Below are 72,089 nucleotides of genomic sequence, written 5' to 3'. Positions count from 1 at the left end.
ACCACAACCCTTCGGTCTGATGCTTTCCAAGATGTTTTGTTTTGTTTTTGTGATACTGGGGTTTGATCTGAGGGACCTCGGGCTTGCTTGACTTGTTCACTCAACTGGCACTCCACTGTTTGCACCATGTTTCCAGCTTGGCTTTTTGTTTCTGGTTATTTCGAAGTATCACATATTATCTGCTTTGGTTGGCCTCAAACTTCCATCCTCCTGATGCTATGGGTAGCTAGGATTATAGGTGAGCCATGGGTACCCAGTTTCCAGTGCTTTTAATCATCATATCTCAAAATACTTTTCGGCAGCCAAGCCATGTTGATACGGAATTTTCTGCTGTTGGTTTTTGGTGGGCAGAACCCACAGGGCCCTTGTGGCTCAGAAGCTGGCAGAGCCCACTAGTGTTACAGCCTTGCAGCAGGCAACAACTGCTTAGTGTTGCAGCTTCATTGCCAGCCACTGTGGCTGCACCCTTCTTGGTTCAGGAATTTAATGAATGAAGTTGAGGACAGTGGAAGGTAAGTACCGAGAAATGTATTCAGAAGTGGCAGCAGCTGCTGCTGCTCTGTCAATCCTTCTTCTCCATAGTAGCTGTGTCTAGGTGGTACTGAGTCTAGGAATTCTGTGATTGGCTGCCTCTATGCAAATGTGGTATAGAGCAACCAATCAATTAGAGAAGACACACTGAGTCACTGTGGGGGACAGCAGACCTCTGAAACTTGAATTCCTGTGGCCAGCATACCCTTTCCTCCCTCTAGCCCCACCCCCAACTGGAATGATGAGGAACTACAAAGGGTGGAGGTGGGAAGATTTTGGAAACAATCTAGTATTTTTGTCAGTCTAGTCTCATCTCACCAAGCCAGCAATGCCTTCCATTGAAAAATATTCCCCCCGGGACTCTGGGCCCTAACTATTTTACCCAACTTTCCAACTTAAAAAAAAATTATATATATATAAAGGTGACAGTTACATACACAAGGTAGTGAGTACATTGCTTGTCAAACTTGTTATCCCCTCATTTTTCTTCTACCTTTCCTCTCCCCAGCCCCCCCAAAGTTGTACAGTTAATTTCCACATTGTCTTCTGAGTATTCTGCTGTAGTGTTATTCACAAGAATGAGAGGGTGGCCCTTGGGTGCCACTGTAGACTCTGAGCACCAAAGGCAGCTCTACACATCTCTCAGAGAACCTTGAGGAAATATCCCCAGTTAGATTACAGAGCCACCCTTCACCCATGAGAAGCAAATGAAGATGCATGCGTAAGTTGCCTCAGAGGATTTCCTGCCCTCTCCTCCCCATTTCTATCTCAAGGAACTGAAACTTTCAGCTGTCACTGTGAACTGGAACTTGAGCTACCTCAGTCTTCCACATTTGCACCTGTACCAGCAGCATCCTAATCAGCACTATGCACTAAAGACATTTCAGGGCTGTTGAAAAATGCAGGGGAAAGAATGCCTAAACTTGTTGCCTGGTGTCCTGCCAATTTGGAGATGTCTGTTGAGCCAACACCCTGTATTCATAAAAGTGTTTTTACTGGCAAGGCATGACCAGCCCTTCAGATAGTTTATGGGATTTAATCTTGTATTTCCTGGCCTTGGCTGACTGGACAAATGGTGGAAACATGAGCTTAAGGAAATCAATCCAGAGGCTAGCTGAATCAGTCATGATCCTGGCAAGAAAGAAGTGTCATTTTCAAGCTGGGATCCTGGGAAGGAACTAATGATGTTCGTACAGGCATTAAGAAAGGTAACAAGGTTGCTGCAAAACCCCCAGGCTAGCAAGGGCTGAAAACTGTTGGCAGCCTTACCTTGAAATGTAAGAGGAAAAAGGAGTTACTAAGTAAGAACTCAAAGAGAATAATTGTTTTGAATGAGCTACCTGCCAGGAAGCATTACTGTCGATGGAGGGATGTGGCCAATTCAGAGTAAACCAGCAGAGACTGGGCTGAGGTAATATACGATCCAAATGAATCCTCCTCTCATCCTCTTTTCCTTTCTTGTATCTCTCCTTAGCTAAGCTCAACCAAAAGAGAGCCCCTGGCAAGTCCTTAGTTTGCTGGTGATAGATAGGATGAAGAAGGGTTAGGCAGGGGCAGTGGTTCTGGAGAAGTGAGCTATACAGGTCTTCTGCCATTCAGACTTAACTCCAGGCCTCTTCATTACATGAATATAGGATTCACAGTAAAGAAATTATAATGGTCATTAAATTGATGCCAAGGTGAATTAATTAAGAAGATGCAACAATCCTAAACATGTTTATACATAACAATCAAATGTCAGGATACACAGAGCAAAAACCAATAGAACCTCAAGAAGAAACAGGAAAAAGCCAGGATTATATTCAGAGTTTCTGAGTACTGTCTCGCTGAATGATGTTACAAGTTGACAGGAAGTCAATGAGGAGAGAAAGGATGCACTACACTGTAATGAACGTGTTATAGAGCACCCCCATTTAATAACAGAAGGCTATACATTCCTTTTAAACACACATGAAATATTTACCAAGGCAATCCATGCTCCAGGTCATAACATAATTCATAATAAATGTTACAATGAGATCTCACTAAATATCCATCTGAATGGCTGAAGTAAAAAAAGACTATGAATGCTCAACATTAGCAGAGATGAACTATTGTATATCAATAATAGATAAGTGGAAGTATCTTTTTGCACAGTTTGAAAAAGTGATGATGTATAACTTAAATATAAGATAAATGAGAGTACCCTACAAAAAGTCTTGTAACAAGAATGTTCATAGCCAGGTTTTGGTGCTTACACCTGTAACTAGCTACTCAAGAGACTGAGATCTGAGGATTACATTTTGAAGCCAGCCTCGGCAGAAAGATCTAAGAGACTCCATTTAAGCAGCTTTTTAGCAGAAGTGAAAGTATAGCTCAGTGGTAGAGCAACAACTTTAAGCAAAAAAGCTAAGCAAGAGTTCAGGCCCTAAGTTCAAGGCCCAGTACTGAAGAAAGAGAAAAAAGGAGAGGAGAAAGACAGAGACAGAGAGAGAGAGAGAGAGAGTGAGAGAGAGAGAGAGAGCCATGTGCCAGTGGTTCATACCTGTAATCCTAGCTACTTAGGAGGTTGAGATTTGAGGATCATGGTTCAAAGCCAGACCAGACAGAAAAGTCTGTGAGACTCTTATCTCCAATGAATTACTCAGAAAAGCTACAAGTGGCACTGGATCAAATGGTAGACTGCTAGCCTTGAGTGCACAGAGGCTCCGGAACAGCACCCAGGCCCTCAATTCAAGCCCCAGAACCAGATAGCAAGGTGGGGAAGGAAGAAAGGAAGGGATGAAAATAGAAAGGGAGGGAGGGGCAGAAAGAAGGAAGCTCATACTCTTTATATCCATATAGAATCAAACTGGAAAGAACGCAAAAGTATCTATGAATAGGAGAAAGCGAAAACAAAATACAAATTCTGTTCCTTTCATAGCAGATATAATCACTTGGCCTAAAAAAAGTAGGGTAAGTTTATAAATCCCTGGTACATGTAACAGTATGCATCAATCTTAGAAAATATTATGTTGAGTGAATAAATGAAAAGCACTACTTTTCACTACTGTGACAAAATGTGTGAGGAAAACACCTGAAAGAGGAACACCCAGGTATCGATGGCTCACAGTTGTAATTCTAGCTACTCAGGAGGCTGAGATCCAGATGATGTTTGAAGCGAGCCTAGGGAGAAAAGTCCTTGATATTCTTTCTCCAAAATAAGCAATGAAAACCAAGCTGGAGATATGGCTCAAGTAGTAGAGTACTAATCAAACAAGAACTAATCAAACAAGAAGTACTAATCAAACAAGAAGTTCATTTCTGTGCTTACAATGTTCCATTCAGCCCTACTCTAGATGGTGTTGATGATAACAATGTATTTCTTTTATCTAACAGACAGTTGCTAGTGTGGCTCCAGCATCCTGACTATAAATAGGATTTTATTAAACACCCATGGCAGGCAATCTCTGCCTGCCATTTGGCGGGTGGACTGCTCCACTATTTCAGGCCTCTCCAGAAGCTGGAGACAGAGCAAAGAGGAGTGACTGACAACTGATGTTGGATTTCTTTTCAGGCTAATAAAATGTTCTGGAATTAGATGGGAGTGGTCAATGCACAACTTTGTGCTTATGCTAAAACATTACTCAATTGAATATTGTAAAAGAGTAAATATTAGCTAATTGAGGACAATGATCAAGTTCCTTGAGAGGCCATTGCTGAAATGCAGAAGCATCTAAATAGAGGGCCAACAGATAGAAAAGGCAGGGAGGAAGGCTTAGGCATCCAAACTAAACAATTGCCTCCTTTAATGAAACCTCACCTTGCTCAGTGACAAAATATTGAATATTTTCTATATGATGTTTCTCTGCCATACTCTGGCCAGAACTTTCCATAGATTGCCTTTCACACAGTTCATATTCTTTAGCAAACTTTGGAATCTTTAACAAGAGCAAGAGGTTATATAATAAGTTATATATAACCCGGCTTACAGTGGGCAAGGAATGATTTCAAGAGCTTTTACAGGCATAGTAGTATAATTAACATTCTTAATATAGTCTTATATAGTAAGTGATACTATTAGCCACTCCACTGACAAGGAAACTGAGGCAGGGAGAAGCAGTGGGATGAATTTTGGGTCCCTCAGGATTCATGGTCTCCCCTGTCATGGAACTTGAAGTTAGGACCATTGGGAAGTAATTAAATCATAAGAGACAGGCTCAGTGCCTTTATAAGAAGAAGGAAAGACATGCTCTCTTGCCATCTCTCTTGCTTTCTTGCTCCCTCTCTTCCTTTTTCCTTCCTCTCTTCTACCTCTATCTCTGTCTGTCTGTCTGTCCCTCTCTCTCTCTCTCTCTCTCTCTCTCTCATTTGAACAAATATTAAAAAGACAACTACCTAATGATCCAGGATGAAGACCCTCAGCAGAAACTGAACCAACTGGTACCTTGATCTTTGAACTTCCAGCACCCCAAACTGTAAGGAAATTAATGTCTGTCTGTTGTTTAAGGCACTCAATGGTGTCCTAGCAGCCCAGGTAATCAGCTTACCCAATGGAAGCAATGAATGCGAATCAAGGGAGTCCAAACAGAGTTCAAACACACTTAACCTCTAAACTATAGGCAATATTCCAGGGCAGTACTGTGAAGCTTTGCATCTGCTTGATATTGCTAAGCATAGGAAGAGCCAGACTACAACTCCCTGGGGTGGCAGTAACAAGAGACAGTGTTTAAGAATTATCCACCAATCATCACCTATCCATAACACCAAGGAGGGTATGGCCAGAGGAGATGATGGCAGGAGAGAGGTGAATGTGTTTGACAGGAACTGAAACAGAAGGATTGCCATTGGGAAAGGTTGGGATTCAAGGCACTGTGGCTGCCATTCCAAGCCCATTCCATCTTATTAAGCACTTCTGATCACAAATCATACCACTCTCTCAGGTCTTTTCTGTAGGCTGACATGTGCATGAAATGGACCACAATGAATGTGTTTTTGAACCTACTGCCATGGCGACACACACTGGCCATGTATCTTATTCATTTCAATTTCCATCATGATATTTGACCAAAGCATGTACAGGAATCTTTGACATGCTCACAAAGGCAAGATGTGAATTTTCTTCAAGACACTGCTTAGTCCGTTGGCAGGTATTCCTATTATAAACGATTTCCAGTAGAGGCCCTGGGAGATGCTGGAGACAATAATGAATAAGGACAGTCCCTGCCCAGAAAGACTTTCACATCTCAGCCACAGCCAGACAGCTCTGTGATCACTTGCAGTGCAGAAGAAAGTGGTAGAAGAAGGAAGAAGACAATGGGGTAAGAGCATACAAATATATGTGATCATGCTGAATTCATGTATTCCGAGGATCTTTGTCACTGCTAGTGATTTCTGTTTATTCTCCATAGGGTTAGTGACAGACAGATCAGTCAGTGGTAGGTGGCACAGGCTACAGGAGACTGGAATCGCTACCCCATGTACCCTGCATTATGCAATACCTTCCTCTCCAATTAAAACAAAAATTACAATGGCTCAATCTAAAACAATCTCCTAAACTGCTTTTTCCGTTTTTTTTTTGGTTTTTCCTTCTGAGTCACTTCAGAAAAATGTACCCACGAGACTTAACTTCTGGTATGACAATGTCCCTAACTCCTAGCCTCCTGTTTTCTGTCCTTGGCCAATTATCCCCTTCATCTGATTACTGCTATATTATTAGACTCTTATTTTCATATTACCTTGTTTGCATATAGATGGAATTTTCAGAGAGTTTTCTTTTCTTTTCCTGAAAGCTTGAAATCATTTTTACCCCCATTAAACACCCTTTAAATGCCTTTCACTCCCTTTTTCGATGATTTTTGCTCATTACTGGTGAGATGTAGGCCCCTCTGACTCTTTTCTAAGGTCTTAGCATTAAGGAGATAAGATGTTTTGACACGCTATTAAAAAGGGTGGAAGCCCATGTATTTCAGGTGGTTTCCTGGCAGCATTGGAGGGGTCATAGTGTATATTATTTTGTTACATAGAACCTGCTGTGTGAGAGTTCATTTGACAATGACTGTCTTGTGAGTTGCCTGAAAGACATCAGAAAGTATCTTAGGAACAAAGTAGAATCTCTCTCTCTCTCTCTCTCTCTTACTCTCTCTCTCTTTCTCCCGTCTCTCTGATCACGATAACCAGAAATGGAAAAGAACACGAAACCAAAAATAGTAGCACCGTTTACTCTGACAGAATAGGAAACACACAGCTTCTGCTTGGGAGTTTTAGGATCTCGAGCAAGCAACACCTCTGTGGCTCCCTCTACTCATCTGTCAAACTGAAAGGATGACATAGATGCAAATGTATTTCCCTAAGCAGAGTCCAGAATTAGTACCACTTGGTATCCAACTTGTGCAGCTCTGCATTGCACTGAAAGAGAGGCCTGAAATAGTGGAGCAGTCCACCCGCCAAATGGCAGGCAGAGATTGCCTGCCATGGGTGTTTAATAAAATCCTATTTATAGTCAGGATGCTGGAGCCACACTAGCAACTGTCTGTTAGATAAAAGAAATACATTGTTATCATCAACACCATCTAGAGTAGGGCTGAATGGAACATTGTAAGCACAGAAATGAACAATCTTTAAGAGTTAGATTGCTATGTGGGAAGGTAGAAAATTTGCATGTTCAAGGTCCAAAAATACGGTTCCTATTCTCTGCTTGGTTTTCTGTGTGGCTGTCACACCCACCACAGAGTAAGTCATTAGTTCTCAAAACTTGCTAACAAGTTCCCCCTGGGAGAAGAAGAGCAAGAAGCCATGTGTCCAGGAATTTGAGGTTAAACCTTGGATCCACATCTTATACTCCTACCATTGCAGTTAAATATTCAGATTGCTAACAAAAATCAAGTTGAACTTGATGTTTGAATCTATTTTGTATGTAATCTTGATTTTTAAGTAAAACACGCTTTACCTATATTATTGTCATATAAAATTTATCTTCCAAGATGGGTGCCAGTGGCTAACACCTGTAATCCTAGCTACTTAGGAGCCTGAGATCTGAAGATGACAGCTCGAAGCGAACCCAAGCATGAAAGTCTGTGAGACTCTTATCTCCAAGTAAGCACCAGAAAAGCTAGAAGTGAAGCTGTGGCTCATGTGGTAGAGTACTACCACAAAAGCTCAGGAACTACATCCAGGCCCTGCGTTTAAGCCTTGGACCATTATGGGGGGGGGCGGAGGATTTACCTTCCAAAATATCTTATCTGAGAGGGGTGGGGCTTAAAAGAAGGAAGGAGATAGGTGGAGAAAGGAGCGGCGAGTGAGTACAATCATAATACTCAATGTGCATGTGAAAATAAAACCAGGAAATTGAGTGGAGGGCAAGGTTGTGCTAGATGGGAAGGGAAAATGATGGAAGGGGTGACATTCATTGATCAAGATGCATTATACCATAAATGGACATGAATTGAAACCCCTTGGTATACTATCTATAGATTTTTTTACAAAGAATTTTAGGTATATATTACAATGAAATCATACTCAGAAATAGAAAACACATGCACTGACATAGGTGAGGGCCTCTGACACTATATGGAGTGAAATACTACTGCTAAAATAAGAATGTGTGCTTTTATAATTCTTATATGAAATTCAAAATAGGCAAAACGAATCTACTTAACAAAAATTCAAAACAGAAGGCAAACAAATTCCAGGACTTGTGTGAAGTTTGTCTGGTAGCTTTGAATTGTCATTAGTGTATTTGTAGGTAGCTCAGTGATGAGGCTGGAAATTAATATCTGCAGATGGAATCCAAATTGTGAGTTTTACTTAGAGATTTTACAGCTTTCCAGGGGCACAAAGGGAATACATACTTAGGAAAGAGTGCATCTCAAGTTAGAATTTGAGTCTCTCCCTAGACTAGTGAGATGTTCTGTGATGTGCTGAGCTTCCCTGAGCTATGCAGTCACAAGGTGGAGAGCAAGTGGGAGCAGCGTGCTCTCTGCTGCTGAGTTTGGAGGCTCCATGGGTAGGCGTCTTAAATGAATTCTCCAGTTAGCTTGGGATGATGGGTTTCTTTGGGACATGATCCCAAAGAGGGTGGAAGAGCCTCTTTGTGCCCTGAATTTTGAAAGATCTGGCTTCAGTGATTACACAGCTGAGAACAATGGATGACCCCCCCACCAAATGGCAGAATTCTGCAATGGCTCATTCATAATCTCCACCCCAAGCCCTGACCACCCCCGCCCCCAGCCAAGAATGTTTATTCCCTCATCTAACCCTCCCCCTACCCACCCCGCTACACACACACACACACACACACACACACACACACACACACACACCCCTCTGACTTCTGGTTAATCTATGCTGAAAACTGAGCAGGATTGAGGGATACTTCGAAAATAGTTAAGGCTTACTTCTTGATTTGTCAGTAAGGGTCTTTTTCCAGAGTGTCCTGGCATGTGGTCAGCAGACTCTGAGAAGAAGACCTGGCCTGAGTGTGGGCAGCTTTTCCATTGGCCAAGTGAGCACTTGGATGACAAAAAAAAAAAAAAAAAAAAAAAAACAGAGTGGGGAAAATTTCCCTTTCTTGTATACAAGTTTAAGTAGTGATCATTTTTCCCGTTACCTACTGTCTCCTACCAACATGAAGCCCATACCAACCATGTTCAAGGAGCTTACAGACTTTCAGCCTTGCCCTGGAGTTGCTGGGGTCTCTCTTGTTCTGAGATTTCCAGATTACTTGGACTGAGCAGCTAGTGTCCCAGCACTCCAGCCTGCAGACGGCCATTGTGGGACACCCAGCCCCTGACTGTGTGAGCCAACCTACCATTCCCCATTTATAATTACACATGCATTCCATTGGTTCTGCATCAGGGTTCCTCCACAGAACCTTGATTTATCTGTCTTTTCTCTTGGCCAATGTGTTATAGTCCCTAATCCCTTGTTCTTTCACAGATCACACTCTGAATCCTTGACTTACTCCTGTTAGGTAGATTCTTCCCACTGGTATCAAACACACTTTCCAAAATCTTCCATTAAAAGACAAATAGTTGAAGACAATCTTCTCTTGATCCCATATTTCTTAGGCTGTGTAACATGTAGAAGAAGATCCTCCCATCTGCATTCAATTTAGTTTTTTAACCACTTTTTAAAAAGTAAAATGGTCTTTTATTATCTTTAAGTAGTTGTACAAAAGAGTTGCCATTCCGAAACCAAAAACTTCTTGTCAAATGGTATATCCCACAGGATTGGGGCAGCGACCCTACATTATGTAACTAAAACCAAACAACTACTCAACATATAAAGGTCAAAAGTAGACCTCTCAGTGGGTCACAATAGCTCAAAAGCTATGTATGCACGCTCATATAAGACTATTGTTGACATATTGTCTACTGTTGACATTACATTTAAAGCCCTAGGTGAATTTTCTTGGGCGTAGGCCACGTGGCTACTGTATATGTTCTTGGTACACTGTGTATTGTATATATGTCTACCTGACCTAGGGAAGGGAAAGAAAAACAGGGTGTAAGATATCAGAAGAAATGTACACACTGCCCTACTATGTAACTGTACCCCTTGTGCACAACACCTAGTCAAAAATTTTTGTTTAATTAATAAATAATTAAAAAAAGAGTTGCCATTTGGCAAAGCAGTTTATGAACACAACACATCTTGATCATTGCCCCCCCTTGCATAACAGTACTTAATGTCTAATTATCACTAAAGTAGTCCAGTTTGCCTGTCTTACCCCTTCTGATTTCCCCATTTCTGTGTATTTAAAAATAGTTTCTTACTCTAAAATCACATAAATAGTTTTCTTTTTTTTCCCATCTAAGAGTCTTATTAAAGTTTCATCTTTCACATGGGGCTTTCATCCATTGATGAATAACTTTTGAGTATTTTGCACCCATTCCCTCTTCAACCTCTTCTACCTCCACCACTTAACTGAAAATGGTCTCAGGAACGTAGCCAATGGATTCTGTATTGCTTCCCTCTAATTCTCTTTTTCAAGTCCTGTCTGACTTCATCGTTTGGCAACCCTGAAACAGCTGACTTCTCTGTGGTTCTTGGAAGACCTTGCTTCCTTCCTTGGCCTCTGTGGGACCACATTCTCCACTTATCTGAAAGCCCCTTCGCAGTCATGATTGCCTTCATCCATTTCCTGGCCTGAAGGCTGAGTATTGCTGTGCTCCTGGAACCAGTTCTTACCTCTCTAGTCTTCTCCTCCACACCATTTTCCCAGGTAGTCTCAGCTTCATGCTGATAATCCCTAATACTGAATCTCTTCCTTATACTTTCCCTCCTGAGCACCAACCTTATATCCCCACTTGGATGGCTCCTGGCACCCAAAATTATCCTGAACCTTGGATCACCTTCCCACCTTCCCCACTTCAGTAAATGTCACCATCTCCTACCCTTGTCTCCTGCCTAATATCTGCAGAGTCATCCTGGACACTTCTCCCTTAACCCCCAACATCCAGTACAAGTTTTACCTAGTCTCCCGCCCCTCCCCCCTCCGCAAAAAATAACCCACCTGTCATCTATTCACTCTGTCCACCCTCACTACCAAGCCTTTATTGTTTATTTCCTGTTAACTGTAATAACCTCTTCTTCATTCTCTTTTTATTTGGAGGGGGGGGAGGATTATGGGGATTTAAATCCAGGCCCATGCACACATGAAGCAAGTGCTATACCACTGAGCAATAGCTCGGCCCCCTTTTTCCCTATATTAACTCCAATTTCTTCCCAATAGTTTTCCCCAAATAGATGGATATCAGGCTAAGCTTTCAAAAATATAATTGGATTCACATCCATTTTCTGTATAAAACCCTTCAAAACTTAGAACTGCACGTAGGGTGAAAATCTCAAATCCTGTAGATGACTAGCGAGTCCATCAAGTCAAACAATACCACATCTCTCTAGGTACTCCAGAAATTTGGAGGGTATGGCTGAAATACTCTTTCCTCATGACTTTGGGCCTCATTTTCCACATCTGGAAGTCTCCTCTTTCCCTAGTCCTGTGTGTACTCACCCTGTCTCTGTTGTTACTCACCCCTACCTCATTATCCCATCATAGTCCCTCTCCGACTACAATTCCCCTCTGTACAGGAAGATGGGAGAGGAGAGTAAGATTTTCCCCCACAGAAGCCTGCTGAGCTACACAACCTGCATACAACGATTCTCATTCTTACTTCAAAACATAAATGTAATTAGTGTACTAGTTACATGATCGAATAATAATTAGTACTAGAAAACCCATTCACCTAAGATTATCCTAGTAGGTGATTTGCCAGAATAACAGCAATCAGCCTGCTAGTCCAGCATCACTGTGGTGCTATCGCCCCCTAGTGGCTAAATTAATTACTTAGTCCGGAAGTGTTAGAAACGATGCTGTTTAATCAGCACCATTCCTGGACATCCCTGGGCAATTGTGGTATTTCATTCTCTCTGAATGAAACTAGAAACGAAAAGACATACGAGCTTTTTCTGAGTCATCGCTTTTTCCTTGCAGAAGACCTGTTCCAACCTTTTAACTCCTTTTCCCTTAGAAGCATTTGTGTCCCTTTTCAGGGACTTTCCAGCCAGGCAACTGCCCCAGCTCAGAAAACTTGTGGTCTCTAAGTAAGATGATTGGGTACCTGTGTTTCAGAGAACATTCATGCAAAATCAGTCTGACAGGAGCTGGCATTTCCATGTGCTAGACACTCAGGCAAAAAAAAAGAAATATTTATGTCTCTGTTTAATATGCCCGTTTTCTGTACGAGATCCTTGTGCACATAAAATACACTACTTTTCTTTCTTCTTAATTGTGGGTCATCTTTCCCTGCTTCTTTGCATGACTAAGTTTCTTATTAGATGTCAAACATTATCAATTTTACCTTAATGGTTACGGGGGGGGGGTTGTGTTGCATGCAGTCCATTGTTTTGACACAGTCTTGGATCTTGTGTGTGTGTGTGTGTGTGTGTGTGTGTGTGTGTGTGTGTGTGTGTGTGTGTTCATTACTGAGGGTTGAAGCCAGGGCCTTATGTATGCTATGTAGGCAAGTACTATACCACAGCACCGGGACATAGTTTTATAACACGGCACATGGAGCCATAGTAATTCTGAGAGCAGGACTAATTTTTCTCCACTTGTAAATCTACTAGGTTTTTCAGTATGACTGGGTAGACACTGTGGGAACTCTGGGCCCCATTCCATATACTCCTTGTGAGTAAGTGTGCACCAGCCTTGGGTACCTTTGTCATGTGCAGGGGCTGATCAGCCTCTTCCTGATCACAGCACCTACCCAGCTCCTTCCTACCACCAGGGGGTGCTGTCCTTCACTGGCTGATGTCTAGTATGTTGACCACCACTATTTCAGATACTGTGCTTGTTGACAGCTTCTGGTGAGACAGTCAGTCTGGTGCATGTTACTCCACCTGGAAAGGAAGCAGCAGTCTATCTGGACCATGTTGCACTGGGAGAAAAGAGTCCATTGGAGGGCTGGGAATATGGCCTAGTGGCAAGAGTGCTTGCCTCGTATACATGAGGCCCTGGGTTCGATTCCTCAGCACCACATATACAGAAAATGGCCAGAAGTGGCGCTGTGCCTCAAGTGGCAGAGTGCTAGCCTTGAGCAAAAAGAAGCCAGGGATGGTGCTCAGGCCCTGAGTTCACGGCCTAGGACTGGCCAAAAAAAAAAAAAAAAAGAGTCCATTGGAAAGCATTCTCCCGCTGAGCTTCTCCACACTGCATCCGTGACCATCACACATGGAGAGCCTTTTCCTGTTGTTTTCTATGTCGTAGGTTATAGAGAGGTGAGAGGTGAGGCATGAGGTGAGAAGTGAGGCACATCTCCTTTTCTCTTGTGACAACTACAATCCTTATTTTTCCTGCCTTTTGCCTGATAGAACTGGATTTTTATTTTTAAAAAACTGGAAAAGATTTACTGGATTTTATTCAACCCAAGCTAAAAAAAAATAAAATATATAAGAAAATGAAACACTATATACATCCTTCTTGCCTTTGTAGGTGACATTTATCACATCTGTCTGCAATAATTGAAAGTTCAATCTTATTACATCATGTGATATCCTTTGAAATTAAGATTCTCCCTGCTGGGCAACTAGTTCTATGAATATCACTGCAATGATCTGTCACTCTTGGCCTTTCAGCATTTACCTAGTAAATATTTCATCTAATTATTAGTCCTTTGGGATTGGCCCTAGAAGGGAACAAGAACAAACTCAGCAGGAAAATTTCAGGCCTGCCTACTACGGCTATTTTTTCCATTACTCCCTTTCAGTCTTTGGAGTTACTCTGTAGAAGGAAGAGCACCATCAGTGATTCTAGCTCTCAACACTGCCTAAGGAGAGAAGTGGTACTCATTGCAGGACCTGAGCACCTCTGTGTCTGAGCAACAACTCCATCACACCAAGACCCCCTGTTTGTAAAGTAAAAGGTATCTGGGAACAAAGGAAGGAATTGGTCATAGAACTCCCCATTTGTATCCTCTATCAGTAATCATACAGCAGTCACCAGGTACCTAACCACATGTAACCACTAACCTTGGGCCTGTACTCCTAGCTACTCAAGGAGACTTAGATCTGAGGGTTGTGATTCAAAGTCAGCCTGGGCAAGGAAGTTCTTGAAACTCTTAACCAACAATTAAAGATATATGGAAGTGGAGCTGTGGTTCAAGTGGTAGAGCACCAACCTTGAGCAACAGAAGCAACTGACAGAGGCCAAGCCTCGACTTCAAGTCCTAGTACTGGTTGCATAGGCACACACACACACACATACACACACACACACACATATGCACACAAATACCCCTAACTAATCACTGGCAGCCATGTGCAAAAAGTAAGGTGGAGCTTTGCACTGGCACAATCCTCTTCCAAGCTGGCACTAATTTTAAAATAAGTAAATAAAAGATAAGTAACATGTCCTCATTCCTGGTCCCTCAGCATCTATCTGCCTGGTTCCCCTGCTCCATGAGAGGTTGTCACAAGAATGCTACCTGCTGCTAACCTGTAGTTGAAAAGTGGACCTAACATTAACATAAGCCAAAAATGGAGCCCAGCGGAGCATTTAGTAATGCTCAATAAATGTTGGAGGGAAATTATCTCACAGGAAAGCTGCTATGTGTTTCTGTCTCTCAGACCTGGGAAGCTCAGGGGGAAGGCTGAAGCTGTTTCTGCAAGTACTAAAGCTAGTGCCACCTGGTGTGTGGATACAGCCCCCTCAGCCACAGGAAGTGGGAAAACTGGATCCTGCATTCCCAGGAGAAGCTGATCCACAGTACTGTGTTTGGGAAAGCTGTCTCAGTGCTTTCCCCTGATTAACAATCTCTGTCTATCTATCTATCTATCTATCTATCTATCTATCTATCTATCTATCTATCATCTGTCTGTCTACCTACAAACCTACCTACCTACCTCTATCTATCTATCTAGGTAGATATTACCTCCCTCATTTTCTCTCCTCTTTCCAACTCTTCTTCAGTTTTGCCTCTCTCTCTTTCCTCTCTTTCTTTCTTTTTTTTGGGGGGGGGGTGGAATTACTAGGATTTGAATTCAGTGCCTCATCATTACTAGGCAAGTTGCTCTACCTCTGGAGCCATACCTCCAATTCTCCTCTCTCTAAATCCATGTGCCTTTCTCAGTCTCTGTCTCCTCTCTCCTTCCCTCCTCCCCACCCTTGCTCTCTTCTCTCCATTCAAAACCACACTTTACCTGAGCTTCTCAATTTTCATCAAAAGAAAAGTCAGTAGCAGCCTCCTTGTAAGATTAGGCAGATTTTTTTTCTAGGAGAACTGCAATTTCCTTCACTGTCAGATCCTTTCTGCAGCTGGCTCTGAAAAAGAACAGAGAACCAGCAGCAAATCGGAATGCTATAATTACAGAGCCAGGTGAGGGAGAAGACAGAGGAAGGAGGGCGTGGGCAGTAGAAGAAGGGCATCGTGGGACTCTGTGGAGCATCATGAATTGGGGTGAACCCATCTCTGAGGCTCCTCCAGATAAATGGACCCAGCTTGAGGTCCCATGGTGGGATCTGACATGCAGCATTGTCTCTCTGCTTTGATTTTCCTAACTATTTTAACCTTATATATCAGGCTGGAGGATGCTTGACCTATAATGGCTTAAATATTGAGATATAATCAATTTCCTGGGTTAAAAGAACAACCAAAGCAGCTCATTTGACTTGCAAGGTGGCCAATTTGACACACCTGTAGACAGGTTTTTGACGTTGTTGGGGTTTTTTGTTTTTCTTTTTATGGAATTTACAGCAAAATGTATTTAAACCATAAACTTCATAAATTTCATATGTAAGACATATGTTACATATGTTTGCATATAATATAAAAATTTAAACATAAATAAATTAGATCCTATAGGAAGACAAAATGGCTTCCTAAGGTCAAAGATCAGTCTTTCGCTGAAGTCTGAGTTCTCCACTCTCTGCAATAGGTCCGGCAAAACTTTTCACTTGGATAACCTGGGAGACATTATAAAATACACAGGGAGGGTATCAGTGGCTGACACCCAAAATCCTAACAATTCAAGAGACTGAGACTTGGAAAGTCACAGTTCAAAGCCAGCCTGGCCAAAAAACCACTGTGACAATCCATCTCCGATTAACCAGTAAAATGTCAGATTGGAGTTATGGCTTAAGTGATACCTACCATCTGTGAGCATTCAAGCTGAACAAGAGCTCAAGGCCCTGAGTTCAAGCCTCAGTACAGCCAAGAATACATACATACATATATACATACATTTGTACAAATATACAATCACATATACATATGTGAGGAGCCAGGAGCATAGCCCAGTGTAAGAGCACTGACCTAGAATTTGTGCAGTCCTAGATTCTATCACCAACACTAAAAAGAAAAATAGATAAATAAAACAGATTCAAAATAGCTGTTCCTGTGGCTAAAAATCTGCATTTAGTGACAAGGAGCAGGGATTATTCCAGAACAAATATATTAGGTCACACTTTGAGAACCAGAGCTCCAGGAACTATTCAATATCCAGACTCTCCTTGTGCCCCAACATCTGACGTGTAAGAGGCCAGTCCCCAAAGATTAAATGACTTCCCTGGAGCCAGTATGTAAACTGAGAGCAGGGCTGGGGTCAGAATCATGCCAGCTGGTCCAGCATTTTTTCCATCACATTCCAGCATAGAAAAAAAAAATCCAAATCTCTTAGTCTCTTAGAGAACTTTACTCTCTCTCTCTCTCTCTCCCTCTCCCCAGTACTTCAAGCAACCAAACTCCCTCATACCTCAAACAATATGTTCAAGGCCAGCACAGAAAAATCACACCATTAATTCAAAAAGTCTCAGTGCTTTGTGCCCACGTACTGCCAAAATTAGAAGCAGTGAAAATCATTTAAATATTACTTTTCTTTTAATTGTGAGAATATCAGTGTGTGAAAATTGCCACCCGTAACCTTAAGAGTTGTTAGAGTTCTCTAAAAAGCCAGCTCGCCTTTCCAACTGCCATTCAGCTAGGATTGTTTCTTTTACACATTCCCATTAAGCTCTGGGCACACTATTAGTCCTGTATGATATCTAAATGCATTCTTAAGGGTGGATGTCAATGGAAGTGTTATTGTTCCATGGGGTTATTACAGCTAAATTCTCTGTTAAGCTGTCATTCTCAGAGTGATTGCCCTGGAGATTGGTGTTTTCTGTGTGTTTACCCATTGATGTTGACTGAACAAACACCAAGACTATTGGCCTAATGCCACAGTTCAACACACAATTGTTCCCCTGTCTGTAGGCTTCCTTATTTGTTTTCTGTAAAAATCTGTCATAGCAGGTCCTTTAGAAAGAATCACTAAAATGTGCTCACACTTTGCATTTTGGGGCAATTCCGTTAATTCAAGGCTGGGAGTAATTGCAAATGTTGGCACATGCGTTGCAAAAATCTTGATTCTGCAAAGTGTGTGTGTGTGTGTGTGTGTGTGTGTGTGTGTGTGTGTTAATGACAATAATCTGGCAGAGTTTTTCTTTAGTCACACAACTGTTCCTAGGCAGATTTGTGAGCCTTGGAAATGTGCTTAGTATAGCGAATTGCTAAGATAGAAACTCCAGATCTGAGCAATACAATATGTGCATGATTTCCAGGCTATTTTCCAGGAGAGCCACAATTGGGTTGAAACGTCTGACAAAGAGACACGAAGAATAGGAATCGCATGAGGCTTTAAAATTAGGTCTTTGAATTAAAGATGATACTCAGAATGTCACCTGTGTCTTACACTCCTTGACTTTTTCTAGAAGCTACAGTGCTCCCTGCAGTATATGTGTGTATGTATATATATACTGTAAGACAGAGACGTGTAGTGAAGTTTTGTTCCATAGTTCAAAGCCCTCCTATTAAACAGGGTGCTCCAGTGATGCGTGGAAACACAGGTCTGAACACTGGAATGAAGCCTTTTGCAGGCCTGGAAATTCTGCTCCTTAATGTTTCCCCTATGTGGCAGCTCCATAGTTGATGATTATCCTTGTGGGAATAACTCCATCGTTTAAAATCAAAGATCAGCAAACATTTTCTTTAAACAGACAGATAATAAATATTTTAAGCTTTGTGGGCTATTTGACCTGCCCCAACTACTCAATTCTGCCTATAGTAACACACACAAAAAAAAACCCATAGATCATATGAAAACAAACAGAGGGCCAGTGTTCTAATAATATTTTTCACTGACACTGAAATTTGCATTTCATATAACTCCTACAGATCTCTAAATAGTATTCTTTTGATCTTTTTTCAAGCATTTAGAAATAATACATTTCTTAGCTAGTATGTCAGAGAAGACAGGCAGAGAGCACTTGTGGCTCTAGGTAACAGTTATCTAACCCTTGTTTAAACTAATAAGGCACTAGTAAAAAAAAAATTCAAATAGCCATCAGCTTGCTTGCTTTGAACCTCATCTTAGAAGCATTCAAGATGTTAGTTACTCCTGTAAGGATTAGTCATTTTGGACTTTGGGGGTTTAAGAGTCAGCATATAATTTTTCTATTCATTGGAAAGACACTAATGAATTGAGGTTGGGATCAGAATTGATTTCTCTGCATGCTTTTCCACTTCCTGAGAAAAGCTCTGGTCCTGAACTGAAATCACAAAGCTTTCCATGTGGAATTTGAAACCAGGCCTGCCTAATATACCAATTCACCAGGGCTGCCAGCAGACATCCCTGTTCTCTGGTTTCTCCTACTTCTCAGCCAAGTGACCATCCCGTCAGAACAGAAAGAAAGGATGAGCTTGACTAATGACAAGCTTTTATCTTCTCCCCACTCCCACTGTGATTTACAAAGCCCCTTCTTTACCAGGAAAGAGGAAAAAGAAGGTGGCTTAGAACCAGGGCCCACTTATATTATGCATGAAAGACTCCAGGCTGAAAATCTGTTAACAATCTGAAGCCAGGATTTCTTTTCCTCTGTATTTCATTGCCTAAGGGACTTAGTCTTCCTTCTTCCTCTTTATTTTCCTCCTCACTAATTTCTCCGTCCCTTCTTTTCCCTTTCCATCTTGATGATTTAATATTCTCAGATGGGCTATACCCTTGTTGTTCAAAGTGGTTTTATTGCTTACTGTTGTTTTCAACATCATTTAATTGTAAAGCTGATGTCACTTTAATAATGGCAGTGTTGAGCAACGGGGTCCAAGTAGTCCTGTAATCTGCTCTCATTGAGCCAGTACTAATAGGTGCTAGCACACTCCTAGAAAAAGGACATTTTTCACAATCTTGGACTAGAGTCTTTGGGATGCTCCAAAAAATGGTCCCACACACATATTTTGGTACCCGCCAATTTTTCTTCCTGTAAACTTCTGTACACAGACAACCTTACAAGGAAAAAATTGTATCCAGCATTTCACTCTCACTATTCTACAGCTATCCATTAAACTTTCCCAAACGTTTTATAGGCGTCCTGTGTTCCCAACTATTTCAGTTGAGGATTTCCCAGTTTCCATTTGGAACAGTTTATGTGATTTATTGTACCCATGAGTCAATACTTTCAAAGATGTTTCTCAAACACCCCTTTAGTCTCATTTAAGCTCTTCCTCCATAAATCTTTCATATGTGTTGGTCCATAATTGTATGGTTTCAACCCGTTTCCTCTCCTCTTCCTCAGTTTTAGCAAAAAAAAAAAAAAGTGAATGGACAACATCACTAGAGCAGTTGAGAGTGAGAGAAAGTGTAATGGTTTTAGATGCTATGAAATAATCAGTGTCTTAGAAGTGATCTGACCATTTGTTTCCTCGGAAGAATTCAGGGCCTTTTTACATGCCAAGAATCCTTGGTTGCATTTCCTGTTTGAATACATGGGAGAACTGAATCAAGCTACCTGGTTCCTCCCTCAATAACTAGCTCCCGGGTGACTAGAAAGCTTTCTCTGCTTCTCTGGAACAAAATGTGCTTGTTCCCCATTTGAGCCCTGACATATTATGCCATTTGTGTTTAAATCTCTCTCACACACACACACACACACACACACACACACACACACACACCCCTTCCAGAAAAGGATTTACATAACCCATTTGGCAGCTGCTGAGCAGTCTTAAGTGTTTGGCTTTCTTCACGGTGTGGTGTGTGTGTGTTGGAGAGACTTTCATTTCTGAGGTCGCCCTGGGTCACCCCTTGCACCCCTTGCATTCAACCTGGGTCTGCACAGATGATCTGATCCCCAGACCAACTAAAATCAATCACAATGCATGAACCAAGCATCCACGTATGGGGGCGGGGGGGGCGGGTATGATCCACGAGACCTTACCACTTTCCAAGGAAAATCAGTCAATGAAGGACCCGTGCAGTCTGCTTAAACAAAACAAAACAAAACAAAACAAATCACAAAACAATCCGGCCAGGCGTTGGAGACGGCTGTAATTAGCATCCTAACAATGCCTCAGACGCCCATTCCCGCCCAGGTCCCAGATCACTGGGTTTATTGTGGCAACAGTTCCCAGCAACTGCCCAGCAGCGTCTCCAGTGCAGCCTTGGACTGCAGGAGGTGGGAGAGGAGGCAGCAGGGGCCGCGGGGGGCGCGGGGGCGCGGGGGCGCGGGGTAGGGGGTGGGGGCCGCCTGAGCGCTCCCCGGGGCGCACAGAGAGGAGCGGTGAACAAGGCGGGCTGCCCAGCATGGGCTGTGGACCTTCCCAGCCTGAAGGGGAAGACCAGAGACCAGTGCCTGAGCCCAAGAAAGGCTGGGCAGAGGGATCCCAGGTAAATTAATGATGATGATGATGATGATGATGATGATGATGATGATGATGATGATGATGATGATGATGATAAAATAGACATGATGACTTTAGCCCGGGAAGCCTCTCTTGGGGACAGCTGGAGCAGGTAAGAACAGGGTCCAAGTTCACCCCAGCCTCCTTAGTAGTTGGGTAATCAAACTGAAGCCTTTGGGAGCAACGGGGCCAGCGTTGGGCTGGTGTGTAAGGCAGGAATCCAGTGTCTTGCCTCTGTCGACACACATGCAGATTCCTGGCCACACCTAGGGCAGCGGAGCCTAAGTGGGGGTTCTGCACACAGCTGGGGGTGACCCTAGGGTGGGTCACCTGCTTTCAAGGGAAAGCAAGAGTTCCTGGAAGCTGCCACATATTACTTACTACTAGCTTCTGAAAATGGGTTAGTTGGTAGCTTCACTTGGGGTTGAGGTTGTTCACAGGAACCCTATGGTTGCCACCTGAGAGACCCAGAGAAGTGGGTGACTGACTGGCTTGCCCCATGCTGCAAAGCTTGTTTGGTTGGAGAGACTGAGTGGAAGTCAGTGTTCGAGAATCTCATGCTGATACTCTTTTCACTATGCCTCAAGGGTGGTAGTCTCCTGTAAGTCATTTGGAGACCATTCATGGAATCGGTTTTTTCAGAGAGGGGCATGGAAAGATGCCTGTGACTTCTTCCTCCTCATCCCACATTCAAGTCTTACATACACAGAACTAGGAGCCATCATGGGTCCAGCCCAGTGGGGTTACCCTAAAGTAAGGCAGGGATGCTATATGATTTTCCACCAAAACCAGACATTTCAGAGTGAAAAGGGTTGGGCATCAGTGGCTCACTCCTTTAATTCTAGCTACTCAGGAGGCTGAGATCTGAGGCTCTCAGTTGGAAACCAACCCAGGAAGGAATGTCTGCAAGTCCCAGAAGTGGAGTGGCTCAAGCAGTAGAGCATTAGCCGTGAGCACAAAAACCTCAGGGACAACACGCAAACCTAGAATTCAAGCCCCAAACCCTGCAACAACAACAACAACAACAACAATAAAAAAGAGTGAAGAGGAATGCCTTTTACATGCTTTCCCAGACAGTATAGCTGAAGTCCAGCATACTAGGATTTAAGGCTATCTTTCCTAAGGGATATTTGGGGAATGGCAAGCACATGCTTGAGATGAATATGATAGCTCAGGACTATAATAACTTTGGCTGGGCAGGAGGCAGCATTAGGAAAATCCAGGTCTGGAGGCCTACATGAGCAAATGTGTAAAACCCTACCTGAAAAATAAACTAAACAGGGAAAGGGCCAGGAGGTGTGCCTTAACTGCTGGCTTGACACCAGTGCTTTGAGAGAAGCCTATCCCTAACACTGTCTCCAGACTGCCACTGCCTGTGTTTAGAACCTCATTACCTCTTTGGTGTCTTTCTGCCTCTCCTGTCACTAACCAGTCTGACTCCTTTCTACCTAAGAAGCAATTCATTGTCTTGTACAAAACCCTTTACAAGTAGATCCCCTCCTTTCTTTCTAATGGTATCTTCTCTATTGTCCATCCTGGACTCTTGCCTCTGTCAGGCCTCCATGCTAACAGAGTTGATTTTTATGCCTTCTCCTGTCAGATTGCAAAGTATCATATCCTATTAATTTGCTTCCATTCAACCTTCTGTCCTAAGTGTCACCTCCTTGAGGACTGGAGCCATTAAAAAAAAATCTTTGGGGGCTGGGGATATAGCCTAGTGGCAAGAGTGCCTGCCTCGGATACACGAGGCCCTAGGTTCAATTCCCCAGCACCACATATACAGAAAACGGCCAGAAGCGGCGCTGTGGCTCAAGTGGCAGAGTGCTAGCCTTGAGCGGGAAGAAGCCAGGGACAGTGCTCAGGCCCTGAGTCCAAGGCCCAGGACTGGCCAAAAAAAAAAAAAAAAAAAAAAAATCTTTGTATATCTAGCAGTTACTGTGAATATAATTTAATAATGAATATACTTTGAGTGATTGCCCATCCCAAACCCTCTACCATCTGGGTTCCTTGGTATGTTCTTGTCTCTTAGTAGCATCATTTGACCAATAAGGAGGAAATTCAATATTTAAATCATCTGAACATATACTCAGCATTGGTTCCCACATGTACCTGCTCATTCTGTGCTCAAAGCACTGAAGTTTGGAAATCTGACTTGGGAAGGGTATAATTATTATTAATTAAACTCTATAGTCATCAGAATAGCAATCCCTTCTTTTTTTTTTTTTTTTTTTTTTTGGCCAGTCCTGGGCCTTGGACTCAGGGCCTGAGCACTGTCCCTGGCTTCTTCCTGCTCAAGGCTAGCACTCTGCCACTTGAGCCACAGCGCCGCTTCTGGCCGTTTTCTGTATATGTGGTGCTGGGGAATCGAACCTAGGGCCTCGTGTATCCGAGGCAGGCACTCTTGCCACTAGGCTATATCCCCAGCCCAGCAATCCCTTCTTAACTACACGGGGCACAGAGTTCAGTAGGGTAGTTAGATCTGTGATTAAAATGACCATGTTTGCCTGTATGAAATCTAGAGACTTCTTCACAATCCAACTTTAAAACGTTCAAAGCTAAACATCTTGAAAATAATCTACAGGCTTATTCTCCACATTTACCTTAGTTTAATGTGGCAAGAAGACACTGCAGTAAAACTCATAAGAAAAGCATCAGAAACTTCTCTTCATTAGAGAAATGTTGTTCTTCTACCTGAGTAATTTAAAGTTGATCTACTATCTAAAGGGAGAGGTTACATCACAATGGATGGTCACCAAGAGCCCTTCACATCTTTTCTCTAATAGCTAATAAGAAATGATTGCTTATTTTCTATAAAAAAAGAATTAAATTACTTGTCACTTCTCCTTTGCACTCTTTTTACCTCCTCCTCCTCCTCCTCTTCTTGTTCTTCTCCTTTCATCCTCTTCTTTCTCCTCCTCTTCCTCCTTCTCTCCTCCTTTTCGTTTTCATTGTCATTGTCTTCATCCTCCTCCTCTTCCTTCCTCTCTCTTTGTCTCTTGCTCTTTCACCCTCTCTCTTCCCCCCCACCTCCCTCCCCACACCCCAGCCCTCTCCTTTCAGTGAAAGTGATAGCCTTGTCCCTCAGCCCTAATGACTATTCCTCATATTCTTGAGGGCTTTTTGTTTGTTTGTTTGAGAGCTGGTAGTTTTTATTATTTTTACTAGAAGTAAACTACAGAAAATCAAATTTTGAAGAACAATTTCTTCCTATAGGTCTATACACAAATATATTTATAAAATGCATCTGCTAATAATTTAAGAAGCTTTGAGCTCTGGAAAGCATCAACAAATTACTTCTTCCAAGCTGTTTGGCAAATGTTGTTTTTTTTTTCCCAAATAGTAAACTACATATAGCACCCCTACACCAGGAAGAAAAAAAGAAAAAACAAACAACAAGCACCTGTCTATAGCTAAAAGCAAAGAATTTTTTAAATAGAATAGTGATGGTTTTCATCCACAAATGGTCACTTTGAAAGTCATAGTTAATTCTAAAACTGATTTTTTAAAAACTACCCCAAAGGCACTGAAGCATAAAATCAATAGAAAATGTAGAAACACAGCCTCTGCTCAACTTCATCTCAAGAACAAGATAAAACTTCCTACACACATTCCCACCTCCTCCCCAGTAACCTCTTAATTTCTAAAAATAACTTCATTGGGGCTGGGGATATAGCCTAGTGGCAAGAGTGCCTGCCTCGGATACACGAGGCCCTAGGTTCGATTCCCCAGCACCACATATACAGAAAACGGCCAGAAGCGGCGCTGTGGCTCAAGTGGCAGAGTGCTAGCCTTGAGCCGGAAGAAGCCAGGAAGAAGCCAGGGACCAGTGCTCAGGCCCTGAGTCCAAGGCCCAGGACTGGCAAAAAAAAAATAAAATAAAATAACTTCATTGACAATCCTGCCCATTTAAACACATAATTGAAAGCCACCACATCCATCACATTATAGGACAGTTTCCCACCTCAAAGCCAGGACTACCCATATGCAGCCAATCCTCATTCTTTCACCTCATCCCATCCATTTTCTGACTCTGTAAGTTTGCCTTGGCTTAGCATGCATAACCTTTGCGATTAGCTCCTCTCGCTTATGATAGTGCTTTCAAGTATTGTCTGATGGTAGCAGTGTCAGTTTTTAATCTATCTTGATTGCCAAGTAATATTCTTTTGTGTGACAATGCCACATTTCACTTATCCACTCATCAGCTGATAACTTTGTGTGGTTTCCTCTTGTTGAGCATCATACATAAAAAAAATTATAAGCATTTCTGTGCAAGTTTTTGAATAAGCACATATTTTTACTTTGCTCGGTCATTTCCTTAGGAGTAGTTTCTGCATCCTTGCAGTTACTCTATGCTTAACTTTTTAAAGAAACTACGAAACTGCTTTCAAAGCCACTGCCCCAAACTAATTCCCAAAGCAAGCCGTGAAGTTTCTAGTTTCTCTACACACTCGCCAACACTTGCTGGTGTGTGCCTTGTTCTTCACAGTTTTCCTCATGCATGTGAAGCAGCTGACTCTGCTCACTGTGGTTTCTATTTCTCTAAGGACAAAATAACATTGGACATCTTTTCATTAGCAGATCAATTGACCAATTTCAATCTATTTTACTAGAGTCTGTATGAGTAAATACATTTAGGAGGTGCTATACCAACAGGTTGATAGTCCTTCTGTTTAGAGGAGGGTACTGATTTTCTACTGTGGTTTGTGTCAGTCAGAATTCTACTAGAGGAACAGATCCACTGGAATAGATAGACTGATGTGAGGGTGGATGAATAGATAAATGTATCGTGAGGAAAGGTCTTATTCAGTTCACATCTCGCTTTTGAGACTCAAGACAAACAGCTAAGAAGCTGTGAGCACCTATAAAATCAAAGAGAAAGTTATATATTTCTAAGATACAATAGCACAAGTGGACATTTGTATTTCCAAAGGGAGGAATGGAACAAAAACAAGATTAAAACCCAATAGGGCTAACATCAAACCCTGTAGCTCTGTGTCTGGCAAGCAAAACATGCAGTAGTGGCAGGATGTGGGCATTGCTATCTGGAGTCTCAAAGGCCTTTCTTGCAGATCAGTTCTGCTCCCTGCCCAACATTTTCCTCACCAGCTGTTCCATGTCTCTGACATTTCCAAGTTCCTTGGGTCTCCATTGCATTGAGGCTTGGCCTTCCCACTTTCATACACCACTTTCTCAGGGGCTGCCTGAAGAGATTTCTCTCTGTCCCATTGCCTGACTTTGCTTTGAAATCTAGGCGGAAGCCTCTGTGGACTACAATGCTTGTATTCTTTATGTCTGCAAAAACAGCATCACCTATGAGATGCTCAGGGTTGTTGCCAACTTAAGCAATAGTCAAGCCCCCTTGTGCACCTAAATGGCTGGAAACTGGGAAGCAGCTTTCTGATGAACCCTGTATGAGCCAGGAGCCCTTGAACTTTCTTACCAAAGCAGTCTTAAAGTCTTAAGTCTCAATTCTTTTATGCCTTTCAGTCTGCCATGGGTGAGATCAAGCCTTATTTCCTATTGTCCGATGCAAAGCACTGGGCTTCTTTTCCATCATCCATGCCCAACTCCAAATCTTGGCTCCAACTTCAAATCTTCTCCTTTTCTAGGCAAACTGCAAGTTCTTCCAATTTGAGTTTGCTGTTTGCTTCTTATTCTCATTAGAAGCAAAAGCAGCCAACAATACGAGTGCCATCAACTTTCTCCCACCAGGCTAATGAGTCCATTACCTTCCAAATCAACCTCACACAAAGTTACAATTCATGGAAAACATACATTTATTTCTCAAAATGTGGCATGAATAACTTCTAGGCGAGTTCCCAACATAATCTTCCTCTCTACTTGAAACCTCATGAGCACAGTCATTTCTGTCAATATTCCTAATGACATCATGACCTTCTATGCTTCCATCAGAATTTCACACTAAACTCTGCTTCCAGCTTACCTGACCCGCAGCTCCAAAGTGTTTCTGAATAGCTCTCATAAAACAGTTTCAAAGGTTTCCAAGTTATATGGTTCAGGAATGGGCACAACAATGCTCCCACTTGTTGGTACCAATTATCTCTAACAAAATGCCTGGAGAATTAACTTAAGAAAGAAATGTATTTTGACTCATGGCTTCAGAGTTGTCCATGGTCGCATGGCCTAGTCACTATGTGGATCAGTGGTGTAACAGAGCATCATAGCGGACAAGGCCTGATGGAACAGAGCTTCTTAGCTCACGTCAGCTGGGAGGCTGAGAGAGAGAGAGAGAGAGAGTCTGGAGACAAGATACACCCTTGAAAGTCACTTTCCCAGCTACCTATATTCTGCACATAAGCCCTGCCTCCTCAAGTTCCCATTCAGCTACAAATTAGTCAATGGATTAAGCCATTCTCACTAGCCATTGATCTTCCCATACAGTCACCAGTTGGAGACCAGGCCTTCCATACCTGGGCCTTTTAAGGCCTGTTTACACTCAAATTATGACATTCCCTCTGACTGTCTTTTATGTAAAGACTTCAAATTGCACTTAGAGCTCACCTGACTGATAGAGGATAATCTTGTCTTCTTGAGAACATTAATTCAATCACATCTAAGTTATTTTACCATATAACATAACATCTACAGACTAAGGAGTCCTCATCAGACTACCATGTAAACAAGTTGGCTCAATACTCACAAAGCAGATGGAGCACCCTGACTTTCATCTTCCCTGAGAAATTTTGACCCTCACTGAGCTGTTCCCTTTTCACAGGCTGAGGTCAGGGTGACTCATTCTAGGGAAGATCACAGCCCCCAGACTGAAGATGCACAAACCAAGCACACTCTGGACAAGGCAGAAGACCTGGACCAACAAGTCCAGATGGGAAACTTACCTGGAACTATTCCAGAAAGTTCTCCATCTCCTGATAAAAGAAATGGAAGAATAAACTCAGGTAAACTCCTTCTCCACCACTATTTGTATTGATCTCCACAAGATATTACTCCTCTAAACACATAACTGATATTAGGTGGAGCTTTTATTACTGCTTCATGGGTCATGGAGTACATTAAATGGCAAGAGTTTTGTCCTGAACGTTAGGTCTTGATTATGTAAGTAATGCTAAGTAATCATTAGTGTTTTTGTCAATGCTGTAGCTAAAGCCATGTTGTTGTGTTTAAGCTAAAGTAGTGTTTATTAAGAATTAAAACACAACTTAAGAATAGGTGCTTCCAAGCTGGGCACTGGTGGCTCATGCTTATAATCCTGGCTACTCAGGTTGTTGACATCTGAGGATCATGGTTCAAAGTTAGCCCAGGCAGGAAAGTTGGTGAAACTCTTATCTCCAATTACCTACCAAAAAGCTGAAAGTAGAGGTATGGCTCAAGTGATAAGGTGCTAGCCTTGAGCAAAAAAGCTCAGAGACAGTACCAGGATCCTGAGTCAAGCCCCAGGAACTGCACACACACACACACACACACACACACACACACACACACACATACACACGCACGTGCACGCACTTCCATTGATATAAATTTAACTCCTACTATATTAACATCTTTCTGAGGGAAAGTTCTGCACTATCAAAACTATATAAAAGCCTTCTTTGAACTTTTCTCCCTGTCTTTCCCATATCCAAGTTATCAGCAAACATAGCACTCAAAGAATCAAAAGCATAAAAGGAGTAGCTACCACCTGGTGTGCTATGTAGACACTACTTGTTATTTCCCCTGTGCTGTATTTTGCCTTTTCTTGAGTTATTCCTTCCTGTTGATTCATGACATCTTATTTATAATGTGACCAATCTTTAGAATAACATGAACCTCACAGGTCTAGTGGAGTAGAAGTCTGTTTTGTTTGGGGGATGCAGGAAGATTTATTTTTGTTTCATTCCTTGTCATTATAATTTGGAAAAGTAAATGAGTTAGTACATGAATGTGTTTTCATGGGCTTTACTGAAGTACACATCTTATTGTACAGTTTGTATTTGCCACCTTCTGTGGTTCTGATGTGACCAGGGAGAAGGAAGCAGGAAGTAAGGAGAGCAGTGCTGGGCCTACCCCTTCCTGCCCTCTACCCCCTAGAAAGCACATATGCTTTGTTCTCTCCAATGATTAAGTGGATCTGCTTCCTCTCTGACAGCAACATGCATGCTAAATACCTGTGTGGTTGGCAGACTGAACAGCACCAGGCAGCTGGGGACAGGTACAGTTGTAAGTCCTGCCAGCTGTACTCTGTTTTAAAAAAAGAACACTAAGGGGAAGATGACATGACAGGTAAACAAGATAATGCTAAGAGAGAAAAGCTCAGGGAAGCATCAGCTACCATGCAGATGTTTCTAAAATGTAGTGTTCAGGCCTTTTCAGAAAGTAACTCATGGTAGAACACCCTGGGCTCAACAACATGTGTTCCCTGCCCACATTTCCCATCTCCTATTCCTTGGCTTCCTCCTTTCTTTATCCTGAGCTTTACAGCTTGCAGAATGAATTGGTTAAGGATCTCAAGTCTCATCTTAACACTTCCCAAGGACAAAGTCTTTTTTTTTTTTTTTTTTTTTTTTGGCCAGTCCTGGGCCTTGGACTCAGGGCCTGAGCACTGTCCCTGGCTTCCTTTTGCTCAAGGCTAGCACTCTGCCACTTGAGCCACAGCGCCACTTCTGGCCGTTTTCTGTATATGTGGTGCTGGGGAATAGAACCCAGGGCCTCATGTATACGAGGCAAGCTCTCTTGCCACTAGGCCATATCCCCAGCCCCGACAAAGTCTTTTTGATTCATGATGGAGATGGAAAAGGTCTTGACTGCACACAGCATACGGAGCACCCTCACTTGGGAGCACAACATACTGTAGATTGTCAGTTATTTCTCCTTGTGGGGATGGGGCCACTCCCCCTGTCCAGAAGCCAAAGGAGGATTCTATCACATGTTCCTGGCCCAACAGAAAAAGAAGATCCAAACCCAGAATTCAAACCATAGTTTCTACCAAATGCATGGTTTCATTCTTTTATCATCATAATGCCAAAAATGTGTTAAGTCAAACCCAAGTCATTGTTAAATCTAGAACCGGGTGTATTTCCTTTATTTAAAAAAAAAAACAACCTTTTTGTTTTGTTTTGTTTTTGCCAGTCCTGGGGCTTGAACTCAGGGCCTGAGCATTGTCCCTGGCTTCTTTTTGCACAAGGCTAGCACTCTACCACTCGAGTCACAGCACCACTTCTGGCTTTTTCTATATATGTGGTGCTGAGGAATCGAACCCAGGGCTGCATGTATATGAGGCAAGCACTTTACCAGTAGGTTATATTCTCAGCCCCCCAAAAAACTTTTTAAAATTGTGAATAGCAGTAAAAATTTTTAAGAGAAAAATCTGTGAACAGAGACTGCATACTTTTTTCATGCAGACCCTGCGAAGGTTAAAAGGTCACTATACTAGCATCAGAACATTCCCCATTCACAGATCCAATGCTACCTTGCCTTTAAATATACCATGTGTTTTTCCTAAAAACAAGATTTCTTTGCATGATTTCCGTACAAGGGCCAGGATCTGGAAATCACCATTGATAAAGACCATCAATGTACTATTATCTCATTTATAAACCATAAGCCAGTTGTGTGAAAATTTTGAATTCAGCATCTAATTCTTGACCTTGTGTGTAATTTGTCATGTGCCTTTCATCTCCTTTAATCTGAACAACCCTTCAACTTTTCCTTCTCTCTTAAGACAGACCTGGATATCATTGAAGAATACAGGCTTTTTATTTTGTAGACTGCTCCTGGACTTGGACTTCTCTGAAATTGGGTTTAGGTTATGCAATTTTTGGCAAGAATACCAAAAGGAAATTGTATCATACTCAATGTTAGGAGGCAAATGATAGCTACTACACTTGCTTGCATTTTGAAAATATTGTTAATGTAACAAAATCTGTGAGTTGTTTACTGAACTTAGAATTTGAGCAAACCTGGAAATCTCTTCCTATGTCAAGATTAAGATAACATCACACATGTCTTTTTGTTTAATTTCATTTTTTATCCATGCTTACAAAGCCTGGCACTGATGACTCATCCCTGTCATCCTAGCTGCTCACGAGGTTGAGATTTGAAGAACTAAAGTTCAAAGGCAACCCAAGCAGAAAAGCCCATTGGACCCTACCTTCAAAATAGCCAGCAAAAAGCTTGGGTAGTGGTATGGTTCAAGTGGTAGAGTGCCAGTCAGGCAAGTACCCGATCCTGAGTTCATACCCTACTACTGGCAAAAGAAAAAAAAAAGAATGTCTAATTATATGAGAAAATACTAATGTTAATGTAAATACTAACTAAATAGGAAACAAAAAATTTTGATATGTCATCAAATTTATAAAAATATCCCACTTGGATAATGGCAACCTCTGAATAGTGAGAGTATTCTCATTTGTATCTTATCTTTTTTATGTGTATATTCTAAATGTGCACTGGTAATCATGAATTACCTTTTCAATAAAATAGAATGAATATTTTGGGGGTAGGTGTTGAACTCAGTGCTTTGTTTTTGCTGGGCAGGAGCTCGGCTACTTGAGCCATGCTCCCATCACTTTGATATACATTAGGTATGCTTCCGATAGAATCTCACATTTATGACCAGGCCAGCCTGAACCTCTATTCTCCTCGTTATGCCTACCACATAGTTAAGATGACAAGAGTATATGGTGCCCCACTCAGCTTTCTTTGGGGTCCTCTTGGACTTCAAATTTCAATCTTCCCAACCTTTGCCTCCTGAATACCTACCTAGTATTAGAGGAGTGAGCCCTTGTGTTCATCTTGTGGGCTTTTATTTCATAGTGCTGTTGAGTTAACATAGGCCCTCAATTTTCTAGGCAAGCACTCTACCACTTGATCTATGCCTTGTGTTCTTTCGTGTCATATTGGTTTTTGTTTTTTTTTTTCAAATTTTTATTATCAAACTGATGTACAGAAAGGTTACAGTTTCATACGTTAGGCACTGGATACATTTCTTGTACAGTTTGTTACCTTGTCCCTCATACCCCCCTCCCTCCTCCCCCTTTCCCTTCCCCACCCCCCACGGAGGTGTTCAGTTCACTTACACCAAACAGTTTTGCAAGTATTGCTTTTGTAGTTGTTTGTCTTTTTTTACCCTGTGTCTCTCAAATTTGGTATTCCCTTTCAATTTCCTACTTCCAATACCAGTATACACGGTTTCCAATATACTCAGATAAGATTACAGAGATAGTGTAGGTACAACCACAGGAAGGTGATACAAGAACATCATCAAATATAGAAACTACAGATACACATAGGACGTTGAAAGTAGTTACAACTGTTTCCATAACATGAAGTTCATTTCACTTAGCATCATCTTATGTGTTCATAAGGGTATAGCTATTGGGCCTTGTGATGCTCTGCTATGACTTGCCTAAACCTGTACTAATTATTACCAATAAGGGAGACCATAGAGTCCATGTTTCTTTGGGTCTGGCTCACTTCACTTAGTATAATTTTTTCCAAGTCCTTCCATTTCCTTACAAATGGGACAATGTCATTCTTTCTGATAGAGGCATAAAATTCCATTGTGTATATGTACCACATTTTCCTGATCCATTCGTCTACTGAGGGGCATCTGCGCTGGTTCCAGATTCTCGCTATGACAAATTGTGCTGCAATGAACATTGTTGTGCTGGTGGCATTACTGTGATTTTGTTTGTGGTCTTTTGGATAGATACCCAAAAGTGGGGCTGCTGGGTCATAGGGGAGTTCTATATTTAGCCTTCTGAGGAATCTCCATACTGCTTGCCAGAGTGGCTGAACCAGTTTACATTCCCACCAACAATGAAGTAGGGTTCCCTTTTGGCCACATCCCCTCCAACAATTGTTATTGTTAGTTTTCTTGATATATGACATTCTTACTGGGGTGAGATGGAATCTCAATGTTGTTTTGATTTGCATTTCTTTTATGGCCAGTGATGTAGAGCATTTTTTCATATGTCTCTTGGCCATTCTCATTTCCTCATCAGAGAAGTCTCTTTGTAAGTCTTTAGCCCACTTGATGAGGGGGCTATTGGTTCTTTGCGGTTTTGTTTTGGAAAAGGGCAATTTTTTTAGTTCTGCATATTTTAGAGATGAGGCCTTTGTCTGTTGAATGGCCGGTAAAGATCTTCTCCCAGTCTGTGGGCTTTCTGTTTATCTTGCGAGATATGTCCTTTGCCGTGCAGAAGCTCTGCAGTTTGATGCAGTCCCATTTGTCCAACCTTTCTTTGATTTGCAGCCTTTCTGGGTCTTTGTTAAGGAAGTTCCGTCCTGCACCAAGGAGCCCAAGTGCTTCTCCTACTCCTTCCTTTAGTGTTTTCAGGGTGTCTGTTTTGATTTCAAGGTCTTTAATCCATTTGGAATTGATTTTGGTGCAGGGTGATATATAAGGATCTAGTTTTAGTTTGTTGCATGTGTTGAGCCAGTTTTGCCAGCACCACTTGTTAAAGAGGCTATCTTTCTTCCATACTATTGTTTTAGCTCCTTTATCAAAGATTAAGTAGGCATAGTTCTGTGGGTTCATTTCTGGGTCTTCAATTCTGTTCCATTGGTCTTCAGGCCTGTTCCGGTGCCAATACCAAGCTGTTTTTATTACTATAGCTTTATAATACAGCTTGAAGTTGGGTATTGTAATTCCTCCAGCACTGTTCTTTCTGCTTAGGAGTGTTTTTGCTATTCTAGGTCTTTTATTGTTCCATATGAATTTCTGGATTGCTTCCTCTATTTCATTAAAGAATGGTGTTGGGATATTGATGGGTATTGCATTGAATTTGTAGATAGCCTTTGGCAATATTGCCATTTTGATTATATTAATCCTCCCAATCCAGGAGCATGGGAGGTTTTTCCATTTCCGTAGTTCTGACTTAATTTCGTTTTTCAAGCTTTTAAAGTTCTCATCAAAGAGGTCTTTCACTTCTTTGGTTAAGGTTATTCCCAGGTATTTTATGTTTTGGGGGGCTATTGCAAAAGGAGTTGCTTTCCTGATATCAGCCTCGGTCTTCGGGTCATTAGCATAGAGAAAGGCCATTGATTTTTGAAGGTTTATTTTATATCCTGCAACTTTGCCAAAGTTTTGGATCAGCTCTAGTAGCTTGGGGGTAGAGTCTATGGGATTCTTTAGGTATAGGATCATGTCATCTGTGAAGAGAGAAAGTTTAACTTCATCTTTTCCTATTTGAATCCCCTTTATATTTTCTTCTTGCCTTATTGCTCGGGCTAGGAATTCTAATACTATGTTGAAGAGCAGGGGAGAGAGTGGACATCCCTGCCTTGTTCCTGATTTTAAAGGGAATGGCTTTAGTTTTCCACCATTTAGAGTTATGCTAGCTGTTGGTTTGTCATAAACTGCCTTGATTATATTCAGGAATGTTCCCTGGAATCCCAGTTTTTCCAGGGCTTTTAGCATAAATGGGTGCTGGATTTTATCGAACGCTTTTTCCGCACCCAGAGATAAAACCATGTGGTTCTTTAGCTTGCTCCGGTTGATGTGGTGGATTACATTAATTGACTTGTGTATATTAAAACCAACTTTGCATCCCTGGGATGAATCCAGTTTGATCGTGGTGTATGATTTTTTTGATGACCTGTTGAAGTCAATTGGCCAGAATTTTGTTGAGAATTTTTGCGTCTATGTTCATCAGGGAGATCGGTCTGTAGTCCTCTTTCCGTGATGATCTCTGCCTGGTTTTGGGATGAGGGTTATACTGGCTTCATAGAATGAGTCTGGTAGTGAATGTTCTCTTTCAATTTCATTGAAGAGTTTGAGAAATATTGGTGTGAGTTCTGTTTTGAAGGCCTTGTAGAATTCTGCAGTGAATCCGTCTGGACCTGGGCTTTTCTTGGATGGGAGATCATTTATTGCCATTTCTATTTCAATACTGGATATGGGTCTGTTTAGAGGGTTTAAATCTTCATGGTTGAGTTTGGGGATATCAATTTTTTCTAGGAAATCATCCATTTCTTCCAAGTTCTCGAATTTGTTGGCATAAAGGTTTGCAAAATAGTCCCTTATTATTTTCTGAATTTTGGTTATTTCTGTGGTGATGTTACCTGTTTCATCTCTTATCTTGTTTATTTGAGTGTGCTGCCTTCGTTTTTTGGTCCGGTTTGCCAGGGGTCTGTCTATCTTGTTGATTTTTTCAAAGAACCAACTCTTTGTTTTGTTGATTCTTTCAATGGTATTTTTCGTCTCTAATTGATTTAATTCTGATTTGATTTTAATTATTTGCTTCCGTCTATTGACTTAGGGTTTGGCTTGCTGTTCTCTCTCCAGAAAATTAAGGTGCATCCTTAAATTACTGAGTTGCTGTTTCTCCAGTTTGTTGATGTATGTACTCAGAGATATAAATTTTCCTCTGAGTACTGCCTTTGCTGTGTCCCAAAGGAGCTGGTACTTTGTGTCCTCAACTTGGTTGAAGTCCATAAACATTTGAATTTCCGTTTTAATTTCTTCAGTGACCCACTGATGGTTCAGCAGTGTGTTGTTTAGTCTCCATGAAGTGTAGGATTTTCTGTGGTGGCTGTTTGAGTTGAGCTCTAATTTTATTCCATTGTGGTCTGAGAGAATGCAGGGAATGGTTTTGATACTTCTGAATTTGTACAGATTTTCTTTGTGCCCTAAGATGTGATCTATTTTGGAGAATGTTCCATGTGCTGCAGAGAAGAATGTGTATTCTGTTGTTGCTGGTGGAATATTCTGTAGATGTCAGTTAAGTCTAGTTGGTCTATGCAATTATTAAGATCTGTTGTTTCTTTGTTTAGTTTTTGGCGTGTTGATCTGTCCAGAGGTGATAGTGGAGTGTTAAAGTCCCCAACTATCAATGTGTTTGGGTCTATGAGTGTTTTTAGAGTCAGTAGTGTTTGTTTGATGAAGTTGGGTGCTCCTGCATTTGGTGTGTAGATATTTAGGATGGTTATATCTTCCTGTAGGAGAGATCCCTTTACTAGTATGTAGTAGCCTTCTTTGTCTCTTCTTACCTTTTTTAATTTGAAGTCAATTTTGTCTGATAGTAGGATTGCAACTCCAGCCTGCTTATGGGGGCCATTTGCTTGATAGATTTGATTCCAGCCTTTCACTTTTAGAAGATGTTTACTTTTGCTGGATAAATGTGTCTCTTGGAGGCAGCAGAAAGATGGATCTTGATTTTTGATCCAACTTATGAGCCTATGTCATTTGATTGGAGAATTAAGTCCATTAATGTTGAGAGTTAGGATTGAGAGATGATCGTTTGTTCCTTTCATTATCACTACCTTGTTTAAAGCGGTGTCTTCCCATTTCTTGATCTGATGTTTACTATTTAGGGTTCATTTCTCTGTCTGTATTGGGATCTTGATTATTTTCCCTGTGTAGTACATCTTTGAGGATTTTCTGTAAAGCTGGTTTTGTGGAGATATATTGTTTCAGTTTTTCCTTACTGTGGAAGACTTTTATTTGACCTTCGGCTATGAATGAGAGTTTGGCTGGGTACAGAATTCTTTGTTGGTAGTTATTTTTATTTAGTGTTTGGTATACTTCATTCCAGGCTCTCCTTGCTTTCATGGTCTCTGCTGAGAAGTCTGGGGGTAATTCTGATTGCTTTTCCTTTATATGTGATTGTTTTCTTCTCCCTAACAGCTTTAAGGATTCTTTCCTTGTACTCTACTGATCCTGTTTTGATCACAATGTGTCGGTGGGATGTCCTACTCTGGTCTGGTCGGTTTGGGGTTCTAAATGCTTCTTGTATCTGGATAGGCCTTTCCTTCTGTATATTTGGGAAGTTCTCAGCTAATATTCTGTTAAACAGATTGCCTATCCCATTAACTTCTTTCTCCAGGTTTTCCTTAATACCTATTATTCTTAAATTGGGCTTCCTGATCGTGTCTTGAATCTCCTGTAGCGATCTGTTTTGTTGATTGGACTGGATTTGTATTGATTTTTGATCTTTCTCCATAGAATGTAAGGAATCTTCAGCTCCTGAGATTCGATCCTCTGCTTCAGTTAGTCGGGACTGTAGGCTAGCTACTTGATTTCAAATCTCTTTTCCTTCTGACTGGTCTTTCCTGATGACTTCCATGTCATTTCTTAGGTCTTGTATGGACTTCTTTACTTCATTAACTTCATTACTTTAGTTTTGATTGTTGTCTCTCAGATCTTTAAGCTGGGTAGCTATCTTTTCATTTGACTCTTGAAGTTGATTTATCTTTCTATTTGTGGATGCCATGAAATTCTCCATTAATTTTTGTTTTGCCTCCTCATGCTCTAGAATAATTGACTGAAGAGATTCAAACTTTTCATTTATCATGTTTATCAGTAGACTTTGTAGAGCCTTTTGGGGGTTCTCTTCTATGTCTTTGATTGACTGCTCTGCTTCCTGCTTGTTTTGAGTGGGGGATATGACTTCATTGTTTGCCATCTTTCTTGTGTTTCTTCTGCCCATTTGAATTGGGAATGCCAGTCTACCAGCACCTGTGAGCACCGTTTAAGACCCAAAGCAGCCCTTACCAAGCACTGTTGTGTAAATATTACAAGTTCACAATTATATACAGATAACTTGTATACCTGTCTATAAAGTTAGATTTGGTGTTCCTAAAGAATACAATTTCAATATAACAACCGATCCTGGGCCCTGTAGTCAGTATTTACTTATTTACTGTTACAACCCTATACGCAATTCTTGTTTTTATATTAAGTTCTTTTAGGACTGGCTTTCTCTATGAACTCCTTTGATTAACTCAGATTAAGCTGGGATACCCTCTATCCAATAACCAGGAGTCAATGGAACCTGGAGGTCCAGGCAGTAAGTCAGGAGGGTAAGTTGGAGATAGTAAAGAGAATAGAGTAAAATGTATTGGGGGGGGGTGATTTTTGTTTAGTTTCAGTGACGTGGAAATGTGGAGAAGAATAGAATCAGTAGAAAGAACAAGGTTAAAATGACAGACAATGGAGAGTTAGCAGAAAAGAGTGGAGGTGTTATTCATAGGAAAGTAATTTTTAAAGAAAGAGAATGCAAAGAGAGAAATAAAGTAAAATACTGGAAGACAGATACACTAAACAGAGAAAAATTATTTTAAAAAGAAGAAAAAATAAATAAAAAGGAAAAAAAACAGAAGGAACAACCCAAACAAACAAACAAAAACTTGATAAAACAATCCAGTAAAAATGGAAAACAAACAAACAAATAAAAAACAAACAAACAAAAAAAAACCAACGATGTTTCAGATGTGAAAAAATTAAAAAGAAAAATTTTTTTTCAAAAGTTTAAAAAATGTTTGAAAAGAAAAAAAATGGAGTCCTCCTTGTTTGGGTGGTCTTTCCCCAGTCTCTGTTTTCCTTGCAATGGTCTGCAGTCTATTTTCCTGATTGGCTGGTTTGACTTGATTTCAGTATGCAAGGGGTGGATCTGTTCTGACCCTTCTCCCCTGTTGGTGCAATCCTGGGTCTCTGAGGTTCGCACAGCTTGCAGGTGGGCCTTGGCGTCCTCTGTAGATGGGGACGTGAGCAGTCTCAGGAACTGTGGCTTCTCTGTCTGCTGTGGGGCCACTGCCTTTGATGCCTGGATTTGAATAGGCTGTGGACTCAGCAGGGCGGGGCGCCTCTGGCCTGTTTTGCTCGGCTGAGAGTTGCTTGCCTGGGGGAGGCGGCCTCCTAGGCGGAGGTGGCTATGGAATGCAGCTCCGTTTTGGGCTGGGAATTGGGCTTCCTCTGTGACCCAGGAACTGTTTGTTCCTCCATCTGGTGTTTCCGTGCCGCCGGTAGCTGCTCACAGCTTTTGCTTTAAATTTAGAAAATCCGGCGGGCAGGATGGGGACCCTCTGGCTAAGCCGCTGCCCAGGACTCGCCTCCTGCCAGGGCAGGGGGCGTTCTCCTGGGCAGAGTTGGCTCTCACTGTTTGGTCCCTCCTGCCCTTTTCAAAGATGGCTACTTTGACCTCGCTTTCCCCAGGCCCACTTCAGTTCCAATCTGGTCTGACCCTATGCCAGTGGCAAAGATGGCGCTTTGCTCTGGCGGTGGAGGAAGGGCTGCCTCCCAGAAGCTGCTCTGTGGGCATGAGTGAGAATATCTTTCTTGGGGTACTCACGCTTTCTCTGCGATTTCAGCCGGCCTGTGCTCAGCTGCCGTCTGGAGTATTTCTCGCTGGTCTACGCTGTGTGCTTTAGCCGCGCGGAGTGCGGGTTGCTGTGCCGGGCGCTGCGCTGGCACTGGCGCGGTGGTGGGACGCAGCCCAGAGCTCAAATCTGTGTTTTCAGAAGAGCAAAGTCGATTTTTCCTTCCTGGCCAGAATCCCTGTACTGTTAGAACTTACTTTGGCTGTCTTTCTAGGAGTAAAAGTTTCTATGGGGTGAGAAAACTGTGATGTCGGAGGGAGCTCAGCTAGGGCTCTGCTGCTCCTCCGCCGTCTTCCCGGAAGTCCTCATATTGGTTTTTGAAATAGGAGCTCATGAGCTTTGCCCAGGTTGCCCTGAAACTCGAGATCCTCCTTACCTCTACCTTCGGAATATCTGGGATTTCCCCTCACCTGGCTTCACAATGCTATTTTAGATTTTCCCCAATAGTTTCCAGTGTTCCAAGAAAATGTGAAAATGATTTGAAATGACTAACATATTCTAGGAATCTCTGTTTATGGTATCTACTATAAGTATCATGCCAGATAATTTAGTGAACTCAGAAAATAATGGATCAGAACAGTTATAATGATTTCATTGTGTTAGAGACAGAGGTCAAGCATGACATTCCTTTTGGAAACATCATGGGAGAAAGATTGACCAATAGTGATGGAGCCATTTCTTTGATCTCTCTCTGAGCTGTGAAGTTGAGCTGGTGGAGATTGAATTCAAAGGGACTTAGATTCAGGCCTTGTTAACACACTTGCTGCTCCTATTCCCCTGGGAAAGTTTAACTGGCTTCCATCAAATCAAGGTGCTTATTTATAAAAATGAGGATTATAAAGCCTCTCTTACAGAGTTGCTGCTTGAGTTAGATGTGAAGCAGTATATAAAGTACTTAGTATTGTGCAACTGCACAATAAAAACTACCCAGTAAATAGTTATTGTCATGTTGCCCTTCTAACAACAACACAACAAAAGTCACCCTCTCAACAATAACAAAAACAACTCTGATTTCCTGAAGGGATTCACCTCTGGGCCTAAATGTTCGATTCTTTTGCATTTTTTCAAGTTTTCTGGTTGACCCACCTAGATGACCTGTTTTTTTACTCTGTCCCCAAATCTGTACAGAACACTTTAAAATGAGAATTGGTTCTATTTCAAACACTCACATGGGCAGAAGAACCAGTACAGGGAAGTACAGACATGGTAAGGGATTTGTTGGTATTATGTGCTGGGGCCAGTCAGGGAAAATCTCTGATAATAGAGAGGCTAATCATCTGAGTGAGAAACACCCGTGTGTGTGTGTGTGTGTGTGTGTGTGTTCAACTGTGAGTGTGTTTGAGTGTGTTTTCTTCCTCCCAGCACAAACCGAAAGACACTCTGTGGCCGCTCAGATTAGAAATTTTCATAAAAAGCTGCCACCCAAGAAGTAGAATGACAAAATAGAAGAGAGTTCATCTCTGAGGAGTACACACTGCATTGTTTCTGACTGCAGAAACAAGAGTTGTCTTGGGGCCAACAAGCTAGCCTCATTTCTTTTATAATCTGACAATATAAAACTTACTGCTTATTTGTTTATTTGCATAATTGGGTGGTTTGTAAGGAGATGTCCTCTTAGTCTATGAAGGCTCCTCTACAAACAGTTTATTGCTCTTTTTTTAAAACACGAATTCAATGCTAGCTGATACTACTCCAGTTTTGATTTGGTTCAAAACCTCTTTTCCAAAAGGCCTACTTTGACTTGCGTGTAGACATAGCAGATGGTGTAACTGTGCATTCAGGGTTGCAGAGCTCGACGTCTCTTGGCAACATCGTGCTGTTTATGCTTTGTGTATAAAGCATAGAAACCAAACTGCAACTCAGAAGACTTACCAGGAGAATGTCTTGAGTCTTTGCTAGAGTTCAGCTTCATCATTAGAGGAGCAAACTCATGTCATCTTACCCAAGTGTATACTTGTTGTTACAACAAAACTCACAAATAGCAGCACACAGAAGAGCTGTTGTTATGTTCATAGGAGATAAGCTAAGTCAAGAATAGATTATGAAAAAAAAGAGTAGATTATGTTGATATATTTCCTCTGTAAGAATAGCAAGAACAGACTTCAAAGGACTACAAAGTTTTATAATAGAAACAGACGCTTGGTAGAAATACTGGATTTAAGATTTCAATGGACGATGAAGTATAAAGTGCCCATTTAGTATTTGATTAATAAGACTCTTCATTCTTCAATGTCCTTTTCTGTTTTCTTTGTCTTTGGAAGATCTGGCGGCCAATGGATTAATCAATGGTCCTAAATCCCTGGAGAAACGAGAACGACAAAAGTCATTAGACATCCTGGAGGAGCTAATCGTTCAAGGAATCATACAGAGTCACAGCAAAGTGTTCAGACATGGAGAATCCTACGATGTCATGGCAAGTAACTTTCTAATTAGCATTCACTTATATTCACTTGAAATGAGCAACAGAAGAAAATGAATCGCAAGCCATTACTTTCAGTAAGAATTGCAGCTTCCAGGATGCAAATTACAAAACAAATGACAACATTTAAGTAAGTCAGATTTTTCTTCCATAAATTTCTTTTTCGTAGGGCTTGAATTCAGGGTTTGGGCGCTCTGTCTGAGCTTTTCATTCAAAGCTAGTGCTCTACCACTCTAAGCCACAGGACCACTTCTGGTTTTCTGGTGGTTAATTGGAGATAAGAGTCTCATGGATTTTGCTACCCTAGCTGGCTTTGAACTACAATCCTCAGATCTCAGCTTCCGGAGTAGCTAGGATTACAGGTGTGAGCTACCAGGCTTTTCCATAAATTTCTATATAGTATGTATATCTTTCTCAGTAGAGCCAGGAATCAATCATAATGATTGATGAATCCATTGAAACATTTCATGGGTTTTACTGAACTTAACATGTCTCAAGATATAAGTCCTATTGAATAACTTCCCTTCATTCTTTCAGAAATTTTTACGAAACATTGCCTTTGGGAATATAAAATTGAATTGTGATTTATTCAAGATGGAAAGAGATCTAAATGTCAGAGGTACAACTGATAGGCTTATACGTACATGTATGCATATGTGCATTCTAAGACCAACACAAAGAAATACAATTCTAGAAATTTTTACATTCTTGCTTTTGTTGCATCATCTTGATGACTCTCTCCTTAATGGAAATGGTATTTTCCTTCCATTTTTAAGTGATTCGACCAATGTCTAGGGCTCTGGTTTTTTGCTTTCAAGTTAATAACTTTGTGCAGCTGTGAAGAAGATAGCATACTTTTTCTACTTTGATTTGTTTTATTGTCTATTTTTTAAGCCAAAGGTCTCAGCTCCTACCAGTATTTCTTAGGGCACAAGCAGGAGAATGAAGCTAAAAAAGAAGAAATAACAACTGAAATATATGCTTGGGCATAGGGGAATGGTTGGGAAAAGAAAAAACAGAAATGGTAGAAGTAGAGACCAAAAGTCACATCATAATTGTCAGTTATCCCTTACCATCATTTAACCCTGTGTTGTAGAGAAAACTGTCAAATGGGAATGAAAAATGCATTATATAAATCAGGTTAACAGATCAAGCACCTAGTGTTTAAATAAAGTTGATTTCATTCTTTGTGTGCAGAGAATATTGAAAACTTATAAATCAAAAGCCAAAGTGTCCAGGAACCAATGGCTTATACCTGTAATTCTAGCTACTCAAGAGGCTGAGATTGGAAAGATCCCAGTTCTAGTTCCTGAAACTTTATCTCCACAGAAAAATCTGGGTGTGATACAGTGCACACATCCCTGCTATGGTGGGTATATCAACAGGAGGATCATGACCCAGGCAAAGTAAGAGACTCTATCTTAAAAATAACCCGAGTAAAAGGTTGGAGTCATGTAAAATGATTGCCTAGCAAATGCCTAAGTTCAAACAAAAGAAGAAAAAAAATGGAGAGAGGAAGGAAGGAAGGAAGGAAGGGAGGGAGGGAGGGAGGGAGGGAGGGAGGAGAAGGGAGGGACAAAGGGAGGGACAAAGGGAGGGACAGTGGGAGGAAAGGAGAGAAGAAAAGAAGGGAAGAAGGAAGGGAGGGGGAGGGAGGAAGGGGGGAGGAAGGAAGAAAGGAAGGAAACAGTTATTCACTCTTGACAAGGAAAGCAGGTCTCTTTCAGCTTAGATGGAGGAAAAAAAACACACAACACCTTAATTGTGCCAGACAGCAAATTCTTTCAATGTTTTGGAGAAAATTCATTAGACAAAACTAAAAAGAATGATACTGGACATATGATAATCATATAAAATATGGAAATATTTGACTGCTAATACTTTGAAGTTTCGAATACTTAATAATTTTTTAAGAAAAACAAAAGCCTTATAAAATTGATTTAAAAAAAGAGTCAAGGAATGCAGGGCAATAAAAAAGGCTGATAAAATAAAGCAAATACTAATGTCAGCAGTTCCTCTAATGTGATGAATCCAATCAGATGTGTGAACATTATTTCTTCATTTAAGGGGAAAATATTTTAAATAAAATGGTGTGGGGGAAAATAGAATACATGGGAGAGAACATTTGTCCAAATAAGGCTTCCTGTATGCACTAATAGTAAACTGAGATGCACGGGAATTCTGCAAGCTGGCCTGTCTCTTCCTTGGCTTGTTTGTTACCTTGCATGATGTTTTCAGTTCAAGTGACATAGAAGGAAGAGTAGTGACAAGTGAGAGCAGTGAGGGTCCTTCTCCTCCTTGGAATCTGGGTGTCCAGTGACACAGTCTATTCCTAGAGATCCATGAAAGTGTCTGTGGTTGCTGCAGAATATCCTTCCATCTTTTTCCTTAATTTTTATCTTACACTTGCTGGCAAATACTACAGCTCCATAACCAACTTTCAAGAAGGCTTACATGAGACTTAAAATGATATGCAAGAAAGATAATATCAAGAAGCTATCGGGCCAGGGGCTGGTGGCTCACGCCTGTAATCATAGGAACTCAGGAGGCTAAGATCTAAGGATCACAGTTCAAGGCCAGCCCAGCAGGAAAGGCCATGAGACTCTTACTCCAAATAAACCACCAGAAAACAGGAAGAGGAGCTGTGCCTCAAAGTGGAGTGCTAGCCTTAAGCACAAAAGCTCAGGGACAGTACCCAGGCTCTGAGTTCATGCCCCATAACCAACCAACAAACAAGCTATTAGATGACTAAATGAATCTTTCAGTGTATTTGAAGACAAATTTAATGAGACAAAGTGGCTATATTGTTAACATGTATTGTTTATATGTACATGTTGATAAGTGTATGGATTGGTATAGATCTCTTTATAGGTAAGTGACACTTATTTACCCACATTGATTTTAGTGGGTTTAGGGTTTGTTTGTTTTTTATTTCAAGCCCATTTCTCCCTACCCTTGGTACATTCTGAGTCTTTTTACAAGGGACTCAGTGAATTTTTTATTAGTCCCTCCAGGAATACTCTTATTAATTTCTCCAATGAGTGGTCAAAGTTTATTCTCCCCTTTTAGCAGCTTCTGTTTTTGCTAACCTTTGGAGTCCTTAGGGAGTTTGATTGCATTGCATCAGTCTCTGACATTATTTGTGGAACCTCACAGGGAGTTTTTGAAGAAGGAGGAAACAGACTGAGTCAGGACTAAATAATGTCAGTCAACAAAGTGACTTTCCCCAGGAGGTCTAGAGTCAAAAGAATAGGAATGATAAAACCTTTTTCAGAAAGCTTTTAACCTAATCTAGGTACAAGACTCCATTGGGGAGCAAAACCAAGATAGGTTCATCTGTAGGTCAGTACTTAATTGGGAAAGCTCTGCTGAATTCACTCTGGATTTATGACATAACATATAGGAGGTTGGTTAGCTGGAAATAAGAGTCAAATGTTATCGCAGCATCTTTGAGAACAGAAGTCTTCTGGCACTAATTTTTTTATCCATTCTAGGGGAGGGGCGTTTGAACTTAAGGTATTGGGACTATTCCACTTGCACTAAGCCCATCGCCCTTTTAAAGGCTTTACTTTGTTGTTCAGATCGAGTCTCACACTTTCGCCAAAATTGGTTTAGGATTACAATTCTCCTACCTCTGCCTCCTTCCTAAACTGAATTTACAGGCATATACTGCCATGGCTGGTCTCTGATAATATTGTTAAAGAGAATGATTGACCTGGTAACTTCTTTACTATTTCTCTAGGCTTTCCAGTGGTTGTTGTTTAGTCTCTGCATCTTCATGCACACCATTACCATGGTTACCACTTTTAAGTGCCAACATTTGATAAATCTTGACTTCCTAAAATTATGAAGGATACAGATGAGTTAGGGAAGTTTTCTCCCATTTTTACATAAAATTTCAAACTCAAGAAATGATACAGGCTGCATCCATGAGACTAATTTCTCAAGAAGAGGACAAACATTATTTAGGAACAAAGCCATAAGAATGGTCCATGCAATCTCAAAACTCCAAAGGTCTCTTACACTTGCTGTGTAATTTCAGTATTGTAGTTAAAGTTCCATTGTTATGTGAACTCCAAGTTGCTCTTTTAATCTTTGATGAATGAATTCCCCTAAACAAGATTTTTCATACTAATTTCTAAGTTTTTCTAGTTGAGCCACCAAAGCAGATCCTTTTTCCAGCAAATCCACTGGAAGCTTGAGATCTAAATGGCATTTTCAGAAAAAAAAAAACACACACAAAATGAGGGACAAGGTGAACTTGCTTTAATGAAAATTTTTGTGCAGGGAAAAACCAGACCACATAAAATTGTCTGTGACTGTAAACGAGCCACAACTTCAAGGAATGCCTTTCTGTTTAAAAATGAATTTCTGACAAACCTAGGTTTTGAAATTGGAAAGAAACGTAATAGTCCCCACTAAACTATCATTCAGAAAGCCGAGTCCTGAGAGATACTTCCCTCCAGCCACACCTACATCCCTTCTGTTTCCAGTTCCCATATTGGTGCTATGAGCTTTCCATTCTCTCTCCCCATCACTGTGATAATTCTGTGTTCTTATCCTTATGTTGCATGCTGTTGTAGGAAAAAGTCATTGATCTCACATACTGGAAAGTACTTACCATTATTAAGTAGGTATGGTTTCTTCTTCTCCTCCCTGTTACCAAAAAAATCCTCTGAAATAAGTATTTAGACTGCTTGGGGCTGAGTACCAATCACCTGCCTGTCTTTGTCTCTTTGATCCATTTTTAAAATTCATTTTATCTCTTTGATTCCTTCCTCCCCCCCTTCTCTGAAGAGATTGTCCTTCGGAAATCACAACAAATGTTAATAATTACTTTGTGTTTAAAACAAAATCTGGGGGCTGGGAATATGGCCTAGTGGCAAGAGTGCTTGCCTCCTACACATGAAGCTCTCGGTTAGATTCCCCAGCACCACATATATGGAAAACGGCCAGAAGGGGCGCTGTGGCTCAGGTGGCAGAGTGCTAGCCTTGAGCGGGAAGAAGCCAGGGACAGTGCTCAGGCCCTGAGTCCAAGGCCCAGGACTGGCCAAAAACAAACAAACAAACAAACCAAAAAAAAAAAAACCAAAATCTGAAGAAGAATTATCTAGAATAGTATTGCCATTTTATAATGAAGACTCAAAACTCATTAAAAAACATTCCTAAGTTTAGAGTTTTATATAGATATAGATAGATAGATAGATAGATAGATTAGATTAGATTAAGTGAAGAAAGCAAATTGCAGGAATATATGGTATAATCGGATCTTTTTCTGCATTACAGATGTCCTGTACATATATATACATGTGCATAGAGAATATCTAGAAAGATATGTACCAAACTTTTATGATTTTTTTCTTGTTTTTTTTTTGCACTTGCTAGACAATCTATCTCTAGAGCCATACCCCAGCATTTAAAATTGTGTCTGTTCTACCTCTCTTTCCTTTCTTTCCCAAAAATTTCAAAAAAAATCTTCCTCCAGGTAGAAGCGACTGAGAAGCCACTGAGAAAGCCACCAGCCAGGCTGAAAAAACTGAAGATCAAAAAGGAAGTAAAGGATTTCACCATGAAGGACATAGAAGAAAAGATGCAGGCGGTAGAGGAACGCCGGAAGGTAACGGAATCTAGCGGAGGCTTGTAGCTCTGAAGCACTTACTGATGGCTAAAAGGAGTTCAGACTTTCCTATCAGCAGCTTTGAGACAAATTGTATGGTTTTTAGCCTGTTATTTTAATGATCCTGTAAGCTTCTTATGATCTATCCTTAGTAGCGTCTTAAAATTATCTTTGTGCTGTGAAGGAATGAATCTTGAAGAGGCTTGAAATTTAGTTTCATCCACACAAAGCCTGATTTAAAAAAAAAATTCAATTCTCAATGTGTGCTGGGGGTTCACACCTGAATTGATAACTGTTCAGGGAGCTGAGATAAGAAGATCTCAGTTCAAAGCCAGCATGGGTGTTGGAAAGTGCCTGAGACACTTATCTCCAATAAATTACCAAAAAGCCAGAAGTAGAGCTGTGGCTCAATTGGTAGAACCTTAGTCTCAAGCAAGGAAAGCTCAGGGATAGTGTTCAGGCTCTGAGTTCAAGCCCCGGGACTGGCACAAAAAGAAAAAAAAATCAAGTGTAGGGTTTTGTTCATGAGGCAAGGAGCAGGAGAGGCAAGGAGCAGGAGAGGCAGTCACAGGGCAGGCCCTGTGTCTGACACCTGCACCAGGTGCTCCTCAGCAAATAAACATTTGTTGTATGTATATTATGTAACAAGTATCATTGCATAACTGAATAATGAAAATGTAAAAGTCTGAATAGAGCAACACATGCCAGAGTAACAAGAACCTATAGAAAGTCACTCAAGTTCTCGTTTCTTTCTTGAATATTACTTTTCAGAAAAAAGAAGAAGAAATCAGAAAACGGCTACAGAGTGACCACCGACCTTTGCCCCCAGTGACTCACTCAGATGTGACTGACCTGGGAGGGGCTGTGGTTCCATTTGCCACTGGACTTGCAACTGGGAGTTCTGTCCCATTTGAAGCAAGGGATCCTGAAGGAAGAGAACCATTGAAGCAGAAGAAGAGTACAATAGATGCAGCCCTGATTCACAGGAGCTACAACCAGGAAGGGTTGGGTGTGGTGGAATCAGACATGTCCTACAATCGAGAAGAAGACATTTTCTAAGGAGCCCTGTTCTGTGACACACACACACACACACACATGCGCACACACACACACACACACACACACACACACACACACACACACCTTTCTTCTCGCCAGCAATGGCCTTTTAAATTTGTCCCAGGTCCTCTGATTGAGTGCTCACCCACTGGGATTTCTGCTGTGGGTTTAGGAATGATTGTGGGTTTAGGAATGATTGTGGGAGCTGCCTTAGGTGAGTTAGGTGAGTTGAATCATTAAAAAGGATTGTGCTCATAACAAAAAAGAAAACCATAAAGACAGATCCACTTACTGAGCTTCAATATTATAGTGTTGTTATTCTCCCTCAATCTAGCTTTCAATGTACTTTAGATGCCTTTGGAGTCCTAGCTACCTTACACAAACATGTTTGTGCCAAATGAAATCTGTTTTCATGCTTGCCCTTTGACTATGGTCCACTGAAAGACCTTGGCGACAAATGGCATGCATTGGTATTCTGTTTTACAATAATCTGTTTTCTTCCCATGCTATGTGTTTAGGTTTATTTCTTTACTTAAATTATTGGTTGCTGCCAAGGACAAGGAAAATAACTGGAGAACTGGAACACTGGTACCAACTCCAGTAATACCAAAAGAAAAGTAGTTGCTACTTTGTTTTTTAATCACACAACAAATGATGAATAGAAAATACAGAAAATTCTAAGAGGCATAGAATGCAAGAACGTTGCGTTCTCTCTCCCTCTGGGATGATGACTGGCAATAATTGTGTTCCATGTATGTACTTCAATCACTTATTCCTTTATAAAAAGGAACCTATACGACATAAAATGTTTTGTACTTGGCCTTCCATGCAAATGGATCTATTTCTATAGCATGAGTCTCAGTAACACTTTCTGCTGATGCAAGAATGCTACAGCACTGTGTTGGTTCCCCATTACGTTTTGAACAGTTTCCATGGTTCGAGTCATACCGTGTGTTACTATTTATGTTTTGAAGACACTGACAAGTACTACGAAGTTATGTCCATGGGCTTTTCCACTACTGTTACAAAATACTTGGCGATAAGGAACTGAAAAGAAAGAAACATTTATTCTGGCTGATGGTTTCAGGGATTTCAGTCCTCAGCAAAGCAGAGGAGCCTTGGAAGCTCGGAGAGCAGAAGCTGTGGTCGCTTGGCTCCGCACCAGCTCTGCACCCTTCCTTCCTTGTCACCGCTCTTGGAACGCGTGTGACTGCTAAGGAACATGCAAGGGCCAATGCAGCTGGTTTCGCAAACCCATCCCCAAGTCTCATCCTGTTCTAGAAGTTCGGTTCATTTCATGGCAGCTTTAATTCAGCTCCCTGAGAGCTCAGTTATGCCTCAAAGGCCCACAAAACAAAAGGGGTTGGGGGTGGGGAGGTAAATGCCATCCTTTCAATCATGGTAGCAGCTCATGGATCAGCAATAAAAACTAGCTATGTGTGGGAACAAGTTACATTTAAGAGGGTGACATTTTTCTCCTGTTATTTAGAAATAAGCAATGCCAGTCATAAAAATCAAGTGATTCACTATTTTAAGCAGAAAATAGGATCTTTCCAAATACTGGGGCCATGAAAGCAGTAATTCAAGTGCTACTAATTCATGGTAATTAATATATATTTCTGGTCTATGTTAATATAACTCAACTACTAAACCAAACACATAGTCCTCCTTCAGTAGCCGAGGGGGGAGGGGGTCTGGACACCCCTGATGATACCAGAATCGAAAGATGTTTAAGTAAGTCCCTTATAGAAAAAAACATATTTTAAATCACCTTTAGATTGCTTAGAACCCCTAATCCGGTATAAATACTATGCAAACAATTGTTATTCTGCACTGATAACAGAATGATAACCAGAAAAGAAAGTCTGTATATGCTCAGTTCAGATGCAATATTTTTTCCAGGATTTTTTGGTGTTGTTGGTGGACATGGAGCTTGAACTCAGGGCCTGTATCATGGGGATTTTTCTGCCCTGGATGGCTTCGAACCACAATCCTCAGATCTCAGCCTCCCGAGTAGCTAAGATTACAGGCATGAACCACGAGTGCCTGGCTTTTCCAGATATTTTTAATCCGTAATTTTGGCTGAATGGTTGGATGTGGAGTTCACAGATATGGAAGGTCAACTATATGGCATGGAAACAGGTGTTTGGCGACAATCCAGGCAGGCTTTTTCCTGCTTCAATGACAGCATTTACTTGCTACACAGCAGCAGGACTGTGCGGAATTTCAATGTGCCAATTGGTCTACACCCATAGGTCTCAGGACGTTGTCCCTAACCTACAACCTCAGCCTTACCTGGAAACATGTCAATACTCATTCTCAGGTCCCACTTCAGCCCTTCTCGTCAGATGATGGTGCTCAGGAAACTGGGATGATCAAGGCCTCCTGGTAGCTCTGCTACATACCCTGAGCTCTGCCTTGCATTCATTCCATGAACATTCTGAGTCATGTCCACCATAAGCTCTCTGCTCTTGATTAGAAGGTGACTTTCCACCATGCCCCAGTACTCCTGTCCCAAAGTGTGAAAACCAATGTTTGCCAAGATTCGGTTATGTTTCCCCCAAGACCTATTAAGACACTGTGCCAGAGACTTGAACAGAAACCAACATGTACATTTCTTGTGATTTTGCAACTACTTCTTATTAACTAATTGTTTCCCATACCCAATTGCATCTACTGCATTTAAAATACATTTTATATTGAACTATGAGTACTTATGACAACTAGGAATCATCAAGTTTATAAAAACTCCCTCAAAAGGTTCTAGAGTCATGTGGTTTTAGTAAATGTCCAAATTTCATTGGTAATTTAAGAGGGCTAAAATTGCCACTGCAGATAATGTGTGGTGGGTGAAGTTTATGAGAGACTTGCAATCATTCATTGGTGTCACACAATGTCTTTTCAAATGAAACTGTATGTAAGTGTTTTAAGTTAAAATAAAATACAGGGCATACATGCAATGTGTTTTAAGACTCTACTAAACCACTTTTAAGGGGATTTGCTATCTTATCAAAATGGGAAGACATTACTAATATTTATTTAATCAATCCTAGCTCAAACTTTTAGTCATTTTTAGTGTGTCCTTATGATAAATTATAAGGAATAGTTCTACTATTAACACAAAATGATGGATAATTAAATTAGACTTAAAATTTCATCTCATAAGGTTAAAAAATGAAAAAATGCTTATTGGATCTTGTGTCCCCCATTTCAGAAAAATCCAGGAATGCCCAAGATTCGCCATTCCACCAAAGTATTGTGACGAGTAACTGCCTCATTAGCTCAGATGACTCTGAGCCATTAGTTTTAATTCTCTGAGATGAGGCTATTTATTCCTTTGTCCCTTTCTAAATCTTGTGAAAATCTGCCCAGCCTGAACACTGGAAATTCAAAAACAGAAAACACAAGCAATGGAAAATGCCCTTGGATTTCTTGGATGGGTTAAAGGATGACATTTCACAATCATTGCGATTTTGTGTTGCTTGGCCTGCTTATCCACAGGATAAGGGAGCGATTAAAAGCCTGCACCATCAGGCAAAGCACTCACACAGAAGAGGGGGGAGATTGAAGTTCTCACTGTGGGCAAGTGTTAGACCACTGACTTACCTAATCTTTGCCATAGGTGCAACTAATTTTTTTTTTCCTGGTCCTGGAGGTTGAACTCAGGGGTTGGGCACTGTCCTGAGCCTCTCTGTGCTCAAGGCTAGTGCTAGACCACTTGCGCCACAGAGCCACTTCTGGCTTTTTCTGAGTGGTTTATTGAAGATAAGAGTCTCATGGACTTTCCTGCCCCACTGACTTCAAACCTTGATCTCAGATCTCAGCCTCCTGAGTAGCTAGGATTACAGGTATGAGCCACTGATACCTAGCTCACAATTAATTTTTATTCCTCACAACTTCTCCATAAAGCCACTAGATATTTTAATATATATGTTTCCTTTTCTTATCCTCAGACCTTAAGTTGAAAGTTATTAAATAATTTCAGTTACCACTCCTTCAATTCCCAGTTTTTTGAGACGATTCGGTACTTTTGTTTTCATATTGTTAAATTACCTCTGAGTAATGCTCTTGCATTTCTCCAGTCTATATTTGCACTCACCTTTCATATTTCCTCACAGTCCGCCTTTAGTCACTTAGACGTTCATAGATAGATTATAAACGTAAGTCTCTTAAGTTTCATTGCTCCACATCATTTCCTTCTTATCTACCTCTTGCCCTATCTTGACATCTGTTAGGGTTTGTTTAGAGTATTTATCTCCTTGAGCAAATTCCTCATGTCAGTTTACTTAGTGGTATATTCTCGGAATTCTTACATACTCTCTCTTTCTCGTATGTGGGATGGGATAGCTTGACTGGGTGTAAGAGTGCGGCTTGCAGGTCTTTTCTCACAGAAATCTACAGTGTCAACTCTGCCTGCTTCCACTTTCACATATGAGCAAAACAATGCCAGTCTGATTCTTTTTCCTTGGTAAGAGATCTACTCTTTATGCCCAAAGATTTCATGACTTTGTTCCTGTTCCTTTTCTGAATTCAGGAACCTTATTGAGATTTGCCTTGATGTGAGTATTTTCTCATTAAGATAGTTTGGAAATCAGTCTACTCTTTCAGTCTATAGCTGTTCAATAACAACACTGTGAGCTATTCAGACAAGATTGGGTGCGTTCAGGGTGGTATGGCCATAGACAGACTTTTTTTTTTTTTGCCAGTCCTGGGGCTTGGACTCAGGGCCTAAGCACTGTCCCTGGCTTCTTTTTGCTCAAGGGTAGCACTCTGTCAACTTGAGCTACAGTGCCACTTCTGGCTTTTTCTATATATGTGGTCCTGAGAAATTGAACTTAGGGCTTCATGTATACGAGGCAAGCACTCTTGCCACTAGGCCATATTCCCAGCCCACCCGAGAGCTATTCAGTATTTGTTATATATTAAAATATTCCCTTTCATCTTCCTGAAGCTGTACTATAAATGAGCTTCCTGGGCTGTGAATTGTGAAGGCTTTCACCTAATAATAATTTTTTTTAAAGTTCAATTTGCCCTGACTTACACAATAACAGAAACATATGGATGTATACAATTGGATCATAAGAAATGAGGCTGCTTCATGGCTGATTGATCCAATATTCTCAGGTACCCAGACCCCAGGTTTCCCTTTATCTCAGTTCTTCTATCTGCCATGTCTTCTCCTTTTTTAAGGGAGTTATTCCTTAGGGTCATGGGATGGTTTTAAGTAGCAACTGCGGTTAAATGCTCATTCTCTTCCATCTAGTTTTCCCATAAAATCAAGAAGGAAACTTCCCAAGGGACACTGAAGTATCATCTTTCATTCCATTTACCCAAGTTTCTATATTCAAATTCCTAAGGGGAAGGACTAAGTTGCCTTGGATCAATCAAATCTCATTTTTGGACTTGTAGCTAGAGCGCTTTCCCCTGAGGCAAGTTAGGAAGTATTGGATCTTTGAGTAAAATTGCATCTGCTGAGATAGGGAGAGGGCAAATAGACTTTGACAGGGCAAGCAATAACCTAAACTACTATCAAGAGGGTTGGTTATTTTAATAGGATGCCAGATTCAGCTTGCTGTTACCCTAATTTGAATTTAGTATCATTGGTATGTGGCTTTACAGTAAACTTCGCTTTACTAAAGGCCTAAGGTATGTAGCTCATTTTCTTCCCAAATAGCTGGATTTGAGTCTCCCACTATTGTTCCTGACAACTGTTTATCCCTGCGAGGCTAGGATATGTGCTTTTAACTTGCCTAGAGGCTCCACCTGTTTTGCAGTTACTACCTATGTCCAGAAGATGGCGCCAAAGTATAGTTAATAGAAATCAATAGGCGTCTTTATAGTAAATGACATTAAAATTAGATTTCCTATATAATCACATAATAACAAAAACTTTAGACAATCCATCCCTTGAATATTCTAGTTCCTAGATCACTTTGACATTGTCCAATATGTCTGCTCTTGGTGATTTAAATAATCCCATAGATAACCTTTCCCATTTCCTACTTTCATGATTTCCCCTCAGCCAGTAATCTCTTTCACACGCTTGCCTGTGCTAGGCCTTCTCACACCGTGTTCACCATTACTGGTAAAGCATGGTTTCACCATTGGACTCCTCATGCAGTCTGGCTGCCTCCACAGTCCATTTATGCAACTCCAGTTTACCTTCTAGGTCTCTGTAAAAACTCCCAGACCCATTCCTCATTCTCACGCTGCCTCAACCAATCAGGCTGCAAGATGATAGCCTTGCTTCAAACTTCAATGAGGAGATAGATGCAACCTTATGCAAATATGTTTTTCTTACTTCCTTTTTGAGCATTTGACCTTCTCTGATTCTGTCTTCCTTTTAGTCTAGCCTGTACTCCCCAGGTCCTGCCTCAAGGATCCTGAAGGAGTCACCGGTGCCAGGATGCCAATTTCTCTCCTATTTCTTTTCCCTTCAGGTCTTCCATTGGTGACCTTACTCCCATGTTTCCCCTGAAACCTCCCTATTAAGGTTAAGGCCTGCTAAATCAACGAGTCGATTTTCAACTAACACCATGCTTGATGGGTCACAGCATTTGGTTCTCCTGATGGTTCCCTCCCTTCCTTGGCCTCCAGTAGGCACAGGCCCCTGGGCTGACTTGAAGCTCATTAGCTGTTCCTTTGGTATTTCCCTTGTAAACTCCTCCCCCCTAACCCTGGATCACTTCTCACTGAAGATCTCAAACCCTTTTCCATGAGATGTCTTCTCATTTCCATTAACACGGCCATATTTGGTGATCTCATACAGTGGAGTGCATAAAATACCATTTCCCAATTGTTTATGCCAGCCCTAGATAGCTTCCTCAAGGCTCAGACTCCAACTGGGATATCTTTATTTACTTCTCAGTGTCCAAGATAGGCTTCTCTCTCTGCTTCTTTCAAAGGCTTCTGTCTCTTGACAAATAATAGCCCTACCATCTCCTTGAATTTCTCTTTCTTTCACATCCTCTACTCCTTCAGTAGATCTTGTCAGCTCTTCTTTCAAAATAAGAGTTTGACTAGCTATTTGTCATCTTCTAAGAACTAAAATTTTAGTCCAAGTCATCACTCTCTCACCTAGACTGTCACAAGAGCCATCCACTACATCTTCCTTGTTTTGTCCCTGTCTCTTTCAGCCTATGCTGAGGACAGGATCTTCCTTTTCAAATATAAGTCAGGCTCAGCTTTTCTTATCAATTTCATGAAGATTTCCAAGTAGAAGCCAAAATGGTTACAAAGTGCCCGTATGACCACCTGACCAGCCCTCTCTTGGATTCCTTTGGACTTCACCTTGCATAAGTCTCCATCTGGCTTACTCACCCCAGAAAGACTCACCTTGGTCCTTGCTTCCCCTCCAACATGTCAGGCTTGGCTCTCACTCAGATCTTCTGTCTTTCTTGCTTGCTCTGTCTAGACCACTGCATGTGTCACACTTCTGCCTCCTCCCAACCAGTAGGCTGAAAACCACAATTTCACCACCACCACCACCCTCCAGTTTGATTCCATCTTTCTGTTTCTCCGTGATTTGTGTTGGTTTGTCACCTGTCTCTCTCCAACTAGAATGTAAGATCCAAATGGTCAGCGACTGGTGTCCCGTTTGTTCCTAGCTGCCTGACCAAAGCCATGATGAGAAATCACATGATTAATGATCAATACAAATTTGAGTGAATGAATAATTTATTACTCCACATTGAATTAACAGTTGGATCACAGCAAATTTCCCAAACACCCTCACACACATACACAGACACATTTACCTCATGATCACTCCCGATACATAACACTTTGGCCTTCCTCTCTTTGGAACAAGCACCGGCAGATCTCCAAGTCCTTGGTCAAGGTTTTATTGAAAGGGAAGATTTAAGCTTATAATAAACCAACTTGCATGCTTTTGTAAATCATTTACCAACATATACTCTGCCAACAATTTCCTTTCTTTGAGCCAGCTTTTTATCTGAACGTGCAACTCTTAATCACTTAAATGTTAGAAGACTGAACACAGAAGATAATGTTTCATAAAATTCCAGCCAGGGACAAAATAGAACTTCTCACCCTCAGAGTCATCTACAAATTTAAGGCTTCCCCAGCCTGGCCCACCTTTTAGGAATAGATACCTGTAATTTATTTTGCTTACACAATGCTAAATTTCTCCCCATGACTGCTTACATGGTCTTTAAACCCTAAGATAATTGCACTCACCTTAATAAGGCAGAATCACTCTCTATTCTCCAAGTGACAACCTGTCTTGTATTTCATAGGTGAAGAGATTTATGAAGTCATTTCTCTGGCTGCTCATCAGGTGAAATCACTTGCTGTTTACTCTCTCAGAATAATGTGACCATTCTGAAACTCTCTGTTGCACAAATCAGATTTAAATTGCTAAGCACTTTTGAGGGATTGATGTAGGAAAATGGAATTCATTCCTATGTAGAGAGTACAGTGGCCTAAGGAAATTATTTTTGTAAATCTACATCTTTTCCAGTGTCCAGTCTTGAATATGTTTTCAGATTCTACTAAACTGATCTAAAGAGTGGCTCTGCCTTTTAAGGAAAAAGCCAACCAAATCTTTGCATCTGTAGTTTGCTCTTGACAACCTAGTTGTTGCATGCAATAAATGTTTGTTTAGCATGTGTTCTTGCTGGACACTGTCATAGTTCTTGGAGAACAGAAAAAGAAAAAGATAAAACTTCACTTTACTTATAGGTGCTTAGGACATATTAGGGAAGGGGAGAAGTATGCATACAGGAAATAAAAAATGCATTGAGATCTGTACTAAATTAGAAGAGCAAGAAACTTGCTTTTCTGAAAGGTTCTGTGAAGGTTTCATGGAGAAAGTGACATTTAAGCAGAATCTTGACTGATGAGTGGGAGTCTACTCAATATAGAAATAGGAGCAAAAGACTCAGGGAGAGAATTGTGTAGGCAAAGGCTGAAGGTGTGAAAGAACATGGCATGCTGAGAGAGCAGGGATGTGCTTTGGGCCCAAATCAGAAAGACACCATGGCGAGAGACTTGGCTACAGAAGCTGGGTACCTTTGGACCCCACTCAGTGGTCAGCATGGTCAGCCTTGGCTCATAAATGGCCAAGTGATTTAGGCAATGAGTAAATGCACTCATCTGTTTGGGGGACAATTACTGCAGTTCTGCATGTGTGGCCTGGGATCAGCTAGAGAAGAAACCTCACCTGGGAGTGTGATAGAAACTCATACTCTCAGCCCCAATCTTAGGCTTCAGGGTCAGAATTTGATGCACAGTCCCTGGAAATCCATTACAACAACTCATCTGTGTGATTCTGATGTAAGCTCAGGAAGGAGAAGCACAGTTCTGATAGCTCAGGGCAACAAGGCATGGTATAAAGGTGGACGGAAACTCTGTGAATGATGCTAAGAAGCTCAGCCTTGAAGAGGGCAAGGTAAGGGTGGCGAGGGGATGTGTTATACAAATCAGGGTGGGTTGAGGAAACCTTTCTGAAATCTCAGGCTTGGTGAGAGACAAGCAAAGGGAATATGTATTTCTACTTGTAAAACCTCACTTACTACCAAAATTGTACAGGTGAATTTTTAAAATATAACTTCTTCACTCAACAAAATTGGCATCTTTGTACCGGGCATCTTTTCTGTACTTATATCTTCCTTGCATTTGGTATGGAGTGTTGTGGGTTTTTTTTAAATTAATTTTACACAGGGATTACAATTTCCCAAATCAAGTTAGGAGTACAATGCTTCTTGGTCCAGGTAGCCTTTGTCTTCATTCTCTCTTCTCACCCTCAAGTCACGTAGTTCATTTTTTTTTACATAATGTACATTGAACATAATGACTACATTTGCTCACCATTTATTGTTTTACTCATAAGATCTTCTTGGTACAGCTTAATTGCATTCTCATGCTTCTTCATAGGGGAATTCTGCTTTCGAGAGCATTAGAGTCCAGACAGCAAGAGAAGCTATTCCTACATTGAGGGCTATGACTCTTCATTCTGAACAACAACAACAAAATCATTAAATTCCCTTGAGAGTAGAAAGAGAGAGAGAGAGAGAGAGAGAGAGAGAGAGAGAGAGAGAGAGAGAGAAGGAGGGAGGGAGGGAAGGAGGGAGAGAGGGAGGGAGGGAGGGAGGGAAGGAGGGAGGGAGAAACAGATGCTCGGGCTCTGTATCAAGCTAAAGACATGAGAACTTCTCAGAATGAAGGACTCACTAGATGATTTACTGTACATCCAACACTGAGCAGTCTGCATTGTAGTAAGACAAAGTCAAAAGAAAATAGAGATCCTGATGAGTAAAGACAATCAACCACATTGAAATACTCAGGCAGTGGAGGGAGGGGTATGATGGAGTTGGACTTTTAGGCACAGCTAACAGACAATGCCAAGTCACAGGATCTCTCCCCAGTAGCTAAGGTAATGAGTAGAATATTGTAGACACACGTGCTAATGAAAACTTGCCGGTTACAATTAAATAAGAAAAGAAGAGCTTGAAGTACCAAGGGAAGGCCAGGGATAGTTTAGAGTAGTGCATTTTGACAGATTCCTGTCTTCTTTCTCCTCCTCAAAAACACTGGCTGCAAAGGGAGGGGAGTTGACACTGGTGGTTCATGTCTGTAATTCTAGCTACTCAGGAGGCTGAGGTTCAAAGTCAGCAGACAAATCTGAGAGACTCTTTCATATCTGATAAACCAGCAAAAGTCAGAAGTGAAGGCAGCACTCAAGTGGTAGGGCCCCAGCTTTGAGCAAAAAAGCCAAGCGAGAGCACAAGGCCCAGAATTCAAGACCCAGTAACAACATAAGAACAAGAGGCAGGGGTTAGGAAAGGAGGGAGGGAGAGAGGAAGGAAGGAGGAAGGGAGGGAAGGAGGGAAGGAGGGAGGGAGGCAGGCTCAGAGTGCTGGGCCCTCCCAACACTTTCAATCCACAGACATGAGGAGCGAGGGTCTGGGTTGACATTCCTGAAGAAAACTGGAGGAAAATCATACACACCAGGCCTTCTCTTCCTGGGGGAAGCCTGAGTGAGGCTCGACATGCAGAGCGAGGTTTCTGCCCCCCCAGGACGCAGTGCTGAGCTGGACTGATTGGCCAGAGTTCTTGGAAGCTGGATGAGCCCCTTCGTGTCAACAGTGGACAGACTCAAAGCACTTTCAGAGCTTCTGTCCCCCAGACTCAGCCCAGCTTGGTTCGGCCTCCACCCCTTTCCCATCATCAGCTTCCATAAAAGTGAACTAAAAGCAACACTTAGCCTTAAGACTGAAAGGTACAATAAGCTAATGGTCTCAAAATAAGGTAGAAGAAAATGTCAAGTAGAATCCAGTACACTCTCTAAGAGCAATTAGACACGGAGCAGAGATGGCTGTTGGAAGCATGGGTCATCTCTGTCTGCTCCACAGGCATTCTACAGCAAAAAAAGAAAAAAGCAAACTAGCAAAGCCAACCTAGAAGGAAATTAAAAGTGAAGAGAGCATGCAAAGATGGTGAAGAAATCAGTCTAGAAAGAAATCAGAAAACACAAAATAGAAGTCATCTCCCATCAACCAATACACAATGCAAGAACTTCGTTTTCTTATACTCAAGAAAGTCCTAATATCATCCCAAAACAGTTTTAGGGAAGTGGTAAGGTAAACACCAGCCGGCAAAGAGCCAAGGACTGAACAGAGGGCTTAATTATGTTGTGACACTCAAAAATATGTATAAGGAGTGAAAAAAGAGGAAAACAGAATCTGCAGGGTTTATCTGAGAAAAATGATTATTTTCTTTGTTATGTCTTTCTTATTTGGTGAGATGGAATCACTGAACATAAATTCAGGCCAAAGAAGAGAACCCCAAAATGGGGGAGGGGGGAAGTCTCTTAATTTTTTATTATCCATTAGTTGTACATATCAATGAGATTCAGTTTGACATCCCCATGTATGTGAGTAGACATCAGTAATTACAATCCTACTTTCAGGCTGACTTTCTGTTGAGCTTCCACACGTTTGGAGATTGGACATGCAGTTGTTGTCTTTCTGTGTATGGTTTATTTTATTTCATGTAATGACATTTTGCTGGAAATGAGCAGTGTCCCTTATTCTTTATGGCTTAATACTACTCCATTTCATTTGCACACCACATTTTCTTTATCCATGCAGCCACTGCTGGACATTGAAGTTGCTTCTGCATTTTGGCTCATATGAACAGCAGAGCACTGGACATGGGGGTGCAGAGCTTCCCTTCAGATATTTGTCCAGAAGAAGGATAGCTGAATTACATGGTAATTCTACTTTTACGTTAACCCCTTCCATACTGCTATATGTATCGGTTCTACTAACTGACATTTCCACTAATAGGGTAGAGGCGTCCATTTTTCTCCATGTGCTCAACAGCATTTGTGGCTGCTGTTTTGTTCTGTTTTGTCATAGGCATTCAGAGCAGGCTGAGATAGTATCTCGCTGCAGTTTATTTTAATTTCCCTGATGATAATGATATTAAACCTTTTCTCATATATTTTGGATGCTTATATTTCTTCTTTGGAGAAGCACCTGTTTAGGTAACACACCCATTTTAAAAAGTAGATTACTTTGAAAAATGAAGTCTTATTAGCTTTACAAAAGAAATAAATCCTACCACATAGAGGAATCTGGAGGACATTATGCTGAGAAAAGAAACCAGTTTTTTGGTTTTTGTTATTTTTTTTTTAAAGACTCCTCTTACCTGAGCTTTCTAGGACAGGCAAACTCAAACAGGAAGTAGAATGGTGGTTGTCAGGGGGAGAGAAGAGGATGCTCACAGGGGGAAGAGTTTCAATTTTGTCAGATGAAAAAGTTTAGAGATCTGTTGCACAACAATGTGAATATGCTCACCCTTATATGAATGTGTACTTAACAATGGTTAGGAGGGTAGGTTTTATGGGCTTTGGTTACCAGAATTACACATGGTGTGCACACATACCGAAATGCATCCATTCCATAAAATTGTCATGTGCTAATAGTCCCTTCTCATTACCTCACTCTTAGGTTGGTTCTCATCTGTTTGGAATCATTTCTATCCTCTCTTATTTTTTAATTTGAATTATAGTTTGTTATCTTTTAGTTGCTCAACAGAGGTGTCACTCAACCATTCAGTTTATGGATACAATGCATCTTGATCGATGCTTCCCCTTTCATTATTTCTGTCTTTTCTAATAGAAGGGTATCTCATAGGATCCAGACTGACTTATTTTTTAATATCCTTCAGCCCACAAGTTAGGAAATAATTTGACTAAGGAGCTTGCCAAATACTAGCTTTTAATAAGAAGTGAATAATAGCTTACAAGTATTTCCCCACAATGTGATCTGCATTTGTCTCAGTAAGTGTTGACTAACTTGGTTGACCGGGTTTGTGTTGTAATCTGCAAGCACTGGCCATTCTTATTTCTTCTTCAAAGAGGTCTCTCTTTAAGTCTTTCACCCACTTATTAATGGGGTTGTTTTTCCTTGAGGATTTGTTTTATTGGGGGGTTAATTTTTGAGCTCTAAGTATAGTTTAGATATGAGGCCCTTGTTTGTTGTATGGCTAGTAAAGATCTTCTCCCAATCTGTGAGCTTTCTATTCATCTTGCTAGCTATGTCCTTTGCCATGCAGAAGCTCTGCAGTTTAATGCAATCCCATTTACCCAGTCTTTCTTTGATTTGATGTGTTTCTGGCTACCTTCATTAGCAGAAAAATGAACTGTGGCCACAGCAACACACAGCAACTTTTCCTTCTGATTCTTCCCAAAGCTTCAATACCTGTATGGGCTTGGAGCTCTCATGGATGAATTTTTCAAGATAATGCTTATTCACATGTAGCAATTCTCTTTTCATATATTAACTTCCCTGTGTGGTTATTTTTATATTACTCAATGTGGAGCTTATGATCAGTCTATAATGAGCCAGACCCTTAAACTAAGGTAGCCATCAAGGCTTGTTAGTTTAAGAACATCCAGGAAATTTAATTTGAAGGGACAGGACCCCAGGAAAGAACATCTGAAAAAGGAATTGAAGTGTTTATTTTCTCCCACCTCTGGATGAGAGACTTCAGAAGAATTCCTTCATTTAAGTAGATTCTAAATTTAAAAATAAATAAATAAAATGAACTAACACTCACAAAATGTAAATGTTCATCACATCCTAGTGCCAGGGCTAGAAGGCAGGGAGGAGAAAGGAAGGCAGAAAGAAAGGAAGATAGTAAAGCGATTTGAATTAACCTTTCTTGTGATATTTAATACTTCATTTCTGATACAGCACTCTTATGAGTAACCATGATAATCACGTCTGTCCATGGAGAATTTCCCATACTGTGAAAGTTTCGAATAACGGTAGGGAAATTACGAAACCCAAGGACAAGAAATATTTTCTATTCTTCGGTCTATGTTGCCCATGTGATTAGAAAAGTGGATCCCATCAGCTAAAGAGCCCTCTTATCCTCAAATATGGTTTAAAAAAACTTTTATTATCATCAAAAGGGAGGAAATTTAGATTTAAATGATTTTTATTAAATATTATCCATATCATATTGATTATTTAATTAATTTCTCTTCTATGAATCACTTGTGTGGTAATTTGGAAACTATGGGAGACATGAAGTTAAGTTCTGATACTCTCTAAGGCCCTCAAACCCTCCCTCCCACTTAAATACCTGTGCTTAGCTGGCTAGAAAAAGCCCCATGATGCTTTGCTGTCACAGCAGAGGAAGTGCTCGTAACTGCAAGAAAATCCTCAAGGGCCCTTGTGTTATCCTTTTCCTTCTTTCCATTTAGGATCATTTTATGGCCTGTCTTAGTTGTACAAGGAGATTTCTGTGTCATTTCCATATATTCATACCAGGTATCCTGACTGAACTCATTTTCTCCATCTTTTGCCCTCACCATTTCTTTTGTGTGTGTGTGTGTGTGTGTGTGTGTGTGTGTGTGTGTGTGTGTGTGTGTTCCTCAATAGCTTAGGGAAATGCTACTGCCATTTTGGCTCTTGGGAAATTTATTCCTGAAATTAGTGGCTCCTGATATTGATTGTACATTAGAATTATCTGGGGAAATGTTTAAAATCCCAAGGACCCAGAACATCGTATACACCAACTAAATCAGTCTCTGGGCTTAGAATCTGGGCACTGGTATTTTTGAAAGCTCACATGAAAATTCCAATGTACAATCAAGGTAAATCCACAAAGCCCTATGTGATGCCTTTACGATACAAAGTCCCACACTACATGACCTCCCCTCTGTCCTTAGCAGGCTCACAAATGGTGAGGAGACTGAAAGATCTGGATAGCAAAGCTATCTTTATTAACTATAACCTGACTAACCTGTGGCACCAACTTAATGATTTTTTTCTTCATTTTTGTCTTTAAGAGATTAACTGTGTAAAGTCTGGAGGTGACTCAAGTGGTAGAGCATTGGTAGAGCAAGTGTTGGAATGTTTGAGTTTAAACCAAAGTATCCCCTAAAGGGAGGTGGGAGGAGTAAATTATGTAAAACAGATTTTTTTTCACTTTTTATTTACACTATTACATTAACGAATTTGTCCAAAAGGGTTTTGATTCAACAAGTCAGTTTATTAGTACATCTTGATCAATGTCATCCTTCTCATCATTTTCCCCATGTCTCCCAACCCCACCCAATCTCTGGGAATTACTCTTTGGGGTCTAACTTACTTCACTTAGCATAATTTTTTTCAAGGTCTATCCATTTCTCTGAAAATGCTGAATATCAATATCATTCTTCCTGATGGATGAAAATGTGTGTGTGTGTGTGTGTGTGTGTGTGTGTGTGTGTGTGTGTGTCATTTTCTTGATCCCTTAACCCATTGAAGGGCATTTGGGCTACTTTTAGAACTTGGCAATGGTGAATAATATAGCAATGAACATGGTTGTGCAAGTGGCTTTACTGTAATCTTGACTTGTAATGTTTGGATAAGTGCCCAAGAGTGGTACTGCTGAATCATAGAGTTGTTTTATGTTTAGGTTTTTTTTTTTTTTTGAGGAATCAAATACAGAGCTGTTGTTTTTATAAGTACTCTTCTAATAAATGCAGAGCTTGTGAAGCCCTCCAAACTTTGTAGCCACTACAAACCTGCGTGATAGAGTCTCTGAATTGATGAACTGATTTTTCACAAAGATGATCTTATTTTCAGATGTTGACTTCCTAAGAAATGTCTGGTTATGTTCACTATGCCATATTTATAGTTGAGAAAAAAATCACTTAAAAACTAAAGGCAATGGAATTCTCCATTTGTTTCTTATAGGAAGAAATTTAATTCATTGCACTGAGAAGCTTTTATAGCCATATGAACCTATTCATTAGGTGGCACTCTGGAAAAATTCATCAACTACTGGATTTATCATGATATACATCTCTGCTGTGTCTCTAGGCAAACCCAAGCATCCTAGCCTTTTTCTAATTGAGAAATATAGTTAGTTCCACTTGAATAGTGTTTAAAACTATTAATCCACATATTGCCATTGGAATTTTAAATAATCTATCCATTATTTTATTGGATTATACTATCAAGACAATTATAGGCTTTAAAATGGCTTAATGGGCCTCATCTTACAGACATTTAGTCTCTGGTTTGCCTGTTAAAGCCAATAATGAAATACAGCTCCCACGGTCTATATATAAACACACAGACACACATGAGAGCTCAAAGAATTGGATTTATTTTTATGGATTAAGGCATCTGAATGTTATCTGAGACGGGATTAAATGCAAAGTGTTCCTGACTCTCCTCAACAGAAATAGGATCATCCTTGGCTCTGGGCCTGGTGGTGGAGCCCTCAGCTAGGATAATATAAAGTATGCAGCAAAAGACAAGTTCATCTTAGAAGCATCTCCAGGGTAGAATTGCTGCCCGTAACAGTTGTGCAAATTCTCAGGAAGCTAGATCAGAATTTCCAGGGGCAGCTGGTGACTGCCATTCCTTCAGCTGCTCTGGAAAGGGCAGGATTCTTGGCTATCAATGTGATCCACGTTTCCAGGACCCCTCAGCATCAACTAATCACTGTCTCTACTCACGGATTTTTCTTTCTTTCTGGCATCCATGACGATAAGGAAAGACAATTAGAATGTCTTATAGCTTTTCTGTTGTAATACCATGCTTGAGATCAAAAGCCTTTCAAAGGCAAATTTGTTTCTTCTAGAGCTAGAGGAAATGTCACTTCAGACAAAAACAGATAGTAATGAACAGGAGAAATGACAGTAATATTTCATCCTCCCACTGGCCTGGCTCGGAACTTGGCTAGTCTCTGATTCTGCCTCAGCAAATACGATGCACTTGACATTCAGAGCCATTTCTTGGACGAAGATGTTGGTGACTGAGTGTTTACATGGCATGACTTCAAGTTACCAGTTCAGTCTCCTTTCTGCCACCAGCCATAGGGATGGTTAACCAGCTTCTGCACTCTGAAGAACAGTGCCCCTCCATCTTTGTGGGTACTTTTACTTGAGCCTTCTTTCTAAGAAATATTCATCAAAGGAAATTCATTGAGCACAATTAAATGTAGAAGGCAAAAAAAAAAAAAAGAGTCTTACCTTTCACAGGAGAAAAACATTTTGGTGAAGACAAATTTCTCATCCTGAAGTGAGTGTGAGCATGTAAGGCTGTCATAGGGCTGTCAGATGAATCTTCCACTGTGTGAAGCCAGCCAACCAAAAGTGACCTCGGAGTTCTCTAGAGCAATAACAGAGTGAGAAGGAAGTCTGTGGAGTTTGCATGATGCCCGGCAGCCAGCGTGGGTCTGACTATGTTCTTCCTTGTGTTATAGAAAAACAGAAAAGAGACTTGATGAGAAAATGAGGTCAGAGTATGGATGAGTCTAAAGGGAACCCCACCACATAATCATGTAGCCAAGCAATTCCTATGGGCAATCTTCTTTCATTTTTGTAATCACTTGTGGGACTCGAGCTCAGGGCCTGGGCGCTGTCACTGAACTTTTTCACTTGAGGCTAGCTCTCTACCACTTTGAACCAGAGCGCCACTTCTGATTTTCTGGTGGTTCATTGGAAATAAGAGTCTCATAGACTTTCTTGGCCAGGCTGGGTTTTATTTTTTGTGTGGGTTTTTTTTTTCTTAATCCGCCTTCCTTCATCTATATTTTTTACCCCCTTAAAATTCAACTACAATTTCCCAACAAATGAAAGTTTTGTTTGTTAAAAACAGAACAGGTATTTCTTCATGGCAGACATATTTCAATAGTATTTATTAAATCAATAGATTATCCACAAACCTAGAGTCTTTTCACAATAAAAATTAACACAGGATTTTGATCAGACGATCTGACCAATTTGAGTAAAATTGGAATGATAGAATTTTTTTTTCTGAGATGATATTTTTTTCACTCTGCCTGGATGTTTCCAGAAAAACTCTGCCAAAGGAAGTAAACAATATGTTCAAAGCATCGCTTTCCTGAAAAAGCAACAATGTACATGGCAAAACCTAGATTTTTTAATTACTCAAAAAATCTTCTGTAGGACTTACTTGGGCTCAAAGGTTTCAAGGTAATTTGATGAAGTATCTAAGGAAATAACATCTCCAGATATAGACACATGAGGGCTCTTGGATTCAAAAGTAGTCCCAAGTTTAACCAATCACAGTCCTCGCCTTTCTGTTTTATTTTACTTTGGAACCAAAGATAGAGTTGCTCAGTCCTATTCTAATGGTGCTAACAGCAAGATGTGAAAATTGGACCCGTTTGCAGTGATAATGGAATCTACTGGAAGAGAAAAGCAGAGACAACACTTTGCTTTGTGACACTGAAGTCTCTCTGTAACCTTGCCTGGAGTAGACCTTCTTGTCATTTGTCTGTTCATCCAGCCCTTCCTTATATAAGAATCTCCAATGTTCTATTAAATCTCTTCATGTGCAAGCCAATTTGAGTTCCTCTTCTATCATATCCAAAGCAGCAGAAAAAAACCCTCGTGATTAATGCACCATCAAACTGAAAATACATAAACGATTTGTCTCAAGGAATTTCAGGGCTGTGACAGAATTCTTACTTCTTGATATAAGGAGGCCAACGACTTTGATAGAGCTGTCAAATGATCCCTACCTTAAAAGGGCGCTGAGAGATCTGAGCAAGATGAAAGCACTCAGACATAGCTCTGTTGTAGATCAGACATTTACATAAAAAGAAAGCACTCAGCCTGTCTGCATAAGAACACACAGCCTGGCTGGTGGGAAATGCTAATAAGAATCCCACTGTACTCCTAGGCTTTCCATGTTATTCACAAAGCAGCTGCATGAATGTCCCTTGGAGACACAGGCCTTTGCATATAGAGATGGATTCTTCATCATAATACTCCAGAGAGAGGTTGAGGGGATTCAGTCACAAGCAAGTCATATCAATGTGTAATAATTCTTAGATAATTAGAGAATGCCATCTATATGAGTCAGTGTTACTAGTACTTTTTTTTTTCCTGGATAGGAACTTCAAACACCAGACTCTCACATATTTAAAACACTCTGTGACCCAAATGCCTATGCTTCTTTTCCAGGCTTTTAGAATCAAGTCCCTCTGTAGGGAGGATGAACAAGCAAACAAGAGACGAAGGGCCCAGGAGGTAAGTGCTAAGAGGACAGAAATCTCCAGTTATAGAAGATCTAAACAGTAGAAGACATCTAAATGCTTAAGTCAGCATCTTCAGGTACCACCTCTTTCCTCCTTTGGCCTGCCCGTGTGAAAGGAGAATCTACATCAACATGGCAAGAGAAAGAGAAAGAAGCCATTTTAGAGCAAACATTTAAGTGTTCAGCTATTCTTTGTCTTATTCAGCCACTTCCATCAGGTCTCTTCCCTCACTTTGCACCTCTTACAACACCTGTGTGGTGGGTCATGTAGCATCCCTAACCTGAATCCTAACCTTAACTGTACAACTCCCAAATCATATCTAACTGGAACCCTAAAAGGGGAACCCTTTATTTTTTTTGTTGTTTTTTTTGTTTATTAATTGAACACAAATTTTTTGACAAGGTGTTGTGCAAAAAGGGTACAGTTACATAGTAGGGCAGTGTGTACATTTCTTGTGATATCTTACGTCCTGTTTTTCAATCTCTTCTCTAGGTCTGGTAGACATTATACAATATACAATGTATCGCGAACATATACAGTAGCCACGTGGCCACACCCAAGAAAGTTCGTCTAGGGCTTTAAATGTACTGTCGATATTAGACCATATGTTGACAGTAGTCTTATATGAACGTACATACCTAGCTTTTGAGCTATTGTATTCCCCTGAGATGTCAAATTTTTGACCTTTATATGTTGAGTAATTGTTTGGTTTTAGTTACATACTGTTGGGTCGCTGCCCCAATCCTGTGGGGAATACTATTGACAAGCAGTTTTTGGTTTCACAGACTTGGTCTCTACTGTCTCTCCGTCTCCCTTTGTTAACAGTCATATATCAGGGAGATCATGCCCCTTTGTTTTCTGTGTTCTAGGCTTGTCTCGCTCAACATTATTTGTTCAAGTTCTGACCATTTCCCTGAGAATAACAATATTTCACCATTCCTAATCGCTATGTAGTATTCCATTGTGTATAAGTACCATAATTTTTGGATCCATTCGTCTGTGGAGGGGCATCTGGGTTGTTTCCATATTTTGGCTATTGTGAATTGTGCCGCGATAAACATGGAAGTACAAATGTCTTTTTTTTTTTTTTTTTTTTTTTTGGCCAGTCCTGGGCCTTGGACTCAGGGCCTGAGCACTGTCCCTGGCTTCTTCCTGCTCAAGGCTAGCACTCTGCCACTTGAGCCACAGCGCCGCTTCTGGCCGTTTTCTGTATATGTGGTGCTGGGGAATCGAACCTAGGGCCTCGTGTATCCGAGGCAGGCACTCTTGCCACTAGGCTATATCCCCAGCCCCACAAATGTCTTTTTGATATCTTGGGTTTTGCTGTTTAGGATAGATGCTTAGGAGTGGTATGGCTGGGTCATAGGGTAGGTCTATATTGAGCTTTTTGAGAAACCTCCATACTGTTCTCCAAAGTGGTTGTACTAATTTGCACTCCCACCAACAATGGAGAAGGGTTCCTCTTTCCCCGCACTCCCTCCAGCATTTGTTGTTGCCTGAGTTCAGAGTATAGGCCATTCGAACTGGGGTGAGGTGGTATCTCAGGGTTGTTCTTATTTGCATTTCCTTTACTACCAGGGATGGTGAGCATTTCCTCATATGTTTCTTTGCCATTTTTATATCTTCTCTTGTGAAGTCTCTCTTTAGCTCCTTTGCCCATTTCCTAATAGGTTTATTGGGCTTGGAGGGGCTTAGTTTTTTGAGTTCTCTGTAGATGACAGATATCAGGCCTTTGTCTGTTGCTGTGCTGGTAAATATCCTTTCCCATATCGTGGGCTGTCTTTCTATTTTGGTGGCTATGTCCTTAGCTGTGCAGAAACTTTTTAATTTGTAGTAGTCCCATTTGTCGAGTCTTTCCCTATTTGTTGTGCCCCTGGGACTCTATTCAGGAAGTTTCTTCCTGTGCCTATAAGTTCTAGCATCTTTCCTACTCTGTCCTTCAGTAGTTTCAAGGATTCAGGTCTGATATTGAGGTCCTTGATCCATTTTGAGTAGATCTTGGTGCATGGTGATAGGCTTGGGTCTACTTTGAGTTTTCTGCATATGGCTGCCCAGTTCTCCCAGCACCAGTAGTTGAAGAGGCTATGTTTATTCCATTGTATGTCTTTAGCTCCTTTGTCGAATATCAGTTGGCTGTAAGAGTGCGGTTTTATTTCTGGGTCTTCAATTCTAATCCATTGGTCTTCCGGTCTGTTTTTATACCAATACCATGCTGTTTTTGTTATGATGGCCTTGTAGTAGAGCTTGAAGTCTGGTATTGTGATACCTCCTGCACTGCTTTTTTTGCCTAGAATTGCTTTGGCTATTCTAGGTTTTTTGCTGTTCCATATGAATTTATGGATTGTTTTCTGTATTTCAGTGAAGAATGTGGCTGGGATTTTGATAGGTATGGCATTGAATTTGTATAACAATTTGGGCAATATGGCCATTTTCACTATATTGATTCTGCGTACCCATGAGCATGGGAGGTCTTTCCATCTTCTTGTGTCTTCTTTGATTTCCCTTATTAGATTTTTATAGTTTTCATTAAATAGGTCCATCACATCCTTGGTTAAGTTGATCCCTAGGTACTTTATTCTTTTTTTGGCTACTGTAAATGGAATTGTTTCCATAATTTCCTTTTCTGTTTGTATATTGCTGGTGTACAGAAAAGCTGCTGACTTTTGTGGATTGATTTTGTATCCTGCTACTTTGCCAAATTGGTTTATTAGGTGTAGGAGTTTGGGTACTGAGTTTTTTGGGTCCTTCAGATATAAGATCATGTCATCTGCGAACAGGGATAACTTGATTTCTTCCTTGCCGATGTGGATCAAAGGGGAACCCTTTAGAAAATAAGATCTTTGAAGCTGTGAAGAATCTCAATATTAAGTCACCCTGGTTTTACAGGGCACCCTAAATCCAATGAATGACATCTGTATAATAGGAGAGAAAACATGAGATGCATGGATAAGAAGAGCATGTGTAGAGGGAGATAGAGACACCATGGTGCTGCAACTCAAAGATTGGGAGAAGTCACCAGAAGCTAAAAAACTAAACATAGAAAGGCAGCACATTCTCTCCTACAGCCTTCATAGGTCACATAGCCCTCCAGACATGCTGATTGGAAAACATGAAATTTGTATCAATTCGTTACCGCAGCCACAAGATACTAATACAGTCAGTGGCCTCTTTTTTTGTCTTCCCTTTTCACTCAGTACCAAAGTATTCCACATAGACCTACTTCTTCCTACCTATTTTCTTCCCTCAAATCACTGCTTTTCATCTCTTCCCTACACTTCTCCCATCCCAGTATCAGAGCCTGCCTCCAGCTCCTAAATGTGTCTCATGTCACTGATGCTTTAAAAAAAAAAAAAGCAATTCAATTTAACCGATTCACATTGCAAAGATGACAATACTACCTTTTCCCAAAATATCACTTGACTGGAGTCAGTCTTGGAAGCAGAAGCTCTCAGAGAGGACAGGCTTGGTCTCTGGTATTTTTCTTTAGCTTCCTTTATATTTTTTTTGCCAAAATTTAGTGTATTCTGCAACCTCCTTCTTGTTTTTCTTAGTGCATGGGTGCTGGGTGTTGGGGGGGGGGGGAGGTTCCTAAGACCTTAGTGGGATGGAGGAGGAGTGCTTCCACTATGTAACTTACAGGAGGAGCTTCCTCCTGCTGATATGTTAAACACCACTCCTAGCAAAACTTTAGCCACTAGTTGCTCTTTCCCTTCCTGGTGTACTGTAGACTTCCTATCTTACTGTGAACCTATTCAGCCGCCTAGATTGGGGACCTTTATAAACTTACAAAGTTTCATATGGGTTTCTTTAGGCCCTTCTTTTTCTCTCTTTAAAGATGATTTTTTTTTCCCCAGAAAAAACCAAGCAATTGATTCCATAGCATCTATAGCTCTAGAACCCAGTAAACCATTACATAACACCTGTTTTGCTTTTATTCCTGTAACATTTCCCTATGAAGCTTGCAATGATAGTCAAGGAAAATAGGGGTTTTTGTTACATTATGCCCTTTGCACACATGCACACAATGTACTCCTAGGATGTTCTGCTGCCCTTCCCCCCACCTCCCTTCTTCTGTAGGCTTCTCCCACCCCACGCCTCTTTTTGCCCCTCCCACCTTCTGTTGTTGCCTCTCCCAACATCTATTGCCTCCCTCCCAAATTTTCCTTCACTTAAGTTCATGTCTTCTCCTCCTTCTTCTTTTTAAAATTTTTTTATTTGTGTTATCTTTAAGTAGTTGTACAAATAAGTTACCATTCAACAAATTCTTCTCCTTTTTCTGAGGCAATGAATTTGAACCCAGGGCATCCTTTTTGCTAAAGTGAAGCAATATCTCTGAGCTACACCTCCAGCCCTGTTTTCTATTGATTATTTTTTTAAGAACAGGATTCCACTTTCTGCTGTAGTGTGCTCTGGAGTCACAATCCACCCATCTGCTTCCTGCAGTCTGTCACTGGAGTCACAGGATTTGGGTACAGCATCCAGCTTCTCTTCCTCCCTAACTTTTATGCCATGACTGGTGTGAAATCACAGTCCTCCAGATCTCAGCTTCCCAAGTAGCCGTGATTACAGGCATGAGCCATTGGTAACTGGCTTGCCTTTGCTTTGTTTTTAATTACATTTTTTAATTATCTTGAAGAAGTTGTACAAAGGGGTTACCAACAAAGGGGTTATCAACAAATCAGGTTATAGG

General features: G+C 40.9%; 1 protein-coding gene across 1 annotated transcript; it reads left to right on the top strand.

Moving 5' to 3' along the window:
- The first annotated feature begins 20,604 nt into the window (after positions 1-20,604).
- Positions 20,605-47,857, top strand: Stmnd1 (stathmin domain containing 1). Its single transcript, XM_048347372.1, has 5 exons — positions 20,605-20,688; positions 27,439-27,619; positions 41,024-41,175; positions 46,667-46,798; positions 47,570-47,857. The coding sequence occupies exons 1-5, from the start codon at positions 20,605-20,607 to the stop codon at positions 47,855-47,857; spliced, it is 837 nt and encodes a 278-aa protein (XP_048203329.1).
- Positions 47,858-72,089: the final 24,232 nt, after the last annotated feature.

This window comes from Perognathus longimembris, chromosome 6 (genome assembly GCF_023159225.1).
Source record: "Perognathus longimembris pacificus isolate PPM17 chromosome 6, ASM2315922v1, whole genome shotgun sequence".
Lineage (NCBI taxonomy): Eukaryota > Metazoa > Chordata > Mammalia > Rodentia > Heteromyidae > Perognathus > Perognathus longimembris.
This window is presented reverse-complemented; position numbering and strand designations above follow the sequence as displayed.

What these genes read in the sequence shown, in the direction of transcription:
- Stmnd1 (XM_048347372.1), top strand. Translation starts at nt 20,605, where the DNA reads ATGGGCTGTGGACCTTCCCAGCCTGAAGGGGAAGACCAGAGACCAGTG. An exon ending in GAGAATCCTACGATGTCATG is followed by an intron (nt 41,176 to 46,666) that starts GCAAGTAACTTT and finishes ATCTTCCTCCAG; the next exon opens with GTAGAAGCGACTGAGAAGCC. An exon ending in CGGTAGAGGAACGCCGGAAG is followed by an intron (nt 46,799 to 47,569) that starts GTAACGGAATCT and finishes ATTACTTTTCAG; the next exon opens with AAAAAAGAAGAAGAAATCAG.